The sequence below is a fragment of the Sarcophilus harrisii genome, chromosome 3 (genome assembly GCF_902635505.1).
Source record: "Sarcophilus harrisii chromosome 3, mSarHar1.11, whole genome shotgun sequence".
Taxonomy (NCBI): Eukaryota; Metazoa; Chordata; class Mammalia; order Dasyuromorphia; family Dasyuridae; genus Sarcophilus; species Sarcophilus harrisii.
In genome coordinates, this window is record NC_045428.1 from 576342236 (window position 1) to 576413753 (window position 71518).

The 71518-nt window shown below is 40.8% G+C and overlaps 3 protein-coding genes across 6 annotated transcripts; 1 reads left to right on the forward strand and 2 right to left on the reverse strand.

Moving 5' to 3' along the window:
* Window positions 1-5071: 5071 nt before the first annotated feature.
* Window positions 5072-13818, forward strand: UTS2 (urotensin 2). 3 transcript variants are annotated; one of them, XM_031962939.1, is made up of 5 exons: window positions 5072-5231; window positions 5771-5909; window positions 8147-8251; window positions 10335-10378; window positions 10751-11882. In XM_031962939.1, the coding sequence occupies exons 2-5, from the start codon at window positions 5807-5809 to the stop codon at window positions 10802-10804; spliced, it is 306 nt and encodes a 101-aa protein (XP_031818799.1). In that variant the 5' UTR covers window positions 5072-5231; window positions 5771-5806; the 3' UTR covers window positions 10805-11882. The 3 variants fall into 3 exon arrangements, with proteins under 3 accessions (XP_031818799.1, XP_023355835.1, XP_031818798.1); XM_023500067.2 differs by lacking the exon at window positions 10751-11882 and adding an exon at window positions 13549-13818 and having other exon boundaries at window positions 5083-5231; XM_031962938.1 differs by lacking the exon at window positions 10751-11882 and adding an exon at window positions 13549-13818 and having other exon boundaries at window positions 5085-5231; window positions 8150-8251.
* A 4338-nt stretch (window positions 13819-18156) lies between these two features.
* PER3 (period circadian regulator 3) lies at window positions 18157-47245 on the reverse strand. Of its 2 annotated transcripts, XM_031962940.1 has the most exons (22): window positions 47191-47245; window positions 44436-44873; window positions 43963-44108; window positions 43090-43205; window positions 41677-41878; window positions 38848-38896; window positions 37975-38117; window positions 36435-36513; window positions 35394-35500; window positions 34211-34367; window positions 32966-33071; window positions 31381-31509; window positions 30708-30831; window positions 28379-28514; window positions 27362-27489; window positions 25208-25360; window positions 23744-23995; window positions 22791-23458; window positions 21900-22071; window positions 21582-21756; window positions 20915-21065; window positions 18157-20367 (listed from the first exon to the last, which is right to left on the reverse strand). In XM_031962940.1, the coding sequence occupies exons 2-22, from the start codon at window positions 44585-44587 to the stop codon at window positions 20233-20235; spliced, it is 3480 nt and encodes a 1159-aa protein (XP_031818800.1). In that variant the 5' UTR covers window positions 44588-44873; window positions 47191-47245; the 3' UTR covers window positions 18157-20232. The 2 variants fall into 2 exon arrangements, 1 of the variants encoding a protein (XP_031818800.1); XR_004233392.1 differs by lacking the exon at window positions 21582-21756 and having other exon boundaries at window positions 20279-20367.
* Window positions 47246-61357: 14112 nt separating this feature from the next.
* VAMP3 (vesicle associated membrane protein 3) lies at window positions 61358-71270 on the reverse strand. The gene is made up of 5 exons (XM_031963724.1): window positions 70974-71270; window positions 67880-67961; window positions 65940-66098; window positions 64246-64297; window positions 61358-63398 (listed from the first exon to the last, which is right to left on the reverse strand). The coding sequence occupies exons 1-5, from the start codon at window positions 71225-71227 to the stop codon at window positions 63379-63381; spliced, it is 567 nt and encodes a 188-aa protein (XP_031819584.1). The 5' UTR covers window positions 71228-71270; the 3' UTR covers window positions 61358-63378.
* Window positions 71271-71518: the final 248 nt, after the last annotated feature.

A 71518-nucleotide genomic window follows, 5' to 3' on the forward strand; every position in this document is an offset into this window, starting at 1 on the left:
TTTATATATACATATACTCATATATGTCATGTATATTACATATAATTATATATAAAATATTATTTATACATATATCCATATCCATATCTTTATATATACATATACCCATATATGTCATATATAATTATACAAATTATTATATATAAATATATTATTTATGCAGATACCCATATATGTATATATGTATCTTTATATATACATATACCCACATATATCATAGATAATTATACACATTATTATATATAAATATATTATTTATGCAGATACCCATGTATGTACATATACATATCTTTATATGTACATATGCCCACATATTTCATAGATAAGTATACGCATTATTACATATACATACATTATTTACGCAGACACCCATGTGTGTACATACACGTATCTTTATACGTGCATATGCCCACATATGTCATAGATAAGTATACACATTATTACATATACATACATTATTTACGCAGACACCCATGTGTGTACATACAATTTATCTTTATAATGCAATGCCCATGTCATAGATAATATATTATTCCAATAATAATTATTTTGAGACACCCATGTTTACATACACGATTTTTATACGCATTGCCCACATGTCATAAGATAAGTATACGATTATTAATATAATATTAATTATTTACGAAGAACCCCATGTGTGTACATACACGTATCTTTATACGTGCATATGCCCACATGTCATAGATAATATGCCAATTATTAATAATACATTATTTAGAGAACCCATGTGTGTACATACACATTCTTTTAATGCATATGCCTTAACATGTCATAGATAAGTACCGGATTTTAATATACATACATTATTTACGCAGACACCCATGTGTGTACATACACGTATCTTTATACGTGCATATGCCCACATGTCATAGATAAGTAAATTAATTAATATAATAATTTTAAGAACCCAATGTGTGTAATACATTTATTTTTATATTGTAATATGGCTTTAATATTTCATAGATAAGTATAATTTATTAATAAATAATTATTACGAGGATACCCAAGGATGGGATCCTTTACTTTGCCTGGAATTGTTGGGTTGTCACCGCCATCAGTAATTAGGACGCTGTTTTATTTTAGGGCGCCTTTTGGGGATTCTGACTTCTGCCCTTTTCCTGGTAATTAGAGGGGTTGGGGTTGTGGAGTTTTGGAGGAGCCCTGTTTCCCTTTTGGGGCCGAAACATTGGAAGACCCTTTAGTTGGGGAGGTTGGGACCCGGGATTTTAGGCTGGGAGCCCTTGGGAGACCCCGCCTGCCCAAGCCCCTCTGAGGTGCTTCCCTTCAGGCCCAGAGGGTAGTGCTTGGAAACTGTGTTTGTTTGTTTGTTTGTTTGTTTTGTTTTGGGGTTGCTGGATGAAGGGGTTGGGGGGTTTGGAGTTGGGAACCCCAGGGACCCAACCCGCTTAGTTGCGCCCGGAACTGGGCCCGCCACCTTTAAAGTTTTAAAGTGTTGGTGCCCCGGATGATGGAGAGAAAGGGATGGTGAGGGAGAAAGGGGAGCCGATTTGTTTAAAGGCGAAACCAGGGGGGAGGTGGAGCGAGGTTTTTCGCCACGGGAAAGGGTTTGGGCCCAGGGGAAAGGGACTTATTTCCATCCCTTGGGAAAGGTAATTGTTTTTGAGAGTTGGGAAGGGCGGAGGGCCGCTTATAGGTTGAGCCGCCAGACTAATGGATTAGGGGTTTGGAGGGAGTTGGGTTGGAGCTGCCGCCTTGTGGAAATACTGGAGAGGGAAGAGCGGGGGGAGGTTGCCCTTTTGGCGGGAAGGGGTGGGGGTTGGCTTGTTAAAAACCCCTTGGGCCGGAGTTTCTTGGGGTTTCCTGGGGAAAGGAGGAAGGAGGGAGCTTAGGGGGAAGGGTTGGGAAGGGTAAGGAGGAAGAGGAGGAGGAGGAGGAAGAGGGGAGGAGGAGGAGGAAGAAGAGGAGGAGGAGGAGGGGAGGAGGAGGAGGAGGAAGAGGAAGAAGAGAGGAGGAGGAGGAAGAGGGGAGGAGGAGGAGGAGGAAGAAGAAGGGGAGGAGGAGTAAGAGGAAGAGGGGAGGAAGAGGAAGAAGAGGAGGAGGAGAAAGAAAAGGAGGAGGAAGAAGAGGAGGAGGAGGAAGAGGAAGAAGAGAGGAGGGGAGGAGGAGGACGACAAGGAGGAGGAAAAGGTAGAGGAGGAGGAGGAAGAGCAAGAGGAGGAGGAAGAGGAAAAGGAGGAAGAGCAGCAGGAGGAAAAGGAGGAAGAGCAGGAGGAGGAAAAGGTAGAGAAAGAGAAGGAGAAGGTAGAGGAGGAGGAGGAGGAGCATATGAATAGCCCTTCAAGTTTTGCAAAGTCTTTTCTATAGCTCATTTGATTTGATCCTCACAAGAACCCTGGGAGATAGATGCTATTATGACTCCCATTTTACAGCTGAGGGAACTAAGACCCAGAAAAGTTAGATGATTTGAATCCCAGTCCCGTAGCCATGTCTAAGGCAGAATTTGAACTCAAAGCTTCCTGACTGCAAGGGCTGTGCTCCAGTCACCACATGGGCAGACTAGAGGCACAGCTGGAGAATCTCACAGAATGCCACAGTTGGGTCTCTCTGAGATGGGACCTTCTAGCCTGTGTATGAACAAGAATCCCTTTGACTTTCCGCCTGAGCCGCCTTGGCTGGAAAACCTCCAGTAAGGGGGAGAGCGGGAAGGCCACCCAGGCCCTTTGGGACGACTCAACTTCTAGGAAGCATTTGCTGATTTTAAGGCTCCATCTGCCCTCCCTGAAAGTCCTAGCCATCGATCCCCAAAATCAAATCCCTCCTCCCCTCAAAGGGTCTTTCTCTTTTACTCTATTTAGCATCTACTCAATCTTTGAACTCATCTACAGAGATTAGAAAAAAACATTTTTGCACAAAATAAAAAAAGATTCTCCTCTCTTGGGCAGAATGAGAGATCCGTTCTGATCACTAAGGCTATGTGAATTCAATGACATAAGTTGTTAGAACAATGAAAAAATCAGTTGTCTTGATCCGTCAAAACAGACAACATACTGGTCTAAAGAGAAATGGTTTCTGGTTGTAGAGGAGAGAAAGTGGGTAAAAAGAGAGCCCAGTGGACAAATATGGGAGTTGGAACCAGGAAGATCCAAGTCTGAATTATGCCTCATATACTTACTATATACTTTGCTGTCTATAAAATGGGGATAATTTTAATACCTACCTCACAGTATTATTGTGATGATCAAATGAATTAACATGTGTAAAGTGCTTTGCAAACTTTAAAGCTTTATAGAAATATTAGCTATTATTATCATCATCATTTATAATGGTGTTGCTATTTAGTCATTTTAATATTTCTGACTCTTTGTGGCCCCATTTGGGGTTTTCTTGGCAAAGATACTGGAGTAGTTTGCCATGTTTTTCTCTAGGAGCCATGAAGACCTGGATTCAGATCCTGCCTCAGAAACTTACTGTGTGAGCCTGAATAATTTGCTTGAACCTCTCTTTGCCTCAGCTTCCCCGTTTATAAAGTGGGGATAGAATTGAGATGAGGATAAAATGAGATAATAATGGTTAAGGGCTCTGCAAGCATTAAAGCTCTATATAAATACTATCATTATTAGGTGAACTGAAGAAGAGGGAACCTTCCTCAAAGTTCCATCAATGACCATTCATGAAGTTCATCTCTACTCATGGAAAAGGAAGTTTAAAATATTTGATGTAGATGGGATGCATTATCTTTGCATGTAAAGAACAGCATATCTCTGTTCTTTCTCTTTTTGAACAGTGAGAAGTCCTTGTATAAGACCCATGTTAAATGAATGAATGAGAAGATGAAAAAATGAATGAGAAAATGAAAACATTTGTTACTTACTTTGAGCCAGACACGGTGTTAAGTAATAGAGATAGAAAAACAAGAAATCTCTGAACTCAGGGGGCTTACCTTCTGTTGATGATTTATGCAGAATTCTTTTTTTTTTCTTTATTAAAGCTTTTTAGTTTTCAAAACATATGCATGGACAATTATTCAACATTAGCCCTTGCAAAACCTTGTGTTCCAATTTTCCCCACCTTCCCCTATCCCCTTCCCTAGATGACAAGTCGTCCAATATATATTAAGCATGGTAGAAATATATGTTAAATCCAATATATACATACATATTTATACACTTATCTTGCCACACAAGAAAAATCAAATCAAACCAGAAAAAAAGATGTGAAGTGAAATAAGATGCAAGCAAACAACAAAAAGAGTGAAAATGCTATGTTGTAAACCACACTCAGTTCCCACAGTCCTCTTTCTGGGTGTAGATGGTTCTCTTCATCACTAAACATTTGGAACTGGTCTGAATCATCTCACTGTTGAAGAGAGCCACGTCCATCAGAATTGATCATTGTATAACCTTGTTATGCAGAAGTCTTATAAACTTTAGAAAAATAGATCAGATAGTATTACTATTATTAATATGAAGCCACTAGATAGTACAATGTGTGGAGATCTGGGCTTGGAAAATCTGAGTTCAAAGCACAAGCTCCATAACTGCATAGATCTCTTCAGTTTCTTTATCTGTGAAATGAGAATACTAATAGCATCTAGTTCACAAGATTGTTGCAATTATCAAATGAGATAACACGTAAAAGTGTTAACTTTAAGACTCATACAAATTCTAAGTTAATAACTATCATATAACTAGATATACTGTAATAACATAGAATATAGCATATAATATCATATATTTATAATGATGTCACATTCCACTTTCATAAGATGCCTTTTCTTGTCCCCTCATTGCGAGTGCCTTTCCTCTGAGACAATCTCCAATTTATCTAATATATATTTGTACGTGACAGCTAGGTGGCACAATAGTTAAACGTAACCCTATGTGCCTCAGTTTCCTCATCTGTAAAATGAGCTAGAGAAGGAAATGGCAAACCACTTCAGTATTACTGTCAAGAAAACCGTAAATAGGATCACAAAGAATGGAACACAATTAAAATGACAGAATAACAAAAAGTATCTGCACATATTTGTTGTCTCCCTGAGTGCAGGGTCTTTTTTTTTTTTTTTTTTTTTTTTTTGCCCTGCTTTGTACCTCAAGCTCTTAACATGGTGTTTGGTCCACAGTAAGCCCTTAATATATGCTTATTGTTATATTGATAATGATCAATCATCTTATTATTTTCTCTTCCTAGTGAGCCACAGGGGCAAAACTTGGTTCTCTGTACAAGAGGAACAAGTGAACATAAGAGAAGTAAGTTCCCCATGTTCAGGAAAGTTTGCAGCCCAGTCAAATCTACTAGTTACAAGTATCCCTATATTATAATTCTTCTGACACAAAAGTCCCAAATACCTTTGACAACTCATCCATCCACCTTCTGAAAGGAAAAACCCCAGCCCCCTGCCTGCCATGCTGTGCGTCAACCTCCCTAGGATTCATTCATCAGCTGTCTCACTGCCATAGTCATTTCAACCAACGTCTGACCTTTCCTTTAGGTCATGGTTGAGCTCAGGAAGTTTTTTTTTTTTTTTATGCCAAATAAAGTTTATTTATAAACTTTCCTGTTTTTCCCCTTTGATAAAATATCCACTCTGTCCAGTAGGCAATATAACGGTAAATTTATTATCAGGCTGTCCTGCTGTCTTGAAGAATGACATCAATGCAAAATGATTATTTGGTCATCATGACCAATAAAATCTTCTTGGGGGTGGGGGGAAGATGATGTTGGAGGGATATATAAAGCGTGATATCAGGTGGGAAAGAATCTTCAAGTTCAGCTTCCTCTCCTACAGACACCAAGGAGGAAGAGTCCTTCTCTCGCAGTCAGCATGTACAAGCTAATATTCTGCTGCTTATTTTTTGCCGGCTTCTTAAGTCCCTTCTTGTCTTTTCCCATCATCGATTCCAGTGAAGTGGCAAATCGGCTCTCAGGTAAGAGGCGGTTTCCTTTCTCTCGCTATCGTATTTTTCAGGTCGTAAGAGCAGCACAGAGAGAAATGGAGAAATTCTTATTAAGAAGCCTTCTTTGACCTGAAGTTTCAGTTACCAAAAAATGTTATTCTAGGTTTTATAAATGACTATTTTAAAATCAATAATGGAGTGCAATTTCTTCACAGATTACAGAAGTGGGAGAGTATCATAGTATTTCATTTTATCTTTGTATGCTAAGCTTTTTTTTTTTTTTTGCTTTGACAAAATTAAAAATAGAAATGAATGAATGAATGAATGAATGATCTCTTCCTAAGGACCATGCACTATGTTCAGCTCTAGAGATATAAATCCCTTTGTATTACAGATGAGGAAACTGAGATCCAAAGAGATTGGAAGGGGATGCAAGAAAGGTATATATAAATATAAATATAAACACAAAGTAATTACCTTGTATGGATGATTTATGGAGAGCTCCTTGTAAACTTTAAAGCAATTGATCAGTCAATTATTATTATTACTATGAGGCAGCTAGGTGACACAATAGATAGAGAGTTGGGCGTTGGCTGAAGGATTTTAGCAGCTGAGGAAATGTTATAAGACTTTATGCTGAAGGAACTCCCTGAACTGCAGCTTGACGGAAGAGAGGGATCCCATAAAGTGGGGATCAGGACTACACTAATAAAAGCTAACATTTATATAGTACTTACTATGTGCCAGGTGCTTTATGTTTATTCCACTTGATCTTCTCAACCACCTTGGGAAGTAAGTGCTGTTAGTATTCATATTTTACAGATGGGGAAACTGAGGCACAGAAAAGCTAAGGGTCATGCAAGCTAGTATCTGAGTCTGTGGACCCTGGTACAGAATGTTTTTAAATGCATAAAATGAAATACATAGGACTACAAAGGAAACTAATTATACTGAAATACTACATATGTTTAAAAAAAAAAGTTAACAGACTCCAGGTTAAGAACCTTTGCTTTGTTCCAAGTTCTTTTTTTATTCTATGCATGAGAAAGGAAATGAATTGCTCATTGTCTAGAATAATATAGGTGGGACTAATAACCAAGTTGGGTTCTGACTTTAAATCCAAATGGGCAAATTACTTTACCTTTCTCAACCTCAGTTTCTCCATCTGCAAAATGGGGTTGATAATAATAATAGCACCTATCTCAAAGAGTTATTGTGAGGATCAGATGAAATAGTATTTGTAAGGCATTCATGAAGTTTTTTTTTTTTAATAAATCTTGTTATTCTTCTGCTTAGTAGTATATCATTATTATTATCGCCTTACTTTAATTAAAAATAATTACTGCAACAGTTACCAGAATGCATTACTGATTGACTCTCCTGGAAGCTTGCCATAATATCTTTGTTTTACTTTGAGCTAAAAATTAACCAACTGAAAATGAAAATGTCTCCCTGACTACATTCACTTTTACTTGTGAATTCACAGTTTTTATGGAATTAAATTCTGACACAGAATCATTGAATGATAGATATATGAAGGAGCTTAAAAACCTAATTCTTACTATTCTTACAAGAAGAAACATGTTCAGAAAAATAGAGGAGATAGTTTTAATACAGAATAGAGAGAAAGTTGGGTCATTTCACAAACCACGGATTTTGCAGTTCCTTGTTTCCCGGTTTCCATGCAGCTGCCATGTTACTCACATAGCATCTCTCGGCTTCTGCAATCACTGATTTCATGCCTGACAGTGATTTCAGTGACTTGAAACAAGCATTAAGTTTATTAAATCTCCACTATTAAAACAGGAACAAAGAACACAAGAGTAAATCAAGAGGAGAACCTCCAAATAAAACTCCTATTTTAAAACCAAAGATATGTATTTTTACAACAATGCAGGCAGCCTCAAAGTTCTAGATAATATACATCTGGCAAATTTTAACTATTTAGAAGCTTGTTTTACTGGTGGGTTAAAAAAAATAACACACATTTTCAAATGTGTTCCTTGTATTTATCCCTTGTATTTATCATGCCTGCTGAAGTTTCTACAAAATGCCATATTTGGTCAACCAATAAACATGTGTTATACATGTGTATACACACACAGTGCATGCATGCATACACATACATGTATTCACATACCTACACACATGCATATATACATGCACACATACAAGTGACAAACACCTAATCTGATAACACTGCATATTTGATGACAATTTAGAAAGACAGAACCCCGCTCCATTTTTAACCTTCTCTCTCTTTATAGCAGATGATGAAAAGCTAACCTTGGAAAACCTGGACAGACCTTCCTTCTTGCAAATGCTGCCAGAAATCTTCAATGCAGAAGCAGATAAAGATTCCAGGAAAGCTGGTAAAAAAAACAAAACAAAAAACCCAATAATTAGACTTTGTACTGACTAGCAGATTAATGTAATCAGTAGTTAACATTGTCTCTTGAATTTACCCTTTAGTTCCACATACACGATGAGGTGAAGTGATTTTTGAAAGAAAACTTAGGCGATCAATATGCATTTGTGAAAATTCCCCTACTGACTCAATGGTTCTCAGTGCCATATTCAAATCTGTTCCAAACCTAGCTCCTGCTCTGATTCATGTGTAAATATCACCTTCCTCTTCCATACTTACTGCTCCCTTTTCCTCCCCTACATTCTAAAACAGGTTTGGGTTTTTTAATGAAAGATAAGGGAGTTTGATGGTTATGATAATAAAAAAAATTGGGTGACTAAATGGAAGTTATATTAAGAAATATAAGACATAAAGGAAATCATAGGTTTTTCATGTAGCATTTTAATTATGCTATTAGTTGGAGAGGCAGTTAGATGGTGCAGTGTTTAAGGCAATGGGCTTGTAATCAGGAACTCATCTTTCTAGCTGGGTGACCCGTGCAAATCACTTCATCCTGTTTGTCTCAGTTTCCCTATCGATAAAATAAGCTGGAGAAGGAAAAGCAAATCACCGCAGTTTCTTTGCCAAGAAAATCACAAAGAAAGTCACAAAGAGTTGGCCATCATTGAACAATTGGTTGGGAGAAATAAAATATTTAAAATCTAAAAAAAATTCAATTTAAAATAAATATAGAGCTCTCAACTGGGAGGTCATGATTCTAATTTCTTCATATAATATATGGGAGAGAGGAGACCCAGAGAAAAGAAATGAGTTGGTAGAGTCAAGGCAGACTAGACCCCAAAAGGGTCTATTCAATTATTTCTTTCTTTTCCAAAATTAAAAGTTTTGATTTTTTATCTTTTACATTATTTTCTTACTTCTCTCCTTTCCATATGGATTTTCACTTTGGAGTTCTGATGCACATATAAACATGTCCTACATATTTATTAATTAGAGACATGGAAAACAAAACTAATTTGGATTTTTTCCCTCTAAACTTATTTAAGATGAATAAATATTCAAAATCTTTGGGAGGAGATCAGAATCTTTGAGGTTGGAGGGGCATTTTTATTTTTTTGCTCAGGCAATTGGGATTAAGTGACTTGCCCAGGGTCACACAGTCAGTAAGTATTAACTGTCTGAAGTCAGATTTGAATTCAGGTCGTTCTGATGCTCTATCCATTGTGCCATCTAGCTGCCCCGGCCATTTTTAATAAAAGGATTTTTTTTTTTCTGAGACAATTGGGGTTAAGTGACTTGCCCAGAGTCACACAGCCAGGAAGTGTTAAGTATCTGAGGTCAAATTTGAACTCAGGTCCTCCTGACTTCAAGGCTGGTGCTCTATCCACTGCACCACCTAGCTGTCCCATAAAAGAATTATTTTGGGGGAAAATGAATACAATTTAAAACTTAACACCAAGTTTTTTTGTGGCCACTGCTTACTGAGGAAGATAATATTAATAATAATATAATAGCTAACATTAATTTTGACATTTAAAGTTTGTGAAATAATTCCAGTACATTTCTTTTTATCCTCACAACAACTCTGGGAGATAGGGATAATGATGATGATGACAACGACAGTGATAATGTTGATGGTTCCCATTTCTCAGATGAGGAACCTGAGACAGACAGTTGCAGATTTTGATGCCAGTTTTGGGGGTGCTCTGTAATAGCTAATATGGCTTTAACACTATAAGGTTTGCAAAGTGTTTTGCAAATAATTATCTCACAATAGCCCTATGAGGGAAATATTAATATTGAACCCATTTGTGTCACTTGCTTAGAACTTCCTGATCACGTCTGTCAAGCTCCAGACTAAGCCAGTTAGCTTAAAAAAAATAACAACAATGAGTAAAGAACCAGATCTCTGTTGTAGGGCTGGGGGTAAGACTCGGGACCCAACAATGAATAATTCACTTAACTAGTCTCTTTTTGGTGTTTTGAGTTTTACTGTTATCTTTATTCTTAAAAGAACTCATTAGGAAAGAAGCATAAGATATTCAATGCCATTTGAGAACTCATCTCCTAAAAATATTATTTTACAGATCTTAGTGCTGACATTTTTGATCCAAGAGAAAATGCCAGAAAGGTAAGTGACTCTGTTTGAGAAATTCTCAAGTCAGCAACATTTATTAAGCACTTACTATGTGCCAGGCCCTAAAATAAGTACTGGGGGTACAAAGAAAGACAAAAACCAGTTCCTGTTCTCAAGGAGCTCACGATCCAATAGAGAAGATAACAAGTAAATAATTAGGTGCAAATAAGATATGTTATTGTTCAATCGTGTCTGACTCTGTAACCCCATTTGGGGTTTGAGATGCTAAAGTGATTTGCCATTTCCTTCTCCAGTTCATTTTTTACAAATGAGGAGGCAGACCAGGTTGAGTGACTTGTCCAAGGTGACCCAGCTAGTGTCTGAGGCCACATTTGAATTCATGAAATTGGGTCTTCCTGATTCCAGGATCAGCGCTCTATTGATCACTTAACTGGACCCGAATTGAGCTGTATCAGCTGATATAGGAGCCATGATGGGACAGGCTTGTGAAGCAAGGCTGAAGAAGAAGTAGAAGAGCAGATTTTTGGGCTTTATCCAAGAGGGGAAACTCTTAAAAAATCTTCTAAAACCAGGGACACGGTGGGAAATTAAGTCTAGCCCCTGGAAAAGAGCCTATAAACACATGCTTATATCATCTACATTTCTAGAAAGAAGGAGAAAAAGTCAAGACAATGGATCCTGAAATGAACTAAGGGATGATGGAGTAACTTCTGAGTAAGAGTAGGCTTGAGATTAGTAATGTCTGGTTAGAAAAAAAATTGGGAATGAGATATGATTGAGGTCTATGAATTCGTGAAGAGCCTAGATATTGGGTATTGGAATGAGATAGGTAAGTTTAGGACAAATAAAAGAAAGAAGGATTTTATACAATGGGTGGAAATGCAAGAAACTTGTTACCCTTAGTCACTCAGTATTTGTGCGATCCTGATCTGTTTGCCTCAGTTTCCTCATCCATAAAGTTGGTATAATTGTAGCTATTACACAGCTTATAATATATAGGGATGTTATATATCAGAACTATTGAGCTGTATGAGATAATAGTTATAAAAATGCTTAGTAAGCTTCTGGCACATAGTAACTTGACATATAAATGTTAGATCTTCTACTTGTTATTACCTTGACACGTTATACATATAGATTAAAATAGAAATTGGTTTAAGAAGAATTAAATCATAGCAATCCACATTTAACAGCCACATTAAAGAGATTAGCTGCATCTCTAAGCTTTTGCAGCTGACATCAGGTGGGCAAATACGTGATGCTCCCTGCCCCCTCCACTCCTTCAAACAACCTTTGGAGACATTAATTTGATCCAGTTTGATTCAATTCAATGGATTTCATTCTTTCCAAAGGGAATCCTAGTCATAAAGACAGCGCCTAGATGAGGTAGATGGTCCCTTTGAGGACAACATATGCAGCAGAGAGAAAGGGAATTTCAAAATTTTTTAAAAATAAATTTACCATATGCCATTCTGGGACATTTTGTTCTCCAGGTCATTAGGAGTGATTCATTATACTATACACTATAAAGTTTGCAAAGTATTATACAAATAATTATCTCACAATAGCCCTATTATAATTTATATTATAATTATACAATTATTTTCCAGATCAATTTACAACCCCATCAATAATAAGTATCAGTCAATTACTAAACAAATATTAAGCACCCACTAGGCACTGTATTAAGAGCTAGATCTGCAAAGAAAGGCTGAAGACAGTCTTTGCTTTTGAAGGGCTCACAGTTTAGAGAAGACAGCATGGAGACAACAAAGTACAGGCAAGTGCTATAGGTAGCACATAGTATGGAATAGAAGGGAAATAATCAGTGGAGGAAAGGCAGTCACATTAGTGGGGGTTAGGAAAGGCTTCCTCTAGCAGGTGGAATTTTAGCTGGGACTTGAAGGAAGCCAGGGATTGAAATGGGATTGAAATGTGCTTGTTTTCTTGTGGTACTCCAATATTTGTCATTTGCCTTTTGGGCAATTTGTCCTTCCTTCCTTCCTTCCTTCCTTCCTTCCTTCCTTCCTTCCAAGCAATTGAGATTAATTGATTTGCCCAGGATCACACAGAGAGTAAGTGTTAAGTATCTAAGGCTAGATTTGAATTTAGGTTGGTCCTCCTAATTCCAGAGCCAATACTCTTCTTATCCACTGTACCATCTACCTATCCCCGAAGGTATCTTTGCCAATCTGAGAGGGATGAGGTAGAATCTAGAAGCTGCTTCAATTTTATATTTTTATAAGTATTACTGATTTGGAACATTTTTTCCATATGGCTATTAATGGTTTGGATTTCTTCTTTTGAAAACTGTCTATTCATATTTTTTGATCATTTATCAACTGGGACATGGCTTTTAATCTTATTTCTAAAGAAATTTCATGTTGAACAAATAATTGAAAATTTAGGTGTTTCCTGCATTTTTGATTTCCTTCACAAGCTAATTGTACAATATTTCAGAGTCTGATTCTTTTTGTACAGCAAAATAATGTTTTGGTCATGTATACTTATTGTGTATCTAATTTATATTTTAATATATTTAACATCTACTGGTCATCCTGCCATCTGGGGGGGGGGAGGGAGGGGTAAGAGGTGAAAAATTGGAACAAGAGGTTTGGCAATTGTTAATGCTGTAAAGTTACCCATGCATATATCCTGTAAATAAAAGGCTATATGAAGTCTTTAAAAAAAAAAAAAGAAAGAAAATTTAGGTGTTTTTTTTTCCCCACTGATATGGAAATGTTTTGCATGATCATGCATTACTTATGTCAAATTGCTCGCCTTTCTCAATGAGGGGCTAGGGAGGGAAGGAGGGAGAGAATTTGCAACTCAAATTTTAAAAATGAATGTTGAAAATTGCTTTTACTTGTAATTGGGGGGAAAATACTATTTTTTTAAAAAAAAAGAAAATTTGGGATTTAATGGAGTTCTATGTGGAAAAGTAGACTTAATGTTAATAAATAGCTAACACTTTTATGTTTTGAGGTTTGCAAAAATATTTTACATGTTTTTTATTCATTTGATCCTCACAACAAGTATGTAAGAGGAGGCACTATTATTATCCCCATTTTACAGATAAGGAAATGCAGGCATAGAAGCAGGAATCAAAGTCAGGTGATCCTGACTCCAAATTTCATGCCTTATCCACGGTTATCATCTACTTACTTATTAATGTACTTGGTTTTTCTTATTTTTTATTTCAGGTTTTCTTTGGAAAAGATCCCAAAATCTCACTCCTGAGTCATCTTCTGGCTGGAAGCAGGAAACAGTTTAAGAAACGTGGGACCCCCTCTGAATGTTTCTGGAAGTATTGTGTGTAAAATGAGATTTAGAGATTTAGTCTTCTCCTGTTGCTTTATTATATTTATAACCATCTTGGAAAATGTAAATAAAGTTGTTAAATTTGAAAGTAATGGCTTAAAAAAAACCTAAGCAAATCACATTCATTATTGTTTAAAATAAATCCTCTATGTTTTGCAAGTAATTACGTGAGCATCTTTTCTTTAAATATAATCTACATATAATTTCTTTTATAAAATATAATTTGTGTCCTCTAAAGTCCTGCTACAACCTGGAGTTGTGAAGGTGAAGGTCTAAGCCACAAATTTCAAGCTTTAATAAGTTTGATCTTCTGGGCTATCAAGGCTTTGAGTTTGGGTTTAGCAATGAACTGTTATGTGTCTTGTCCAAGGGCCAGAGACTTGTCTCTTAAGGTGTGGAGGAGCTACAATCCATGTAGGGAAAAATATTCACAATGAGCAGAACACAAATCTTTTTTTTTTTAGGGGATGGAAATAAATTATGACACTTTCTTCTCTTTCCCAACTGTTTTATCCGTTTCTCAAAAACTGCATTTCACTTAAAAGTTAAAAGGAACAACTTTGAAACGCCAAGAAATTGATGGTGGGGAAACCAACAATCCAATTTTTGACAGTTAATAAAAGGCAAATATATCAATTTGCCTTTTCTTTGAGCCAAAGAATACATTGCCACATTTCCTATAGATGAGTTATTATAATTATGAAAAAGCAACATGCACTTCCATTAGGCAGAATCAAGAATATCCCCAGGATCCCATAGCCACACAGTAGCAGAAATGTCAGAACATTCACTAGCGGGGAGGGTATCAAGTACAGTTTGAGATTTACTGTCCTGGCCTCGGGGGCCACAGGGTGGCTCATGTAAGCCATACATGAGCCATATGAAAGTTGACCCTAAATACAAGCAGACCCTAGCACCGGAGGATGGCCCAGTGAGACCATCATGCACTCTAGCATCACAACAGAGGAATCCAGCCTAAGGCTTGGGTCAAGGTAGCTAAGTGGTGGCATAGGGCAGAGCACTGGGTTTATAATCAAGAGCACTCATCTTCCAGAGTTCAAATCTGATCTCAAAAACTTCGTGGTGGTAGGACCCTGGGAAAGTACTTAACCTCATTTGCCAGTTTCCTCATCTGTGAAAAACGAGCTGGCAAACTACTTCAATAGTCACTAAGAAAACTCCCAAACAGGGTCATAGAGAAGGGACACTACTGTAACTGAACAATAAATGGACAGTGTTAAAGATGAATATAGAAGCAATCAGTCATATATCTGATCCTTTTTGGTATGTATGTATATATATATATATGTATATATATATATATATATATTTAGATGGAAGTTTTTTAGGTTGTATGCTCATCCAAGGAGACCTGGAACAAGTAGATAATCCTTTTCTCTGACTAAGGTCATTAGGAAATTAGATATTTAATCTAAAAAAGGATGGCAGAGCAAGTACCAAAATCCAAGACTAATATTCAGGGATCTACATGTTTTTTAAAAATTATATACATTTAAATTATTAATAAATTAGAGGAACATAGGATAGTTTACCTCTCAGACCTGTGGAAGGGGAAGGTTTTTATGACCAAAGCAGAACTAGAGATCATTACTGATCACAAAATAGAAAATTTCGATTATACCAAACTGAAAAGTTTTTGTACAAACAAAACTAATGCAGACAAGATTAGAAGGGAAGCAATAAACTGGGAAAATATTTTTACAGTCAAAGGTTCTGATAAAGGCCTCATTTCCAAAATATATAGAGAATTAACTCTAATTTATAAAAAATCAAGCCATTCTCCAATTGAAAAATGGTCAAAGGATATGAACAGACAATTCTCAGATGAAGAAATTGAAACTATTTCTAGTCATATGAAAAGATGCTCCAAGTCATTATTAATCAGAGAAATGCAAATTAAGACAACTCTAAGATACCACTACACACCTGTCAGATTGGCTAAGATGACAGGAAAAAATAATGATGATTGTTGGAGGGGATGCGGGAAAACTGGGACATTGATGCATTGTTGGTGGAGTTGTGAACGAATCCAACCATTTTGGAGAGTAGTTTGGAACTATGCTCAAAAAGTTATCAAACTGTGCATACCCTTTGATCCAGCAGTGTTACTACTGGGATTATATCCCAAAGAGATTATAAAGAAGGGAAAGGGACCTGTATGTGCACGAATGTTTGTGGCAGCCCTTTTTGTAGTGGCTAGAAACTGGAAACTGAATGGATGTCCATCAGTTGGAGAATGGCTGAATAAATTGTGGTATATGAAAATTATGGAATATTACTGTTCTGTAAGAAATGACCAACAGGATGATTTCAGAAAGGCCTGGAGAGACTTACACGAACTGATGCTGAGTGAAATGAGCAGGACCAGGAGATCATTATATACTTCAACAACAATACTAGATGATGACCAGTTCTGATGGATCAGGCCATCCTCAGCAACGAGATCAACCAAATCATTTCTAATGGAGCAGTAATGAACTGAACTAGCTATACCCAGAAAAAGAACTCTGGGAGATGACTAAAAACCATTACATTGAATTCCCAGTCCCTATATTTATGCACACCTGCATCTTTGATTTCCTTCACAAGCTAATTGTACAATAATTCAGAGTCTGATTCTTTTTGTACAGCAAAATAATGTTTTGGTCATGTATACTTATTGTGTATCTAAGTTATATTTTAATATATTTAACATCTACTGGTCATCCTGCCATCTAGGGGAGGGGGTGGGGGGGGGTAAGAGGTGAAAAATTGGAACAAGAGGTTTGGCAATTGTTAATGCTGTAAAGTTACCCATGTATATATCCTGTAAATTAAAGGCTATTAAATAAAAAAAAAAAAATTATATACATTTGTATGTCTACACACATATATACACCTACTTAGAATAAATTTTTACCAGATGTTAAGAAATTAAAGTTATGATTTTTGCAGAGACTGTTCTCACCCTCACTCCTATTGATATTTAAATTTTAAGTCAATGAACCAGTTATCATGAATGTTGTTTTTCTCCAAAAGGCATATAATTCATACCCATGAAATATTAGTAAGCAAAACGAATTGATGAGTCTTGATTAGGTCTTTTAAACTGCTACAGGTAGTTATGAGAAAATCCAGTATGAAAATTTTAATGAAATGGACTTTCCTCATTAGTAAAGTGATGGGGTCCGACTCCATCTAGTTACTTTTAGCTTTAAAATCCCATGATTCTACAAGAGCTTAAGCACAATGATTGTAAATGAAGCAGACGTCTCGGCTAAGCAGGCTTCCCAACACACAGAAAATCCCTATGGAAGTCCATATCCGTTTTCCATTGGCGTTTTTGCGTGGACAAAAATCATTAAAGGTCCACTTTTGACTTAGGTCAGATCTGAGTAGTCAAGGGATTGGAGAGCCGAAAGATCCTGCGTGGAGGGACGTTGTGGAAATAGAGATCAGTTTCCCCTTTAGCTCACAGGTTCCAAGCTTCTGAATGCAGCAATGTACAAAAACAAAAACCTAGCTATCTCAGGCCCAAGGATAGCTCTGATTGTAGTTCATTTGAACACGCTGGACTCAAAAGCCTCTTTAATCTAGAGGTCTTGCCCTAGTTATTGCCGGTTAATAGGGCAAGGCTGAGGTCTGGTCTTGCCTTATGGGACACTGGCAATGGAGGACAGCAGAGTATGAGGTGCCAAGGAGCTGTATCCAGTCAAATCCCATGGATAAAAGGGCTTTTGGAATGGCAAGAGGCTGGGACAGGTAATTCAAATGGATGTTGGCAATGATCACTATAAATGATATAGATGGAGAGGTGATAAGTCTTAATATTCTTTTCATGTATGTAACAGTTCAGGAACTAATCTAAAGCAATGAAAAATGATTCAAATTCAAGAGCTTGGACGGATACTAGGGATGAACGTTCCCCCTCTCATCCCCCATAACTACAAATAACTGCATTTCCTAGCGTTTGCATCAATGCTGTGCTTCAAAACACTCCTTCTGAGCCCAATGTTGTTTTTAGACATCAGGTGATTGTATCCAGAGTTCCGCACTTAATACCTTGGTTCCATAGAACTAGATTTCCACCTAAGGCAACAAATGGCACCTATTCTAGAATCTCCCTCCCTTGGAGCCATTAGTTCAGGTATTGTTCTTTCCCCAAGGACCTTGACCTTGGAGAAATCAGGAGCCATACTTGGCAAGATGCTTCCCATTCTGGAAGTCCCAATTTTTAGGCATTGTCAGATTACTGACCAGATTATGTAGGGTTCTAAAAAATTAGTAAATTTCATATATTCTTCATAAATCTGACTAGCCATTATGTAGATAAAAAAGACACAGAGTACTCTTTGTAGAATCCTTAGGGCCTAAACTCTATTTTAAGAAAAGACATACTTATATAATTTTAATGTACAAATAACCATGTTATACAACTATCATTGTTTAAAGAAATACTGTAGGTAAAAGAAATTTTCTGAAGTCTTAAAAACAGGTTCACTGCTGGTTTTATTTATTTTTACTTAAAAAACAAAACAAAACATAAAACAAACCCAAGACATCTAGTCAGGATATTCATATACAGTAAAAACAAATAAATTCACACATGGCTAATGACAAATTTGGTTGAAAAATTTGAAAAACAAAATTCAGATTCTGATTTGCCTTGCGATTTATAACCAAGCCTCATCTTCACCACAGAATTCTCTCAAGTACATAGCATTCTTTTTTCAAAGAAATTCTCACAATACAATCCAAGAAAAACAGGTGCTGGAGCAGCAACATCTATGTAAACATGGAAAGAGACAATATATATATATTTTTTCAAACATGAATTTCTGCAGGTGAGAATGTAACAATTTCATAAAAACTCAACCACAAGTTTTTGACTGGTTGGAGCCCCCTTGGGGGGCAGGTGGTAACCACTTTACTACTGAACCAGTACATTGTTCACTTTCAGCAGTAGTAATTTCACAGAGTTAAAAAAAAAATCTAAAAATACTATCTAGCCTAACACTGAAGTTATCAAAATGTGATCATTTATAAATGATTGTAAATATGTATGTATACATAAATGTTTCTACATCTGATGCTATATTTTTTTCAGAATCTCACACACACACACACACACCCAGAGCTCTCAGTAAACTGTGTCCCTAAGGCAAATAAACTTGCAACCTTGGACAAAAGTGATCCCAGGAAATTATAGAAGGGGAGAGATTCCTATTATTCTTAGTGTAAGTAGTTGGCTTTCTTTTCTTTTTTTGGAAACAAACCAAATTCTGTGGAATGAGTATTTGACAATGCTCAAATATTTGTTCATCGCCACAAAGAAATCGTAGGGTGATAGACACTTTCCCAACTTATTTTTTAAATGGGAAAAAATTATGGTCTTTTACAGATGGAATGTATGTTTCAGAAACCATCCATTCAGTTCCAGGGCACTGTGGAATATAAAAGTTCTCTACTAATAACAAACAGTTAAATGGCACATGTTTAATTTCCTCGTGGGAAAAGAAAAGTGAATTTTACCTATCAAATGCTCACTAAAAATCCAAAGCTTCCAAGTAGGATTTAGTCCCCCTACGAAAGGTCGGGAGTTGGAGTAAATCGATGAGAAGGTTCTCTTGCAGGTGTCCCACTCTCTGCGTTGATGGAAGTCACATGCATTTCAAATCAAAGAAGCAATCACTCTCCGGAGCACCAGGGAGTAAGCGAGCATAGGAATAAGCCAAATTTAAGACAGGAGCAAAGAGCGACCTAAAAACTTCTGACTTAGGGGATCATCTGGAGTCCTGAAGTAGAGCTCACCCATCTCCAGCATGTTCCTCTGACCTGCGTACCCTCTCACCAAGGGTTGCCCAGGGGGCTCAGGGTCCTGGCGGGGGATGGGGAGGGCCTGGGGAGTAAAGCCCAGGAATGCTAAAAACCAAGAGGATGGAGTCTAAAGAAGGCTGACGGGCAAATTCCCACGAGGACAGAAAGGCCTGTCTGTGGATGTCTACTAAGGCGTACGAATGCTGACCAGACTTTGTTACTCTTGCTGAACAAGGCAAAATTGGAGTGCAAATGTCTTGCTTAAGCACACGTCAGTGGAAGCACCTCTATGGGATGGAGGCAGGGTCTGTCCAGCATGAAACCTGGAGCTACGGAATTCATGGAACGGCCCTGCCAGCCCCCGACTCCACCAGAAGGGGCGGCTCAAACACAGCCGAGGCTCTGGGCTCACGGGGCCCCTCCTCCTGCCTCTATCCCGCTCGGGTGAGAGCAAGCTCGTGCTCCACCATCCAGGGGCTGGAATTGTAAGCTCTTTGGAATTGTGATGGCTGAAATGGGAGCCAAATGCAACCAATGGTTTCATGATACTAGGAACACATTTCAAATGAAGAATCTGAGAGGAAAAGATTCTATTTAGAAAGTCATTCTATTTGGAAAAATAAAAGTCTATTAAAAAATTGAAGAAAACTTTTGGACAGCTCTAGGCATTCACCAATGACTGCAAAGCCATTGAAAAGGCAAAAATTGAGAAGATATGCAAGGCTTCAGAAGGGCAAGGGTCCCAAACATCAGAGCTTTCTGTCTCGCACAGGCCGGGCGGGCGCGTCTCCCTGCTCGGCTCCCAAGCTGCCTCCTTCCAGGCCTTTCTCACACGGCTGCCCCTCCACAGCCGATGAAGGCTTGCCGTTACAGGTGATGCAGCCCTCCAGGAGGAGAAAGAACAGAGCATTAGGTGCCGTGTGCCTCGCTCCAGCCTTCTCCCCCGACCCGCTCTCTGCTGCCTACCACCACCAATCAATTTAACATGCAGGCAGGGAGCACATGCAGTCGCTGCACTCTTCCCTGACTTGTCTCCACTGTCCAAAGCATTCAGTGACCCTAACAGGAAAACGGCAGACTGGCCTGTTTCCAACAGATTCATACCAAACAACAGGCCACCCACCAAAAAACAGGAGGGGTTAAGGGGCTTTTGATCTCCACCCCCCCCACTGCACAACTCAGCTTTATTGTCTGCTCACCTGATTTTAGAGAGAGCCCCCCAAGGCCTGTTCATTTAAAAAGCCCCCCAGAGTAACCAGGCTGGCACACTTGGATGTGCTACCCCAATAGAAGGGGGAGCCGCCTGGTTGGCCAAGGTCTCTACCTTCTCCCTGCCGCTGGAGGACAGTGTGGGAGGCCAGGCCCGTCTCTACCTTCTCCCCACCTCGGCAGGGGGTCCCCTCCTCCCCTGTAGGACTCGGGGCTGCTTACGTGGGTGTCTATTTCCCGAGGGACCCCCTGGCTTTGAATCCAGGGGTGCACTTCGGCCAACTCCTCCTTCTGTCCATCAGTAAAGCGAGGCTGCTGCTGCCTCATGCTTTCCAGCTTCTCCAGGTCCTCTTTGAGTACATCTTCTCTGACCCTTCAAGAAAGGCCATCCCCTTTAATCTGCAGCTTTCTGGCAGGGAGGCTAATCTACCCCAATAAGACATGGTCCTGATTTAGGGACTCAGACTAGACTTTGATAATCCTTCCAACTCTGGGACAATGGAAAGACTGATTTCCAAGCCAGAGACTTATTCCTCCCGGACCCAAGACATCATTCCTCCCTTCTCTATCAAAGGATGCACTTGATGTGTTTTCCAAGAGTTATGTTTGACTGTTTATGTCTACTTATTTATCTTTCGGGGAGGCAATCAGGATTAAGTGCTTTGCCCAGGGTCACACAGCTGGTGTCAAGTGTCTGAGGTCACATTTGAACTTAGGTCCTTTTGACTCCAGGCTAGTGCTCTGTTCATTGCACCATCTAGCTGCCCCAAGAAATATGTTTTAAAATACTTTAAAATCCACAAGCACCTGGAAGTTATAAAATTATTTTCATCCATCTAAATCTTAAATAGCCAGAAGTCTCTAAGTCCAGAGTTCCTTATCACCTTACCTCTCAGGGACCTGATATGTCATCAAGATGCTCTCGGGGGTCTGCTCTATCATCCCCCAGACGGCATCTCTACCTGATTTGTGGGGTGCTTCTTTTTCCTCTGATTTCTGCTCATTTTGGGAGGTTTCAGAGGAATAGTCGCTACTTGCAAAGTATCTGCTGCTATCATTGCTTCCTACCAAAAACCAAAAAAAAAGAAAGAAAATTGGAATTGCTTCACAAGGCCTGATTCAGCTGAGCAGCACAGGGCCTTCTCTGTAGGAGTCCCGGCCCAGCCATTTTGATGGCAGGTGAGCCTCTTGCCCTCCCCTGACCTACCTGTGCCACAACCAGACATGTCGTGGGGGAGTGAGCCCATGGCCTCGGAGCTCACGGACCCGCTCCCCAACGCCGCAGAGCCGGCCCCCACCACAGAGTCCTTGGGGAGCAGCAGGGTGAACAGCCCCTGGGTTGCAGAGTCACGGCCGCGCTCACTGTCACCCGCCTGACGCTGCAAGGAAGAAGACACAGTGTTGTGCTTCTGGCCCCGTGTTCTTGCACCCTTTGGTCTGATGGCCAATGACTTCACTTAGAAAATGGGGCTTGAATGACAGAAACAAGAACTTTTCTTCCTATTCCTGGGAACGCTGTGGAGGCTTCTTTTTCTTGGGCCAAGGTCTCGGCCCCAGCACCTTGCCTGGATGAGAACCCTGTGTGTTTGCCGGGTGCCCACTGCAGCCTCGTCTGGTCCTCGCATGGGGACTGGGGAGGCAGGGCAAGGGAGACTCTGCCCCCTTACAGATGAACAAGCTTGGGCTGCCTGACTGAGTGCCCTGACTCAGTGACTGAGTTAGGACCTGAGTCCAGGGACCTCCCATGGGAGTTTTGCTTTTAACGCACGGACACTTTTGCCAGCTGAGCCAAGAAAAGTGAGTGTTCCTTTAATTCTGAGCTTTCATCAGGTAAGCCTGAGGCCTGTTACATGCATGGGGAGAAGCCACAGAGACCCCCACACAACTTGCAATGCTCCGAGAACCTCTGGCTGAGGCGCTTATGCCGCCAGCGCCTCCTGCAGGCAAGGGCCGAGCCACGGCCGTGGAGAGGCGCCCTCCATGCTGAGGTTTCCATGGGGGATAACAGCTTCGGTGCAGGCCCACACCTTCCTCCCCGCAATGTTGTGGGGCAGCCGCTCGGGGGTGTCTGAGGTCCCTGCTGGGAGCTGTTACTCACGTGCTGTGCTCCTGCCTCCGCCTCCTGTCCCAGGGCTGGCAGGGGGGGCTCGGTGGCCCCCGGCATTTCCTCCTGCAGCAGATTCAGCTGGAGTGGGGAGCTGCTTCGGGAATGACTAAATAAGGGGTGCTCCTGCTCGCTCTGGAGTGCCCACTCTTCTTTGGCTGATCTCTGGCTGGAGGCCAGGGACGGAAGCTCTGGAGGGGGCTCCTGTGGCAGCACTGGCGGGGAGGGTGGCGGCACCGGGGCTGCTTCAGCACAACCAGGCACACTCAGGAATGGACAAGGGGAAGAGAATGGTGGGCACATCTGGGGGCAGGCAGGGGGGCTGTGTAAGACAATGGTCATAAAAGCACCCATGTAAGGAGAAGGGAAGGCCAGAAGTGGCGGCACCCTGCAGGAAGGGTTCGGCCCAGGCTGAGGTCTCAGTCCGGGCATCAGTGCTGGGCACTGTGCTCCCACAGGGGACACCGATGGCAGGACAGGGAAGCCGGCCAGAAGGGAAGGGGCCGAAGGAGAGGCCACGTCTGCTGGAGGCCAGGGCGGTCTGCCTAGAGGCAGCGAGTTCTCCCAGGAACCACTGTTGTGTGAGGACGCGGGGAGTTTCAGACGCTTGTGCCTGCCCTTCTTACCACTGGCTGATGGCATCTGCTTGGAAGCAGCTTCTCCTAAATAATAATGACAAACATGGCAGGGGAAGCCTGAGTAGGCCCCAGGCCGAGGAAGCCTCCCACAGGTATGATGACCAAGGACAGAGAAAGGCCGAGAAGGCCCCAATGGCTCACGACTCCCTCCATCATTACAAAGATCCAATCCTCTCTAACAAGGGATGGCCAATAGCGGCCCCTGGAGAAGGACCACCAACCCCAGGGACGCTCCCCAGCCTCCCCCCAAGCATTGGGAGCTGCTGTGGGAGCAGGTGTGTGATCCAGACAAAACTACGGGCTCAGTACCTGGGACGAGGGGATAGTGCGGCCTGCTTTTGCCATCTGGCTGAAGGTAGGAGCAATATGGAGAAGATAGGATCTTTTCCCGAAATCTGTCCACGTAGTTCTTCTCCTCCTTTTGCGTATGAGCAGACAGCACAGCCTTGGTGAGCCCCAGCTGCCGGAAGCCCTCTGGGACTGCAGAGCAAGCCTGGAGGCTCAGACTTCGGGCCTCCGCCTGGTCGGGGCCCACAGCAGCATCATCTCCAGCAGTCACTTCTGCCAAGGGAAAGGAAACCTTTGAATCCATGAATACTCACTTTATAAAATACAGTTGTACACAATATAAATGCCCTTAGAAATGTGGCAACCCAATACTTTGTGTGTGTTTACATGGGGGATTACTGGTATGTCCTACATGCTCAATATTGCTAATTCATTTAAATAGTAGGGAAAATGCTGTTACGGCTCAAAAGCATTGGGAGTGAGAATTCAAAATTGAACCATCAATCTACCTAACCTCTTTGAGATGACCTAAGAAGTTGGAAGCCACAGTCATCTCAACAGTCATTTAGCTGGAAACTGGGTCAGAAGAAAAGTGCAAGTGGATGCCTTGCTGTGCCCACAGAGAGGGCCCAACACTGGTGGCGAGCCTAGGCTCCCCTGGACCGGCCTCCGAACTGTGCACTGAGTGACATCACCCAGCAACTGCTTTCCTCCGGACAGGGCTTCCAGGCTTAAAGCTTTCCTCACCTGCACCTCGGTGAGATCAAGGGAGTCCGCTTTTCCCCCCCATATAGCCAGCACAGGCCACCCTGCCCATTGGACAACAACCGTGGTCAGTCTAACATTTCTTCACACCCCCACTCCCTTCCCCCTTGTTAGACATATCCAGAATGCAGCACACATGTTACGCCATCAGAACCAGGCAAAAGAAAACTAAATTTATGGATAACTGAGAAACTTCATTTTCACCATTAGTTTCAATAGCCTCCCCAGTTGAACCATTCCCCCCTGGCTCCCATTTCTCAGACCATCCTCCAACAAAAGCAACAAGTAAAAAAGCCCAAAAGGAATGCTGAAAGGCTTAGAAACTGAATCAGTTTCTGAAATCAGTACTTTTACGGTCAAAGGAGGAGCGACTGTTTGGCCTGTTAATACATGACCAACTAACATTCTACTGTCTAAACAAAGCCACTTATCATACTGTATGGCAAAAGGCCTCGATTGACCCTTTCTTTAAAGGTCAGTGCCATAAGCAACTCAAACCAGCTCTATTAATAAAGACAAAAAAAAAATTTCCAAACGAAAATGAATGATCAGGTTTCCTCAAAAACCTTCCAAAGTCAAGGAAAGAAAAAGATCCTTATAATGGAGAAGACTGTAAAAAATACAGAAACAAAGGGAGGTGGCAGCAGTGCCAGTTTTGGTGGCTGGGGGCAGCTCCCAGGGGAAACAATTGCAGACTCCCGCCCAATGGAGGGCCCATACCTGATTCTGGGTGGGGGACGTGCACCAGGGTGCTGCGGTAGCTGCACTGGCTTGTGGTGGAGAGCACGCTCATGGCTTTGGGAGAAAGTGCCAGCGCCGGGCGGTCATCTTCAGTCCCTACAGGTGTGTCCAGGACCGGAATCTGGGGAAAAGCTAGTGAGAGCGAAGGAACACTTGTGAAAAGAACACTAAGACCTCCTTTTGAAGCAATCAGACCAACCTGGTCCTGGGCCCTGCCCTGGGCGGGTCGGGGTGTGTCCTTCCACAGGGAGGCATGTACACTCATAAACAATCACATGGGGTACCAGGACTGGGGGGGGGAGGGGGGGCAGATTTCCCTCTGGAGTAAATGCAGAAAGGCCTCATGGAGGGAGGATGAGCACAGAGGAGAGAAGGGGCCGGATGGGGGAAGAAGCCAAAGAACCAGTCTAAGGGTGGACAGATGACCACAGGCAAGTTGGGCACTAACGCGAGTCCTTCTGACACTGAGACTTCCCCGGTCATGAGCTGGGGGAAGCTGGTGACACGGGACTGTCACTGAGGGCTTCTGCGGCTCCTTGGGAGCTGCTGGGGTTACAAAATAAGAGTGAATTGGGGGGGGCCAACCTATGAAGATCTAGTGAGATCTGGAGCTGAGAAAGTGTGGTTGGCTGGGAGGAGGAATCATGAAAACGGAGAGGAACTCCAGGGAAAGGCTGGCCAGAGACAGATGAGCAGGACTGAGAAAAGGCCACCGGACTGGCCATTAGCTTTGGAAAAGGGGCTTTCAGTTGGAGGAGGTGGGAAAGGTAACCAAATAACCACCACCACCAATAGTCTAAATGCCTGCTCTGAGCAGAAGAGGCAAAGGACAGCTCCTGCTCTCATAACCCACTGGGGGAGAGAACAAGGAAACAAACCCAGGCAGTTTCCTGCAGTTATATGCAGAACAAACAGAAGGAAGGAGAATTAAGAGGGGTTCTGGAGAAGACGGGGTATTAATGGGGACTCAAGGAAGCCAGGAGGCAGGGATGGAAGGGAGAGCACTCCAGGCCTGGGGACAGCTAGAGAAAGCACTGGGAAGCATGGAGATGGAGGGTCTTCTTAGTGGGAGGGCCAGGAGGCCAGTATCCCAGGATCAGAGTACATATAGGAACTAAGATGAAAGAAACTGGAAAGAGGAGTATGGGGGGGAGGGGGGGGGAGAAAGAGAACAACAGTAAGTTATGAAGGGCTATTTTATTTTTTATTTGATTCTGGAGATCATAAGAAGCAAAGAGAGATTGTTAGGCTGACATGGTTGTCTCTGTACTCTGGAGACCCAATGGAGGATGGGCTGGGGTGGGGACTTGAAGCAGGCGGCATCTTGGGCAGCTCCTACCCCCATCCAGTGTGAGGCGAGGAGCACCCGCACCAGAGCTGGTAGTGTCAGAAGGCAAGAAGGGGTGAATCCGAGAGGCACTGACAAGGTGATAGGCCGTGGCCACAGTCTGGCTAAGTTAGAGGCAGTGAGGAGCCCAGGATGGCTCCTGAGGGGCTGGGAGGATGATGAGAGGAGCAGGCGAGGGTGGAGGGTTTGAGGGAAAACACAGCAAGCTCAGTTTGGGACAGATTGGATTTAAGATGTCTACTGTAAATTCAGGTTGGGATGTCTGAAAGGCATTGAAATGCCAGCAGAGAGCTTAGGGCAGGAAATGCAGATCTGAGAATTGTCAGCACAGATAAGCCAGAGTGTAAGGCAGTTCAGAAGTGAGTGAAAGAAAAAAAAAAAAGGTGGCTTTAATATTCCAAGGAACACAAAGAATCTGAGTTCTCCAGTGTGGGAAAGCTTCCCTCTTCTCTAGTAGGTAAATCCTAAGCAACTGCTGGAGGCTCAGGGGCACAACTCTGGCCAAGGCACAGTTAGGCTTTGGACCCAGTTCTTCTCGACTCCAAGCCCAGTACTTTATTCACTATGTTGAATTACTCATATAAGGATGTATTATGGACATCAGAATCTTATATTAGGGGAGAAAAAATACCCCCTCAAAATAAATCCTTTCCTGGCCTAAGAGAAGCTATATGAGATTGGGATTGTCTTATATGTAAGGAAATTTAGGAGAGTGAACCCTCTGAATTGAGCCATATTTACTGTTACAGATACTTTCATTCTAGATGAAAATGGTTTCCATTTACCGTCTAGTGCCTGGGCACCAGCTGGTCTCTGACTGATGTGCTGGTCTTCTTCAGAGGAGGAGGAAGTCGTATTGGTGCAGGAAATACACTTCCTCTTCAAGGCAGGGATGTTGTAGCTCTTGAGATACCTGCATCAGAGGCAGGCCACAGACCCCCTCTTACCGTGTGCAGGTACACACATATGAATATATATGTATATCCTCACGTATTCATTATAACATTTTAAAATCTAAAGGACACATCTCTGTGGACATGACACAAACATGCTGTCTGTGCAGGTTATCAATAATTGCTCTAAATTTAAGTATACTTAATACTTTTCCCAAAAGAGACAAACATCTTTGAGACACTAACAGGGTCACCTTTATGCATTTTTTCGTTTTATGAAAGAAATGATTTTAAAAAATGAAAAGCAGTAAAGACAACCTAAAAAATGGTATAGAGTTATTGAAGGGGTCCAATAATCAAATGCAACCCCGTATAACCTTGTCCAAAAAGGAACTTTGGGATAAATGCCCTCTCTCCCAACCACATCTGCCATTCTCCTCCTGCCCTGAGGGCACTCCCATATACCCCATCTCTCCCCAGGGACTCACTTATTAATTTTTTTTTCATAAGCCAGAAAAAGGACCATGTTTTTCAACATTTTCCCTGACTGCCACTGGCCTACTGTGGGCTCTAGCCCTTTAGAAAATGGGGCAATAATCATTATAGCCCTACATACAACCAGACATCTCAATACAATAAATGCTCCTTCACTGTATCTCTTTTATCATTCCCTTGACCAATTACTTTAATTTTGAATTAACTTTTATGCTTGTACTATATCTCCTTGAACTAGATTATAAATCAAGTAGAATCTTATATTAGGCTACTTTAGATTCCTCTGGTATTTACCAAGGAGCCTTCAAAGTGGACAAATTGATTTATAATTGCTTGATAATGAAATTTAAGGCAAAATATATTTAGAATATATGGACCTTACAATGACCACTTAATTTTTACTTTTCTTCCCACCTGATAATACTGTCCACACAATTGATCTGTTGATAGGATGGAATGTGCTGATCCTTTCTCAAATCATCACAAGAATCAGTGCCCAAACTACCATTTCTCAGCTCCTGAGATGAAGGATGAGAAGACTTCTTGTCACCTAGAAAAGAAAAATAAGACATTTCTCAAGGATGTGTTAGCATATTTTGATATAGACAGAAGCCACAGTTTCCAGAATAATCAAACCATCAAAGCTTTCACTCTCTCCAACAGCCTTGCTGAACCAGATACTGGGAGTAGCCACATCCTGATCCAATGGTCAGTGGCTTGGATGGGTGGGAGGAGCCCTGTTGAGCCAGCTAATGACAGGCAACTGACCAGTGAGTGAGGAAATATTCTTTAGTTTCTAAAGGACCATGGAATGCTCTCTCTCAAGAGAGAGCAGAAGAGGAAAGATGTAGTGACAATGACCATATTCCACAGCATGTGCCCTGGGGCCATAAGCTCTCTAAGGCCAAGGAAGGGGTCTAACCATTCTTGTCTTGCACCTCTGCCAGCATACTGCCTTAATAATGTTTACAGAAGTCAAGAGAAGCTGATTCTCCCAGATGGGAAGAAGGCTTTTTCATGAGAGATCCAGGAGGTTTGGGCCAAATGGGTACTGCAGAGGTGGGTCTGGGAGGAAATGCTTAGTGGTCCTCCCCCATGAGAGGGAGGCTGAGACAGGGATGCTCCTGAGTGAGGAGGAGGAAAGCTCCTGGGAAACGCTGAATCTGAGAAGAGCTTTACTGCCAGCGGCGCCTGAGAGACGGTCACGAGGGAATGGGGTCAGACAGCTGAAGAGGGACACAAAAGACTTTCTGTTCACTGTGATGTCACTGCGGCTCTACAGACCAAAGACAAAAGCTCCACTGGGAGCTGAGCAGCCAGCCCACGTAAATATCCCAGGAGAGTCCTTCAAAAGGAAGAAGCAATGTGCCTGTCAGACCCCGTCAGAGGGGTGAAGCCTCTGGACCATGCCACGTCCAAGACGTTTCAGTCACGTTCTCCATAGTCCCATCTGGGGTTTTCTTGGCAAAAATCCAGGAGGAGTTTGCTATTTCCTTCTCTAGCTCATTTTACTACATGAGGAAACAGAGGCAAATAGGGGGAAGTGGCTGGGTCACACAGATTTGAATTCAGGAAAATGAGTCTTCCCGACTCCTGGCCCCACACTCTCCACACTTTGGTGCCATCTGGGCCATCAGAATCAACTTAAAGAATTAATGAATATCAAGTGCTTGCCAGTTTGGGGGCACTATTTTATGGTAGTTCTTGCTTTTATTTTAACAGTAGAAATGAAATTTGACTCTGCATTCTTGCAATTTCTAACAGGAAAGTTTAAGTATTGTACAAGTAGGTTCCCCAAATTAATGCTCAGAAGGACAAAAACAACCTGGCCTCCACCAATATTAACCCTTATGTCAAAGAGAGGATTAAAAGAAGATAAACCATCCAAACTAGACATGGTAAATAGAAGGCAACTGGAGCTTAAATTTTAAGGTTTTCTTCTACAGTGCCACTGAGGGGCACCTCCAGGAATAACACCACTGAGGTAGGGTCCACCTCAGCTATCATGAGCATAATGCATTCCTATACAAAACGGTAGGGCTGCCACCCAAAAGATGTTAAAATTGTATTCTTACCTTATTAACAGAAACACAGTCTAAAAATCTGGATTTCACAGCTTGTAGTGGGTAAACTATCAGAAAAATATCTCAAGTGTCTAGGAATTCCTTGGCATTGGCCTAATTATTGGCATTATCTCCTAAGAAAAATGTATCACAGCCAAATAACTGTGACTAACTCAGAGTACAAAGAAATATTATTAGGAAATATCCAAAATCTTTAAGCCAAACACTGTACAAGTGATTGTAAAAAGTAAAAGTAAAATAAAGTAAAAAAGTAAAAGATTCAGAAGACCATATGTGTAGAGAGCTGAAACTCTGGAGGTGTTGCACTGATGTCAGTTCAGTCACTTAGGGCTAATTACTGATTGGACAGTACTCTATGGGCATATGCTTGGAAAATGGCCCTTCCCACTATCCTGTGCTGGCTCAATGACTGGTGTATACAGAGGATTGTAGGAGGGACTAGGAGGTGGAGTAAGACTAGCAGAGTCACTTTGGCTGTAGATGAGGGAGAAAGCGGTCCCGGAGATTCTGCTTCCATCCTGTTCGATGATGCGTCTAAAGACCAAGAATAAAGACTGAGGACTTTTGCTTATCCTGCCTCCGGCTGATTCTGGGGTGTCCTGGGTGCTAGCGCAGTCGCCACACATATGAAAATCACCTAGCAGACGATGCTCACTCACCTCCCCGGCTCTCTGATCCTGCAAACTGTTGTTGGTTTGATACTTTGGTCCTTGACTCAATGTACAGCTGCTGACCCACGTTTTTAATTTGGTTGACAGTGGCGCAGACCTGCTGCAATGTCATCTTAGGAGGGGAAAGGGAAACAAAAGCAAAACGCATCAAGATAAATGACAAAGGACAAAGGGGGATCAGGCCAGAGAGGTTAGTTCTCCGGATGAGTAAAGTGAGGCACGGGGGGCTGTCTGAGGCTAGCTTGGAGCTCACGCTTTCCACTGTCTGCCCAGGTTTACAGTCCAAACCAGCTCCAAACCTCCAGCTCTGAGAAGGGAGTCCCAAGAACTGGCCAAATTGGTGCCATCTCAGGTGTTGTCTGCTCAGCAGGAGGCATACCAGGGAGTCAGGAAGACCTGGCTCAAGTCTAGCCCTGCTGAGGCTGAGGCCCTGGGCCCTCAATCTCCTCATCTGTGAAATGGGATCATGAGAGTGCTTTGGTCCTAGGATGTGGGTAAGGTTCCAACAGGATGAGAGCTCTAAGGAGCTCAGCACTGGCATGTAGCAGGCACTTACTTAGCTAGATTCTGAATTAAGCTGGCCACAGAGCAAGGGCTGGGCTCAAAGCACACACACAAATCGTCCCAAGGGTAAAGGAAATGACTGGAAGGAGGCACTTACTGGCTCTTTCTGCATTTCCTCCACACAATTGCCGCTAGATTCACTGGACGATGCGATGCTAATGTAATGTTCTTGCGACCCATTGCTGCCCAGGCTCCCATAGCCGCTGGACCCACCAATGTGAACTGGCTGCAAGAAAAGCTGTCTCTGAGACCTAAGTGGATGGCAAGGGCTTGGGCATCCCACTCGCTGGGTCAGGCCCGGCACTCAGGAAACCTGGGCTTCCCTCCCAAGGTTAGCGCATGACGTGGGAACTTCCAACCCTGTTAGCCAGACATCTGGAGCAGGCAGCCAGAGAACAATTCTGAAAGTGTGACCCCATCTTCTCTCACCATGCTCTCATCCCGTCCGATGTTTCAGGCCCATTCCCCTCTTCTATGCTAGTGAAATACTTGCAGGGACTGTCCTTATGGCTTGTCAAATGTCAAGGACAAGAGACCATCCAGGCCTTTACAAAAAGGCCCTTCCTGCTGTGCTGTTCCTACTGCCCTCTTGTTTGAGGGAGGGGCGATACTTAAAAGATACTTAAAACAGGAGCCTGAGGCCTGTGAGGGGCCAAATGGAACCATGTAAGGGGAGAGAGGGGCCTAACAGAGGATCTCTAAATGCTAGGGTCATCTAAAAATTTTCATGCCACAGGCTCCATGAATTATCTTAAAGGAAAGCTGAGAAGTGAACAAATTAAAACATAAATGACCCCACTTTCACTGCTCTCAGACAGAATTTCAGAGCTGGAAGGCACTGTAAAGAGAATATAGCCTAAGGCTTTCATTGAACAAATAAGGAGAGGGCTACGGCTTATTCCAAGTTACACCAGTCAAAAAGCTGGGATTTCAACAGGGGTCTTTCTACTGCCAAACCATGGAAGCCCCAGGACTATGGGAAAGTTTGAAAACCACCAGGCTTACACTGTATAAATACTCATGTCAGAACTTTGTACTTTTGGAAAATATTGAAATGATTCTGGAAATAGCCACTTTTAATAATTCATTCCACAGTCTAATTTTACCTTCAACCTTTCAATGGCTAGGGAGAATGTGGAATTTCCTATTCCCAATGGATTTTTTTCTCTCAGAATTATTAAGATGTACTTAAGTAAAATCCAGAGGTTGAATGCATTGGTATGTCTGGGGAGAAGAGAGAATGAAATAAAACCTCTAGCAATATAGAGAAGGGGAGGTATACAGCTTACTGTCCCCCCTCTCCCCCCAATGACAGGACATAATCAATTCTCATAAATATAAAGAGGTTACCTGCACTGACCAAGAACAAGGGTAAGAACCACCAAAAAGAATAAGACAGAACTTTTGTGGGATTGACAGAGGAGGGCAGGAGAGGGTAGGCTGTTCTCTGGCATGGAGGAACTCCGAGCTGCAGCAGAGCTGTGCCCATGGAGTCTGCCCTACATCAGAGTGGAAGGCCCTGGCAGCAGGGGCCCTGGACCAGGCCTCCTGGGGAGAGGTGGGCTCTACAGCCCAGGGCAAGACATCTGAACCTGCAGCAGCCACAGTGAGGTTGCTCTGTGTACATTGGGAGAGCTTGTCTCAAACAGATCTGGGAGGAGGGCATGCTTTTTAGATTTTACCTGTAAGAGAAGTTTATAAATTTGATCTTGTAATTCCATTATATCTTTGTCAATACTGCTCATTTTCTTGATTCTGGTGGCAAAAACATCTTCATTTAGTGGGCTCCTGTCAAATGCCAAGTGAAAGACAGTGTGTGTCAAGCTGGATAGAAAGCTCATTTAAAAATAATATAAAGTATTTTATATAACAGACAGTTATGAAGATGACCTATATGATTCTTCCAGAGAACTTTGTGCTCTATCCACTGTGCCACCTTGCTACCCACAGCAGACATCTGTGCCTTTCTAAAGGAGCCCTGAATCTCTCTAAGTAAGAACAAAAGCATCATGTCCACCAAGTTCTTCTTCTTTTTTTTAAAATTATAACTTTTTATTTACAAGTTATATGAATGGGTAATGCAATGGGTAGCATTGACAATCGCCAAACCTTTTGTTCCAATTTTTCCCCTCCTTCCCTCCATCTCCCCCCCAGATGGCAGGTTGACTAATACATGTTAAATATGTTAAAGTATAAATTAAATACAATATAAGTATACATGTCCAAACAGTTATTTTGCTGTACAAAAAGAATTGGACTTTGAAATAGTGTACTATTAGCCGGCGAAGGAAATCAAAAATGCAGGCAGACAAAAATATAGGGATTGGAAATTCTATGTAATGGTTCATAGTCATCTCCCAGAGTTCTTTCAATGGGTGCAGCTCTGCCAAGTTCTTTAAATTGTACAAGTGCTCATCTGATCCTGCAGTGGCTGTGGTCTCAATTCTCTGTTGGGCCTATTAGCAGTCAACACCATGAGAATGGTATGAGAACTGGTTACCTCTTATATAGCTGAAATATAGATCTTACTTTCAACTTGTCTGATTGTCCATGTTAAAGCAAATGCTTTAAAATACTTTAAAAATAGTAATAACGGTTTTATTTCTGTTAGAAATTATTAGTTACTAATTATTCTACAACTGGCCATGACTCCACCATAATGGAGAAAACTCATCCTCAAAGGAATCACTTCCTATTTCTACTTCAGAGCCACAAAAAATTAAAACAAGGAGTAACTCGAGAATTGAGAAGCAAAGTCTCATCTTCCTCAAAAGATAAATAATTCCTTTATCAAAAGGTGTTTTGAAAGCTCAAATGGCCATGGACTAGATAACCCTTAGTGAATACAGTCTATTGGAGTCCCCACGAGGAAAGTCTTAGCTCTCCACACTTTTTGCTCAGAAGACTCAGCACCTTCACTGACTTACGTTCGAACTTTGTGTCGGCCAATGATGAAGGAAACTTTGCGGCTCCATGGATTCACAAAGCTGGACCAGCTGGAATCCAATACGACATAATCTCCATTCTGAGTGCAAAATCTAATGGGTGAATGTTCAAAGGGAGGTTGGCCTGCATACTTCAAGACTACAAAAAGCAGCAAAACAGAAGCACAAATAGTTTAACTTAAAGACACTGGCCAAGAAAAACTATTTCTGTATCTACTCTGAAGTTACACAAGAATGTGTTTTCTAGAAAACTCCTTTCAAAAGCATAATGAAAAAATGGATTTAAAATCCTTTCTTTCTCCCTGTTGTTCCAAAAAATATAATTTTTAACTGAACGAATAAAATCTAACACTTAAATATCGGGGTGGTTGTACAAAAGCAGGCAAATCCAATGCATGGTTGGTAGAACTATAAACAGTTCTTGGCCTTCGGGAAAACAATTTGGAAAGAAATGATGTGAAGAAAGTGTCTAATAGGCCCCATGCTTTGACCCAGGGGTTCCATTGCTTGGTATATATCATGAGATCAATGCAAAATTAAATCACCACAAACCAAAAAAGTTACCAAGGTCAAGAACAACTAATCTAACCATGGAGTGAGGGATCAGCCACATAAATTGTGGTATATGAATGTAGGGGAAGATGGAGTATGGGAGAGTAAGAAATGGTGGCCTAGATGATCCCGAGGGTGCATGTGAAGACCTAGGAAAACTGACATCAAGTGAAGGGGCAAACACAATTACTAGTAAGAAGCACTACCATGAAATTAATACTGTGTGGAGATAAACGGGGATCGTGGCTGTCTCTTGGAGAGAAAGGAGAAGGCCCCTGTCACCTCCTATTCTTCACAGAGGTGGAAGGCCAGGCACTGCATATAACCTATTTTGCTGAACTTTTCCCCCTTTTGTTATAAAGCATGATTCTCTGAGAAGGGAAAAGAGGAAGGATACAATGGGAAATAAAAGTGATAAAAAGACAAGAGATCAATAAACCATATTAAAAATTAGCAGCAGATTCAAATTGCCAGACAATTGGAATTCAGTGCATTGCTCATTATGTTGAGAGCCAAAGTCTAATCAGAATTATGAGTTGGGGTAATGACAATAATAAATAATGCAGAATTCACATGAGAAAAGCCCTTTCCTCACAGGGAAACTTTCACTTACTTTTCTGATGCACAGCAAACATCAGAGGACGGTCTTCTGGATGCAGGTACATTAAGACAGAGGTTCCAATCAGATCCTGAGGGAGGTAGCCCAGCAAAGGTACAGCTCTGGGATTGATATATAGCACCACAGAGAAAAAATCCAAAAATGGTAAGATTTGTGAACACTTTCTAACCAAATCTAATTTTCTAGTATTTCCTCCCCAAAGACAATTTCAAATAGCAAAAATTAGCACAAAAAGCTCTGTCTAGGATGCTGGCTAAGAGTGGGGACTTTCTGAGGAGCTCGTAGGAAGGCTGTGTAAAAGCCAGCTGTACAGATTTTTCCTATGGCCGTAAAATGAGAACTGACAACACAAGCAGTTTCAGAGGTCACACTAGCACTGTGGCATTATTTAGATCCCATTCTTGCTATCTGGCTATCCAGGGCTACATCCCAAAACCAACACCAAGCCTTGGATCCAGGACACAGTAGTTGGTTGGTTTCAGCTTTTTTCACGTGTGAAGGCCTTTTCAGATTTAATCATATTCAACCACATCCTAACCCAAGGGGGAGGTTGTAACAGAGCTTTTATATTTATAGTGTGGTCCAGACAGGACGAGTCAGAACCTGCTCATCCAACCATCTGGCCTGAGCCAAGTCTTTCCTCCTTGCCAAGTTTGGGTATCTGCAAAGGAGGTGATTTCTGCTCTGTCTACCTGTCAAGATCAAGTATGATATACAGAGGAAGCACTTTACAAATGGGAAAAGACAAAAGCAGTTCTAACAGTCACTGGAGCAAAGTTAAAAAAAAATTTTTTTTTATTATAACCTTTTATTTACAAGATATATGCATGGGTAATTTTTCAGCATTAACAATTGCCAAACCTTTTGTGGAACAAAATTTTTTAAAACAGTAAGATCCAGTTTATCAGATCAAAAAAAGACAGACAGAAGATAAATCAAAGCCAAGTGCTCCAATAAGGTAAATCTCAACATACTGAATGGGAGTCATTTTCAGAAATGCATTTCTCACTAGTTTAGGTTTATAGACATACCCACCTTTCATCCACTTCAAGAAACACACACCCTGGAGTATGGGTTGTTGTAAAGATCCTTTTATTCACAGGGATCCGTGGAGCTAGGAAAACACACACTTAAGATCTTTAAAATGCCAATAAATACTAAATAACTTTACAGTAAGTTATTTGGTGAATTTGTCTTCTATTTCAACTATGAGATCACACATAAGGAGCACAAATTTTTCTATTTAAAACCAGTGACATAAATTTCACTGGCAAATACAATTTTAGATGCTGACAATTTTCATTAAAATCCCATCAACACTTTAAACTACATGATTTTGAAATGGGGGAAAGATTAGACACAGACCCTGTTAAGTCTTCCATGCACAATATATGTAAGTGTATATATAGACAGAGAAACATAAAAAGCAACTTAATATTAATACAGTGATATCTAAGAATTATAGAGATGTGGAAAGGCATTTGAAGATCCCTGGAGAATGGACTTATTTCTTACTTATCATATAGATTCTAGACCTGGGAAAATTTAAGGAAATAAAAATTTCTAAAGACCCAAAAAACAACCTTTTGAAATGCACCAAAAATAAAATTTGACAATACTACAAAAACCTTTTTTTTTTTTTTTTCCTGTATCTGCATTTTCTGACTTGTGTGAATTAAAGAAAGAGGTTTTTTATATGAGTTTAGGCACAAAGCTTTGTCATTAGAAAATAAATGACACTTTAAGCAGAGATCTTCTAAGTATTTTTAAAGTTTACAAAACACCCCCATCTGTATATTCTGGGGAATTTCAGCAGGTAATCTGTTCACCCCTGGTATCTGCTGATGGAGTTTGCATTCAATATCCTATAATTACTGCTCCTAGGTGTAGGGTGCCCCCTAACATAAAGTCACTTTGAAAGGAAGAAAAATGTGGGTGTGTGCCAAATGCATACTTGGGCAGTAAGTATGCAAGTACAGGTTGTACTAGGTTTTAATTGAGCCAAAATGGGGAATGAGGGGAGGAGGGATATGTGAGGAATATTTCAGCTCTTGTACCCAAATGCTACTTTGTAAACACCTCCAAACTGTTAGATCATAGTGACTGACATCCTGATTAACTTAATCCTCACAACAAAATATAACCTCCTTGAAGACAGACACTGGTTTTCCTTCAGTATCCTCCAAATCCAGTACAGGGCTGGGCACACCACAAGCCTTTAATAAATACTAGATGAATGAATTCATTTTACAAGAACTCCCCTGTGAAGCTGAACAATTAAATGGCTTCCAGCATGACCCCTTACAAATCCCCAGTAGAGAAAGGAGTAGAGCTCAGAGACTGTTGTCAAATTCTGCTCCTGTGAGGAAATGACTGAAGAGATTCAAGAAAAGGTCACAGAGACAGGTGAGGGCAGGAGCCCAGGGCCCAGAAGGGCTGGGCCATGTTGGGCCTCTCTCCCCTAATCCCAGGCTCTTTCCATAGCTGTGACACAGGTCCATCACACATATGCGCGTGTCTCCCCACCCTCCAGGCTGCTGTCGCTCCATGCTTAATGAACACGGCACCAACTCACCTTCATACCCAGAGTGAATCTTCTCAACCAGAGCCAGGCAGCAGGGCTCCGACTCCGTGTCAGCAGAGCTGTGTACGTTGATCATATAGGGGGTGATCCGGAATGGATAATAGAGGGCCTCGTGTTCTCGGTCTTTACCTCCTCTGAGGAAATTTCACCAGAATAACTAATCGATTAAATCAATGCTGGTGCTACTTAGAACATGACTGGGCAACATATCCAAACTTCTCACAATGACTTCTCTGAATTGGAAAGGTGTAAATGTATTTCTTTTCAAAGTAGAAAAATATGCTTCGTCTTGCCGCCATGCCCAAATGCTGTTCTCTCTTTGCTATCACAGAATCATAGATTTGGGGTTGTAAAAAACTGTAGAGGTCACCAAGTCCAACCCCCTCGCTTGACAGATGAGGAAACTGAGGCAGACAGCAATGAAGATTTTTGTGAAGTGTCTGAGGCTAGAGTGGCGCCCAGAGCCTCTGTCCACTATTCCATACTACCCATCCTGTCACCTAATTATTCTATAAGGGACCTGCCCGACTTCCCCTTCCATCTCCTTAGCATCCAAACTATTGCTTTTCTCACTTCTGGGGCAGCTGCTGCTGCTGTTGTTAAGAACCAACTGGAGCCATCAGCTGACTTCCAGGATTGCACACACTTGGTATTTTATGATTACAAACATTTCACTACACCAAAAACTGGATCTTTGGCCATTTTTTCTTCTCTTCCTCACTAACTCTTCCATGCTTTTCAAGGCCAAGATCTCCTTGTCTAAAACTTCTTTTGTAAATAGTCCTCTTCCTCTTACCCCAATTCCCAAGGGGAGCCTGCATGGGAAGGGTCCACATCTTTATTGCTACAGACAGGTACACTTACCTGATCCTGCAGAAAAAGGGTTTCACTTGAGAATATTCATACTGGGAGGCTACCAGAAACAAACACAAACAGATTGCAAATGACCATCTCAAACAGGAATGCCATAAAAGTTTTACCTTTTCCTTTCCCTATCAATGCTATGGTCTTATTCCCATACTGCCAGTCAAGAAAAACCCTTCTCCTATACTTTGGGGCTTAGTCATCTCTTAGAAGAACTTCCAACAACTCTACTTAATTTGGCAGCGATAGCTTCACACAGCAGCCTGTTACATCAATGATGATAAATCAGATCCATTAAAAAGACACTGGAAATAGACTGGATACTGAGAATTCTAAGATGTTAAAACAGTACCTGCCATTCTAATCACTGTTTTTCAAGGAAAGGGAAGATTTGGCAAAGATCTGGAGAAAGAGAAATTAAATAAACAAACAAACAGAATTGTGAATAGGGAGAAGCAAAAAAGTTAGGCCTCTAGTTTGGAAGGCAGGAGTGGGATTGAGGAGGGGGATGTGATCAAAATAAAATCATGAATGCCACTGATAAGCATATTTAGATTAGATCCCAGAAAACCAGAATTTGCAGTTGTTCCTTAAAATTGGAATGAGGCAACAGAAGAATAAGAAAGGGAAGAACTATTTTACAAAACAGTGTCTAGGAGATACAAGAACTTGCTATACCTCGATCATTGATCCATAAAGTTATTCAAGAAAAACCAAATATATCTGTGATATAACCTCAAATTTTTTTGAAGCTATGTTACAGAAAAGGACTATACAAAATATCATAAGGTGCCACTGAATGTACCACTGGTTTGATCTAATGTCAAAGTCCTGTTAAATTTAAAATTTTATACATTTATTGAGTTCGTAAGTTTACCTACATAAACAACACATTTATTATCTATACTCAAAATTAGGAGATTTGAAAACATCTTTAAAAATGGACTAAATTCCATCATGATATAGATTTGCAACCCCCCCCCAGAATCACTACATATAACATAGAAAAATGTCCTATTTCCCAATACCAGAATTATAAAGGAACTCCACTGCAGATTAAATTCTCCTAAGCAGAGGGCTGCTTCAAAGAATCACAGAGTTCTAGCACTGGAAGAACTCAAGAGATCACCTAGACCCAAAGCTTCATTTTGCAGATCTGGAGAGTGAGGTCTAGATGGTCCCAACATCATATAGTTCATAAACAATGGAGCAAGGCTTTCAAGACATGACTTTCAAATTTAAAGCTTTAATAAAGAAAAAAAAATAAATAAAATAAAGCTTTAATAAAGTCATACTGATAACATACAAGGGGGTCTTGATTTTTTCTTCCACAAAGCTCTTTATACTTTTATATAATCATGAAAATTATTTAATTGTTCCCCAAATACTCAAATTTGCAGTTATTCCTTTTAAACTCAAGTGAGGAAGCAGAAGTCCAATGAAAGAAAAACAATTTTACACTGAGGTTGGTGGTGAGCATAAAAACCTCAATTCCATTAATACTCTGCTTAAGCAAGAAGAAACCAGAAAACAAGGTCAAATCAAGAAATGACACAGAGGAAAGGAAGTCAGCTACATGAACATCCCTAAGGGAAGAACACAGAAGGACGCCAAAGCAGAGACTCAAGTAGGACGATTCAAGGCATAGACTTAAAGCCCATCAAAGCTTTGAGGTTTAAGTTCTAAATGGAAAAGGGAGAATAAATGGTAAATAAAGGAAAATCAGTAAAACTGGGACATATCACCAAGGAATAGATGTAGAAGGGAAAAATACGAGAATTCCAAAGCCTTGAGAATCTTAATTCAAGCACATACAAAGCACCCCATGAGATGTACCATGCTGGACTCTGAAGACACCACGATAAACAAAGAATGATGGGTCATAGTCTCAAGAAGCTTTTATAATTGATTCTGAAAGGACACTGGAAAATTATTGATATTAAAAAGAATGATTAAAAAAAGAATTAAAAAAAAAGAGCAAAGATTGAAAGAGAAATGAGATTCAATAAGCAGACTTTAGAATGATGGGAGTAGTGAAGAGAAAAAAAGGACAACTTTCAAACAGAGTAAGAGGGAGAGTAGATAAAAGATTGGCCACAAATGTCTATAACTGGAAAAGCAAATAAATATCTAACACCCCTTGAAGCCATGATGCTGCTGAAGAAGAGGGAAATGGAAACTTGGGAGAAAAAGAGAAGATGAAGAACCTCTCAAGTGCTTAGGAAGAGAAACCTTTTAAAAAGGCAACAGAAGAAAACACCTTTTGGAGATGAAGCAAACGAATCAAGTAATTATTAATATAAAGCTATGAAAAAAGGCCAAATAAAATTTAAAACAAGAAAATGGTTAGAAACTTAAAAAAAAATCAGATCACTCTTAGAAGTTTAGGGACAAGAAAGAAAGAAAAAGAGATTTCACATTCTGTTCAATCAGAATTTATGTGGGATTTAAAACCTGTTTGAATAGAAACACTGTAGACAAAAGAGGAAAAATAGTCCAATTGTACTAACTTAAGATATAGGAGGTCCAGAACTTGTTTGTTTTATTTACAACATATACATGACTGTAATCTGCCATTTGAAATATGGGTAAATGTATAAAGACATATACATATGTATGAATGCAAAGTAGAATTAATTTAACAACAATCAGAACAAATTTACCACATTTGAAAATCAATTATCTAAACTACTTATTCATTCCAGAACTTCAGGCGCTCATGTTTGGGTACACTTGGTCTTACTATGTTGCATATTCTGCTAAACATTTTCAGTTCTAAATAAAAGACAAATTCTTTTTCAATGGAATTAAGAGCATGGCTCTTGTCACCTGTTTGGGTGCTGACATTCCAGAACGGAAGATGGGCCTGGGCTGTATGTGTGCAGAAAACTCTCACGTCTTGAGGGGCAAGCAGCTCAACAAATGGAGAGGATGCAAGGGAATTCTTCTTACAGTTCAGGATGAGAGGGGCCTGCTCTGAAACATGTACCAACTTTCCGGAGAGAAACGAAAAAACTGCCACAAAGGTATCCTATCAAAGACATTTTAAAAGTACAAACCTTTAGCTTTTGCAAGCAATAGCTATCATAGGGAAATTTTCTTTTACATCTTACAACTTTTACAACCTATAGCAAATAGCTACAAACTTAATTCTATTTTATTTTATTTTTTGTAGTTCTTGTAAGGAACTTTATTACAAAAGATGGAAATAACAAGTATGACCCCTAATATTTAAATAGAGATTTAAAGTTTACAAATAAACATTTGTAAGGCTGGGTTCTGTCCCAGAACCATAGGAGCGCTGGCCCTCTCTCTACTATGTGACACTGCCAAACAAGACATCTATGTTTTAAAGTCACCCGTCTCTGAATATTATATCCACGTCCAGCTCCCTCCATGTGCTGGACCTGCCTTCTCTCTAGCCAACCCTCAGTTGAGAGGATCGAGCATCTATCTCTGATGAGCCCCAACATCTGGGCGCCTCTATACTCTTATCCTCTCCCTCCTCAGAAACTGGACAAGGTTCCCATCTTTCATTGTTTCTTTACTCATCTCACCTGTGTTTTCTTCCCCAGCCACTATTTTAATTCCCCTAACACTCTATTTAAAAGGCACATGTTGGGTTCCCAATAAATGCTTGTCAAAGGAACTCTGCTATAGTAAGAAAGTAGCACCGAATCCATTATCTTTATTTTAAGCTGAAACTGGGCTATGATTTCAAAGCACCATGGTGGTGTTCATTGATTTCCAGAATATCAAACAATATACAAGGTAAGGGGAGACTCAGGTTTTGTTTAATGTGAAGAGGTTCTCTATAAAGAAAGTCTTGTCAGTTGTCCTTGAGGACAAAGCACTAGCTAGAAACTCACCTGTTTTGTAATCCAGTGTCTAAAAACCTGAAGAGGAAGGGGACCAACGCTGACATAAAGACAACTATAACATCATAAACCCAGCTGTGAAACAAAGACCAAGGATTGCCTTGTTGAAATTACTTTTTTCCCACTGTACTTCAAGATGAACTTGGGCATAAAAAGCTGTGGACACATGAACTACCCTGTAATCAAAACAAGCTGCCCCTGCAGAATAATCTCCGAGGCAGTGACAGAAGCATCTCAACATAGTTGTTAACCTTAGATTACAATTTTTAAAACATGCAGTTTATGCTAATGTAAAAACCTACTTGTAGACCAAGTCCTGGGAAGGTTTTGAAGCAAGGGACAGGGCAAATTCTGGCCCACTTACTGTGTTTTTAGAGGTGTGTTCTGAAGCGATGGTTACCAGCTCCTCAAGGCTGTACTTAGTCACGTCTGTTTGGTGGGCTCCATTTGGTCCAAGAATCTGGAAAAACTCATTGTTGGCTGAAAACAACAGAAAAGCATAAGTGGTATGTTGAACATGTTAACAGTTTTTGCAATTGATTCTTTGAGCTGTTTTCTTTTATAAGGAATTAACATATTATTATTATAATGAGACCATCTCCTTACATAGTAAGTGTTTTATATAATGTTTTACATATTAGAAACCCATAAACCCAGTGATACTATATTTGAAGCAAATGTACAAACAAACTTTTAAGAGTTTCTTCAATGGAAATATTTCCTCATGAAAATTTTCTAGATTATAGGGAGAATATGCCACAAATCCATTTAGGTAGTAACCTCTACAAATTTCTAAAAACAAGAAAACAAGCAATGTACATTAAGAGAAATCTATAATTTTTACTGCTGGAAATAGACAGAATACAGAAACAAGTTATAAGTATAGAAGGTGTGTGTCTAAAGACAATGTTTTGAGAAAATAAAAAGTGGTAGCAGTCTATTTTTTATACAATTACTAATAAACTACAATTCTCTTTTTAAAAAATGTTTTATACGTCATCAAATATAAATTAAAAATCAGCATTTCTTTAAAAAAAAGTGTCACTGAAAAAATTCATCATCTTTTGTCAGACAAAATATTTCATATTAATCATGATCTTACTCATCCAATGTGATTAATGAAATCAATGCATTTGGTTCATTCTGTATGTTCTGAACCCATGGCAACAACTCTGGTGGAGCTGGGACTTACAATGAGCTGTTCTAACTATTTGCTTTTATCTTGAGTCAGCTCTACCTTGAACACTGTGTACGCAGCGAAGGGCATAGTTGAGGGCATCAAGAATACTTGGCTTGTGATTTTTCTCCGAGGGGAAGTACTTTTTCATTTCTCGGACCACCATCATAAGTTCTTCAGAAGTCTTGTTTCGATCTTGCTGCTCACTGAAAGACAATACAAAGTCAAGTTATATCATTATGTTTTTCTTTCCTGATGAGCTGGCATTTCATCATGGATATATAGTGAACTCTCTTTTGCTTCCCCCCTTCCTATTGGCTTCTATTATATTGCTATTGGTTACAGGCCTCCATTTCCTTCTTTTGAGTCTTCAGATCTACTCATTATTAGCTTAATTTCCCCAGATCTTCACATCTCATGAAACCATCTCAATCCTAAGTTTTTTTTTTTCCCCCAATAATAAAAATTTGGTCTCTTTTGTTCTTTCCTCTTAGATGATGAATAAAAACTGGTCAAAATAAAAGCCAGCTCACCTGTTGTTGTCAGTGCTATCTTTGCCTTGCCGTCTGAAGTCTTTGTTCCACCTCTCATGGGATTCTTTATTAAGGGAATCCGTCCCACTGGACTCTGGTTCATTAAATTCATTTCCGTTGGAGTCATTGCTATCGGATTTACTGCTCTGCATTTCTAGGTCTTTGCAATGGACTTTCTTCTCTGGCTTCTAAATATTGATGGCTCTACGTAAATGTGTTTTCTATTTTGAAGTCATCAGTGATGATGCTCCAGTTCTCATTTTGGTCCCAGCCATCATCTAACATAAAATTTTCTGTCACAGCTGATTGGCAAAATGTGATGTAAGTAATTAATTGTTGCTATTTACTAAGGAACAATGTTTCCTATACTTGCTATTTTCCATAATAAAGAACTTCAGCATCTTATCATTTCACTGAAGTGTAACATTAGACTTCAATCTGAAAAAAAAAAAAAAGAAAAATGAAAAGGTGGGAAGTAAAGCATGAGTTTAATACCTGAAACCAAGATGAAAATGTCAGTGGTTTCTCTGAGAGACATTAGCAAGCTTTCAACTTTGTAGGCTTGTGAGATCCTGGAGCTAAAAGGACCTTAAAAGGCATCTGATCCAATCCACTTCATAGATGAAGGAATTAAAGCCCCAAGAAATGAGCACTTTCAGGGCTCAGGTCATCTCAGTAGTAAAAAGCAGGCCTTGGATTCAAACCCAAGTGCCAGCCCCAAATCCAGCCTCCTGTCCCTTGGACCAGAATGCCTTCTTCCAATAGGAGTTAGGTTTGAACCCAGACGGCTTAGCTCCCAATTCAGTGCTCATCACAGCAGCGATGCCTCTGTAGCCATTGCCTACCGAGCACCTCCTATGGCACTGTGCCAGAAGCTGGGCAGACAAAGATGGAACAGAAAACCATCCCCTGCTTCCAGGGGGCCGGGGGGCCACCACTGCTGGCGGACAGGCCCAGGGCCTGTGGTTTCACTGGAGGAGCGCCAGAAGGCAGGCAGGGAGCACGGGGCAGCGGTCAGGAGAGCTGCCCGGGAGCATGCGAGGGGAAGCGCCTTGCCAGGAGGCGCACACATCCGTCTCGGCCGTGTTTGACTCTGTGACCTCGTAGGGTTTTCTTGGGGGGTGCAGGGCTTGGCCCTTGCCTTCTCCCACTCATTTTGCTGCTGTGTAACAGGTAAATGGGGTGAAAGGACTTGTCCAGGTCTCACAGCTAATCAGGGTCCGAATCTAGATTCCAGACTTCCTGCCCCCCACCCTCGGGGACATAGGACTGCTGTGGTCTGAACCCAAATCTCGGGATTACAGGCTCAAAGCTCCAGGGCTGAAGGGGCCTCTGGGTGTGACCCATCTCCGGATTTTAAAAAGCAGTTATCAGGCACTTCCTTTGCGCTACACGATGGAGACACAAATGCACCCAGGATGCCGTGGAGGTCCCAGAGGGAATCCGTGGGCCAAGTGTGGCTTGGAGTCACCAGCTCCGGCCCTGCCGGTCCTCACTGCAGGCTGCCCACAGGCTTCCCTCCTCCAAACTCCCCTGTGTCTGCCCAGGGCCCCTCTGCCCTGCGATTTTCACCAAGAGCCAGGCTTCTCACTCCTTTCCCATCCCCATGCCCACGCAACTCTGGGTCTCTCAAGTCCGGCTTCTCAATGTCCAGGTCACAGATTTAGGGGGACGTTAGAGGCCAGCTGGAGTCGGGGAGGCCAGAGCTTGGACTCTGCCTGGCCGTGTGACCACTTCACCCTGTTTGCCTTAATCCAGTGGAGAAGGAACGGCCCAACCACCTGCCCGCGGGCCCCAGAGACTCAGAAGCACAGCAGAAATCTTCTCTCTGACACCCTGACTTAAAGCATCCCTAGCTGCCTCCAGATCCCTGGGGACCTTCTCTTCTCCCCAGCCCCCTCCTTCTGAAATCATCTTCCCTCACCCTGGGCCTCCCTGCCTGGGGCTGGAGCTCCTCAGGGCAGGCGCGGTCTGGGTCAGAGCCAGCCCAGAGCCAGCACACAGTAGGCACTCCATAAGGGCTCAGTGCCTGGCTCCTGGGGGGCACGTTGTGGTCTTTCTCTGCCCAAAGCCTACCTCGGAGCCAGGCACACAGTAGGCACTTTATAAGGGCTCAGTGCCTGGCTCCTGGGGGGCATGTTGTGGTCTTTCTACGCCCAGAGCCTGACACACAGTAGGCACTTTATAAGGGCTCAGTGCCTGGCTCCTGGGGGGCATGTTGTGGTCTTTCTACGCCCAGAGCCTGACACACAGTAGGCACTTTATAAGGGCTCGGCCCCTGGCTCCGGGGGGGAAGGGCTGCCTGCTTTTCCGGGTATCCCAACCTGCAGCACACAGACGGTGCTTAATAAATATTGGCGGCTGCCAGGGATCCCCACGAGCTCCCAGAAGTTAAAGGGCTGGTTGTAGGTCCAGCACAAAGTGGCCGGAAGACGTCGGGTCGGGGGCGCTCGCGGCCCCATTGGAAGCCGGAGGCAAAAGTTGGACGCGACCCGCCCCCTCCCCCCCCCCCGAGTTTTTCACCTGGGGGGTCCGGCCCCTCAGACTCAAGTTCAAGGGCAAACAGTTTCCCGCTGGGATCCGGGCAGATTACGTAAGCCGCCCCCCTCCCCGCCTCCAGGCGAACCCCTGCTCCGCTCCCGACCCCAGCGCTTCAAGGGGGGAGCGAAGCGCTTCGGGGGGGGGGGAGGGGCGTGACTGACCCTCGACCCCTGCCGGTCCCGACCCCAGCCCTCGCGCCGAGACACTCACTCACCCGCTCTGCCGCCGCCACCGCAGCCGCGTCCGGCCCCCGCGCGCCTCCGCCCTCCCCAGCCCCGGCTCTCTCCCGCCAGCCCGGCGCGCAGGTCTCGGGGCCAGCCGCGTGCCGCGGGGCCGCCCCCCTCCACGCGAACGCCCGCCTGCAACGTGACCAGACCCCGCCCCTGCCGCGCCCCATTGGACGCCGCGCCCAGCCCCGGCGCCGCCATTGGCCAGAAGGAGGAGCCTGCGGGGGGTGGCTCCGGTTACATAACCGTGCCCGAGGCCCCCCAATCCTATTACATAACCCGCGGGGAGGGGCAGGGCGAGAGGTGCCTCTCGGCCAATCCGGTTACAACGGTGGGCGGGGCGTGGGCGGTGGGGGACGCGAGGGAGGCGTGGTCCCGATGGGCACGAGTCAGGTATTCAGCCGCCGCACGGGGCTTAGATGGTGATAGGCGGATGAGCCGTGAGAGGGCGGGGCAACTGTCCCTCACAAGTGCGGGCGGGTGAGAAACAGGTGAGGAGCTGGGAGAGTGATAGGAGGAGACCTGGCCAGGATGCTCCGCAGCCTGAGAACGAGCAGGGCATGGGAATTGCGGGCGGGGCGGCTTTCCCGGGGTGCTTCCTCGGAGCGGCGCTTGGGCATTGGCCTTGCGCATCCTGCTTGGTTGCCTTGGGGATGGGGGTCAATGGCACGGATGAGCCCCCTTCCCTACATGTTTCCCTCGATTAAAAATGTTTAATTTTTAAATTAAGAAACATTTTCTCTCCTCCTCTCATTGAAAAGGGGGGGAGGGGGAACATCCTTGCAACAAAGATCCCTGTTTGAGCAAAACAAATTTCCAGTTATTGTGGACTGTGTCCAAAAATGTCTCCGTCACACCTCCCCCTGTCCGGACGTGGGTCCGAGGAATCATCTGTTCTTGACGCTAGGGTCAGTCGGTAGGGTCACAGCCTCCTGGAAACTTTCCCCTGATTCTCACCTCTTCCTTTTATTGAGTATTTTCCCCTCCCCAACTGTTAGTTACTTACCTGTATTCCCTCTCCCTGTCCTATTACTTATCCTAGATCTCGGCAGGGAAGCATCTCAAATTTAGCCCAACTCCTTCACTGAGTGAAGAAACCAAGACGCAGAGAGAGAGAGTGAAAGCTTCCCCCAACATCCTAGAGATAAATGGGCAGGATTTGAAGTCAAGTTCCTTCTAGCTCCAGGGCTAGGACTCTTTCACTTAAATTCCACTCCCTCTGCCGACTGCTTTTCAGCCTGCCAAGTATGGAAATCCTCTTCCTCCCTTGGTTATCCTATCAGCTTCCTTGGGTTCAATTATTATCAATTTTTATTATTCAGTTATTATTATTCAGGTGATCTATAAACCAATTCTAATCTCTTCCCCGAGTTCTTGTGCTATGTTTGCCCAGCTGACTGCTGGACAGCTCCACCTGAACTTCCCTCAAGCCCCTTAAAAACACCATATCCAGAACAGAAATCATTCCCCTCTAAAATCCATTCTTCCACCAAATCCTCTATTTCAGTTTAGGACATCTCTGTTATTATCCAGATTTTCAGCTTTGTATTAATTTTTTTCCCCTTTGTCCCACAATCTCTCTGTTTACTCAGTTGCCAACTCTTATCGATCTCCATCATGTTGCTTGACTAAAATCCCCTTCTCTAAAATCCCAAATTTAGCCTTTCGTTGCCTCTGCCTTGGTCTTCTGTAAAGAGCCTCCTCTTTGGTTTCCTGCTCTTCAGGCTCAATCCATTCTTCGTACAGCAGCCAAATTGATACTCTTAAAGCACAGGTCTGACTGTCATAGCCCTGTTCAACAAGCTTTGGTGGTTCTAGGATAAAAAACCAAGTAAACAAAAACACACAGACTGGCAGTACAATATATAATATATAATAAGTATGTAAGATAATTATATACAATCTATAATATAAGTATAACAATAATATGTATATATAGATATAATAAGTATGTGTGTATATATATGCACACACAGATATAAATATGTATGTGTATATATGCACATATATATGGATATGGATATAAATAATACTTTTAGTGTTTGCTCTTCTAGTCAAATTGGCTTATTAACCATTTCCTAAACAAAGAGTCTACCTCCATATCTTTGGCAAAGAAATTGACTTCTCTGGCATGTGCTCCATACTCATTTTCATCTTGAGAATCCCAAGTTTGCTCTGAAGCATAGTTCAGGGACTGCCTCCTACCTGTGTTATCTCCTGATCGCTAGAGTTCTTGGCACTCTTTCTCTCTTGAAATGTCTTAGAGTACTTTGCTTTTATTTCCTTTCAGAAGTTTGGCTCTCAGTAAAATGGAAGTCCTTGAAGCCTTGGACAATTCCGTTTTTGTCTTTGTAGCCTTAATATCTGCTACGTAGTGGGTAATTAATAAGTATTTCATTCAGTTGAATTTAATTGAAGGCTGTATCCAGACTATAGGAAGGGAACAAACATTTTTAAAGCATTTACCATGTACCAGGCCTGGACTCAGGAATTCAAACCTGGCCTCAGAAGGCCAGACCCTAAGCAAGTCACTTAGCCTCATTTGCCTTAATTTCTTCATCTGCAAAATGAACCTGGAGTAGGAAATGACAAACCTATTCGTTTCTACCACGAAAATCCCAAAGGAGGTCACCAAGAGTTGGAAAAGGCTGAAACAGCTTCACAACAAGAAAATGTGCCAGGCACTGTGTTAATGCTTATAAATAGCATCTCATTTGATCCTTACAACAACCTTGGGAGGGAGGCACTATAATTATCCCCATTTTACAGTCAAGGAATTGAGGTTAATTACCTTGCCCAAGCTAATGTGTCCAATGCAGGATTTGAACCATGACTTCAAGTCTGCTAGCTGGCACTACCAGCTGTCTGTCATACAAGCCTCATTCATGGGACTTCAGAACGAGTGCTCCCATCTTTAGGATCACATAGACATCTAAGGAACCTGACTCAGGCCAGAGAATTGTTGTAAACACAGCATACTTAAGATTTTAGGGAGCATTTGAAAAAAAAAAAAGTCTCATTTACTCTGTGGACTAGATGGAGACAATCAGATGCAGCTGGGATTAGCAGGGTGATAAGATCCCAAATGAATGCCAACTTGGATCGGGATTTCCAGTAAGTGTCCCATGGAGCAGCCTGTCCATTTGTGTTGTTCGAGCTACTGGTGAGAATGTTTGATGAAATATAGAAGACATGGAATCTGGAATTTGGAAAGGAGTGGAAAATTGGATGTTTTATCTGAAAATCAGAACTCTAAAAGATCTTGGATGCCTGGGATGATGGAGAAGACTTAGATAAAATGTAAAAAGAATAATAATAAGAGTCTGGACTTAGGTTAAAAAAATCAACTTGATTCAATTCAGGTCAATAAGCATTTATTAAATGTTTGCTATGTGGCAGATACTATGCTTGGTGTTGGGGATACAGAGACATTAACTAAATAGTTCCTACCCCCAAGGAACTTACATTCTCTAGAAAGAAAACAACATATACCAAGATACATAAATATAAATAAACATAAAATAATGTTGTTGGAGAGAGGGCACCAAAATCCAGACTTTGTGTAGTTAACATTTAAGCTGACACTGAAAGGGAAGTAGGGATGGTGAAAGTATGACTAGATAACACTTTCTGTGAAAAAGTTTGGGGCACTTTCTTCTTTTTCTCTAATGGGCAAAGTGGAGAGGGGAAGGGTAAGATGCATAAAAAATAAATTCTTGTTAATTTCCAAAAATGAAAAAAATAAAAAAATTAAATTAAAAAAAGTTCTTAGAGTTTCATTTGGCTGTAAATTTTGTAGAAATCAATACTGTTGATTTCCTGCTCCCTTTTTCTCACCATCTCCTTTTTTGCATACCATTTGCGGTTTGAGAGTCATGGTTTCCAGAATGCAGGGAGTGATAGTCCCACTGGATCTTGCCTTGGCCAGAAGACAGATTCTGTCTTTAGTTCTTTGAATCTTATTTTAGAAAGGATATATAGATGAGCTGGAGTATATGTGGAAGAGGATGATCAAGTAGCTCCTTGTGTCTCTAACAAATCCTTTGTTTCTTTTTTCTTTTTGCAATTTCAAGAACTAACCCAGTACCTGGGACAGAGTTGGCATTTAAATGCTTGTTGATTGAAGGATCATGCAATATAAACATTGCTTAAAGCAACTAGGGATATTATATGGGGAAGAAAAGGCATAAAGGGTTGATGAGTCTTCAAATATTTTAAGGGTGGTCATGTTGAAGGAAGGATATTAGACTTGTTTTGGATCAGGATGCAGAATGAGGAATGATGGGCAGTAGTTTTAAAGAAAGTTTATGGAAAAACTTTCTAAAATAGTTAAAAATATCTCCAAGTAAACAGGGCTATATCACAGTGAGTTTCTCAACATTGGAAGTCTTCCAGTAGAGATCATGGAATATTGTAGAGGGCATTCCTGCTCAGATACAGAGTGCAATGTCTTTTCTAGCAGTGAGGTTCTTAAAAAATTTTTTTTTTTTGTTCTTAATTCTGCAATTACTGGAAATGAAAACATTTCAATATACAAAAATCAAGAAAAATGAAGAATAAAAAAACATGTAGTTGTTAGTCTTTTAAAGCATTTTAAATTTAGGTAGTATCAAAATTGCTATTTATATAGTTTTCTGTACTTTTTATATTCTTTTTGGGCATTGCAAAAAGTTCTGTTGATGCTCTTTTTTTTTTTTTTTTTTTTTTTTTTTTTGCATAGCCACGAACTTATACACTCTACCTCAAAGCCCTCTCTTGTAAGCAATCTATATGTATATGCTCTCCTCTTTTTCCCTCCCTCCCTTTGTTCCTCCCTCTTTCCCTTCCTCTCATTTTTCCTCTCCTTCTCCCTATTCTCTTTGTCTGTCTCTCTTCCTCTCTCTCTGTCTTCCTCTTCCTCTCCTTTTCTCTGTCTCTGTCTCTGATTCTGTCTCTGTCTCTGTCTCTCCTTCCTTTACTCCCCATCCCTCCTTCTCCCTCACTTCTTCTCTCCCTCCCTTCCTCCTTATCTCTTTCCCTCCCTCCCTCCCTCCCTCATTCCTTCCCTGTCTCTCCTTCCTTCCGCTCTCCCTTTCCCACCTGTTTCTCTACTCTCTCCCTCTCCCTCTTTCTTCCACTCCCTCTCTCTTCCTCTCTCTCATCTACCTGATAATGCATTAATGTGATAATCCTCCTGTTTTTCCTTCAACAATCAATACTTTCCTCTTAGGTTATCTTTGCTAATTTAATGAGGTAGAACAGGAGAGTTGTACTAATTTGCATTTTTCATGAGAGTTATAGCAATTTTATGTGGCTTTTGATATTTTGTGTATTTTTCTTTCATTTAAGAATTATCTGTTAAAATTCTTTGATCACCTATCTGTTGGAGAATGGCTCTTTTTCTTATAGAATTGTATCAATTCTTTATATTCCTTGGGATAGCAGATTTTATTAGAAAAATTTTCTGCTTTCCCAAATTATTTTCTTTTTAATTCTAACTACATTTATTTTGCTTGTGCAAAAGGGCTTTGAAATTTTACATAATCAAAATTGTACATGAAGCAGTAACAGGGTATTGTACAGTATGCTAGAACTGGTGCCATGAAGATTTAAGTTTAGATCCTGCTTCAGAGACTTTCTCGACAAATAATTTAACTCTTCTCTTCAGTTTCTTCCCTTATAAAAATAGGGATAGTAATAGAACATACCTCCCAGGGTTGTTGTGAAGATAAAATGAAATATTTGTAAATTACCTTGTAAACCTTAAATCATTGCTTAAATGCAGGTTGTTACTATTTTTTATGACCAGTTCTTTCCCTTGTTTTTTGTTGTTGTTGATCTTTCATTTTTGAAGAGGATTAGTGACATCACAATAGATGTCTTGACTTGAGCATGAATACTGTGCATTCCTCCTTATTAAGGAGACAGCAAAGCATTTGGGATTTGGTAGTCAGGGAGCCTTATTTTGGCTCACATAATTATAGGAAGGATAATTGGAACCATCAGGAAATAGTCTCATATACTTTTATCTTTTAAATATTTTTATTGTTCCCAGTTACATGTGAAAACAATTGTTTTATATTTGTTTTTAAAATTTTGAATTCCAGATTCTTCTTCCTCCCCACACCCCATCGTACTGAGAAGGCCCATGTGAAATTGTGTAAAACATTTCCATAAAAGTCATGTTGCAAAAGAAAATACAGATTTCCCCCCAAAAAAAATTCTCAAGAAAAAAAAGAAAGTTAAAAAAAAAGTATGCTTCAGTCTATGGACACAATCAGTTCTTTCTCTGGATATGCATTCTCTGGATAGCATTTTTTCATTATAAGTCTATCAGAGTAGTCTTAGATCATTGTATTGCTGAGAATAGCAGTCATTCACAGCTGCTCATCCCTCAACAGCTATTATTATGTACACCGTACATTTTATTTTGCTTGAGCTCATGGAGGACTTTCCAGGTTTTTCTGATAGCATCCTGCGAATTAATTCTTAAAGAACAACAATATTCCTTCATAATCCCATACCACAGTTTATTCAGCTATTCCTCAATTGATGGGTATCTTCTCAATTTCCAATTCATTGTCCTGAGAAAAAAGCTATTATAAATATTTTTATACATATAGGTTATTTTTTTTAAATCTATTTTGGGATTCATGTTTAGTAGTGGTATTGTTAGGTCAAAGGATATGCATAATTTTATAACCCTTTGCGCATAGAGCATATCTTTTAATCATTTATTGATTGGGAAATGGCTCTCTTTTTTTAAAAAATAAATTTGACTCAGTTCCCTGTACAATTAAGAAAAGGAGACCTTCATCAGAGAAACTTGTTTCAAAATTCTTTTCATAATTTCTATTGCTAACTGTATCCCCCTTCCCCATTTATTTTATTCTTTTTCCTTTCATTTGCCCTCTCCTCAAGTGTTTTGCTTCTGACTAGCCCCTCCCCCAATGTGCCTTTTCCTCTATCATCCTCTCCTTTTCTCTTATCCCTTTCCTCTCCTACTTTCCTGCAGGTTAAGATAGATTTCTACACCCATAATGAGTGTGTATGCTATTTTCTTTTCGAGCCAATTCTGTTGAGAGTAACATTCACTTCCTTCCCCTCCATCGTAAAAGCTTTTTCTTGCCTCTTTTATGCCAGATAATTTATGCCACTCCACCTCTCCTTTCCCTTTTCTTTCAGAACATTCCTCTCTCACCCCTTGAATTTATTTTATTTTTTTAGATATTATCCCTCATATTCAACTCACACCTGTGCCCTCTGCCTGTAAATACTCCTATCATAAGACTCATATACTTTTTCTTGTAGTATTCACATTATTGATTCAATTAATTCCAGAATTGGAAAAAGAAGTTGAAGGAATAGAGGAGAGGGAACAGAAGGCACATGTATAACATTAATATGGCTTTGGAGAAGACCATAAAGGAGCACAGTGAAAAGGGTGGCTGGAGCTGGCCTATAAATAATGGCAGCCATGAGGTGGGCGAAGATTTTCATGGTTGAATGGTCAGATGAGAACAATTTGTTTCAAAGGCCATTAAGGTAGCTGATGTAGACCACTTTGAGCTTGATCTCCCTCATTAATTAAGAATTATCCCCCTAGTCATAGCTGTAATATTTCTTCCCTTTTCTGTTTCTTCATAAGATCTTTAATATTTAGATCATCTATATGGTGTAAGATGTTGTTCTAAACTGAATTTCTGCCAGACTGCTTTTAAATTTTCTTAACAGTCTTGGTGAAATAACACAGTACCTGGTACACAGTTGGCACTTTATAAAGTGTCTTGGGCACCTACTCAAGTAGGTAGTATCTCTTGCTTTATTAAACATTATATTAAAAAATTTAAAAAAATGTAAAAAATTGTCTTCACTTTTAATTGAGAAAAAATAAAATATTGTTTTAAAATAATATATAACCTATATCAATTACTTACCATAGGGGGAAAGAGAGAATTTGGAAATTAAATTTTAAAAAATTAATATTTAAAATTGCCTTACAAATTGCACATGTTTAATATACATTGAATTACTTGTGATCTAAGGGAGGGAGTGGGAAGAAGGGAGGGAAAAAATTTGGAACACAAGGTTTTGCAAGGATGAATGTTGAAAATTATGCATATATTTTGAAAATAAAAAGCTTTAATAAAAATAAAAGACAGAAAAATTGTCTTTACATGTAACTGGAAAAAATAAAATGTTAAGAAAATAAAGTGTATGCTACTATGTTCAATTGCTTTTGGGTTTTGTTTATCTAATCTAGTCCATTAACCAACTTCTGTATTTCTTTTTAATTCAGTACTAAATTGTTTCAATTATTGTTACTTTGTAATACAGTTTGAAATCTGGTTCAAGGTCCTCTTGATTTCTAGTCCTACCCCTTATTATTTCTTTTTTTAAAATTGTTTTAAACAAAATAAGAAAAAACATAAAAAGGAATACAAAACAATAAAATAAAACAAAAGAGAACATCCACTAGAAAAACATTAGGGAAGATTCAAAATATGTAACAACAAGTTAGCAGTTCAAGAAAGTATATATATGTAGAAGAAATTACATTCATGAATAGTCCATCTTTTCTTTACTTCCTTGTAAATTGTTCATTGGTTCTCTGTTGTGCACCTTTTTTACTTTATTCTTTTTTCCTCCCTTCATCTTCCTCCACCTCCAAGCAGGCTATAGTTAAGAAAGCACATATTTATGTATACATATTAGATACATATATTCACATCCATATACCTCTTCCCCCAGCCCCACCTCTATCTTTTCTATTCCTGTTGACTCTGCTTTAATTATGCTCCTAATTTGCCTTGCTATTACTTAATCTCCTGACCCATGGACCCCTCCCTTGATTACTCAAATGTTGAAGCATCAGGTACAGATACACTGGAGCCGTCCATGGTGGCTCAGGCCATCTTCTCCTGGGATTCAGGAGCCCTCAGAGTGTCTGAGCAGCCTTTTAAGGATCACTCTGCTCACCTCCAGGTGTGAAGAGGGGCTAGGAAAGATGCAGGGGATCTGCTAGCATGGCTTATGAGCATCAGAGATGGTGCTGTGCTCTAGGAGTATAGCAAATTTGAAGTAGCTCATGGACATGTACATTTAGAAAATCCACCCCAAATAGTCACTTGGACTATTTGTGCTCAACCTCTGACAGAGTTTGGTCTGATCAGCCACATTTGGCCACACTGTAACTTGTCTCTCTCATAGTAATGTCATTTTGATCCTTTTTGAGGATGAAGGACAGAAACCATTGTTTCTATAGTCTGTTGCCTATTTTCTCCCTTCTCCCAAACATGTAACTAACTCAGGGGAGGTATTAACTTTGAGAGCTTCATTGATGTGGCATTAAATAAGTAAATTAAATTAGTACAATTTTAATAGTATATCAATAAAAGATATAATTCATTCATGAACAACTGATATTTTTTCTATTTGTCCTCCCTTATTTTGTGGTTATATTCATATAAGATGTCCCCAAAGTACTTTACTTAAGTATTTTAATAGATTAACTTCCAGATATTTACTATATCTTACAATTATTTTGAATGGTATTTCTTTTTCTATCTCTTCCTACTAGGTTTTGTCAATCAATATTCAGAAAGACTGATGATTTTGTAGGTTATTTTAGATTCTTCTAGTTTGCTGAAATTATTGCTGCAATTATTCTTTTAATTGAATTGCTAGAATTCTTCAAACAAGCTACTACATCATTTACAGCAGTGGTGAAAATTTTGTCTATGTTTATTCTTTCAATTTATTTTTCTTGTTTTATTGCTATCTTGCACATCTAAAGCTATGTTAAATAGTGGTAAAATATATATATATATATATATGTGTGTGTGTGTGTGTGTTTACCTCTGATCTAATTGGAAAGAATACTCTACTCTGAGATTCCATGATTTTAAAATCTCATTATCAAATCTAATAGATTTTTTTTCTTCCTCATTATTCTGATTTAATTGGAAAGGGTACTCTATTCTGAGATTCTGATTTTAAAATCTCATTATCAAATCCATTAGATTTTTCTCCATCTTAATTTTCTTTGATCAGGAAGTCAATAAACATTTAAGTATTTTTTGCTATGTCAGGCACTGTGCTAAGCAATGGGAATGCAAAGATAGGGAAAAAACAAACAGTTTTTGCTCTTAAGGGGCCTACAGTCTAACTGAGCAGACAATATGTACAAAACTATGTACAAACAAGGTATATAGAATAAACTAGATAGAATCACTAGAGAGAAGGCACTAACTAGACTATAAGGAGCATAGGGAAAGGTTTCTTATAGAAAGCAGAATTTTAATTGTGACTTGAAATCAGGGAATCTAGGACACAGATAAGAAGAGTATTCCAGAAGAGTCAGAGAAAATGGGAGCCAGAGATGGGAGGTTGTTCAATTATTTTAATCATATATGAATGACTCTTCATGAATCACATTTAGGGTTTCTTGGCAAAGGTACTAGAGTGGTTTGCCATTTCTTTCTCCAGTTCATTTTACAGATGAAGAAACGAAGGCAAAGTTAATAACTTGTCCAGTCACACAGCTGGGAAATATCTGAGGCTGGATTTGAACTCAAGAAGATGAGAATTCTTGACTCCAGACAGCACTCTATTCATTGCACCACAGCTGTGCCCTGTATTTGACACTTCCTTGAATGAAACTTAGCATCTGCAACATCCTACTTTTACTCCACCTTTTCTGCTTATTTAGCAGGTTCCTGTTTCTGCTCTGAAGTGTGTATATAAATCTCAGGCCTGTCCTCTTCTGCTTTCTCTTTGTACACTTCTGCTCTCTTAGAAAACACCTAATTTTGGCAGCTTCAACTACTACTTCTAAGCAGATAGCTCTTAAAAATACATTTCCTTGCCCATATTTCCAGATCCTTTTGGAGATTCCACTTTGATACTGTCATATGATTTAACTCATTGTCAAAAATCAAGACTCATTTTCTTCCCAAAGCAGCACTGTTTTTTTTTTTTTTTTTAAGCTTTCCTGCTATAGCATCTTTATGAGATAACTTCAACCTAAATGAAGCAGAATAGGATAGATAAGGTTAGGTAGGTCAAATTATGAAAAGCTTTGTGGAGCAACTAGTACAATAGTTTATATAAATCATCACAGTCTTGTTAGGGAAAACAATTTTTTAAAATTAAAACTTTTTATTTTCAAAACATATGCATAGTTTTCAACATTCACCCTTGCAAAACCTTGTGTTCCAATTTTTTTTTTCTCCCTCCCTTTCCCCTACCCTAGATGGCAAGTAATCCAATACGTTAAACACAGGCAATTCCCAATTCTTCTATACATATTTCTACAATTACCATGCTGCACAAGAAAAATCAGATCAAAAAGGGAAAAAATGAGAAAGAGAACAAAATGCAAGCAAACACCAAAAAGAGTGAAAATGCTATGTTGGGATCCACACTCAGTTCCCACAGTCTTCTCTTTGAATGCAGATGGTTCTCTTCATCACAAGTCCATTGGAACTGGTTTGAATCATCTCATTGTTGAGGAGAGCCACGTCCATCAGAATTGATCATTATATAATCTTGTTGTTGCTGTGTACAATGATCTCCTGATTCTGCTCATTTCACTCAGCATCAATTCATATAAGTCTTTCAGGCCTCTCTGAAATTATCCTGTTGATCATTTCTTATAGGACACTAATATTCCATAGCATTCATATACCTTAACTTATTCAGCCATTCTCCAACTGATGAGCATCCACTCAGCTTCCACATACAGGTCCCTTTCCCTCCTTTAAGATCTCTTTGGGATACAGACCCAGCAGAAACACTGCTGGATCAAAGTGTATGCTCAATTTTATTGCCCTTTGGACATAGTTCCAAATTTGTCTCCAGAATGGTTGGGAAAAAAAATTAATTTTGAAAGACTTCCTAAGTCTTGATGAGTGCAGTGAACTCAATGATACAGATCTTAAGTAGGACTTTATGACTGACAAAGGAGCATGTTTCCTGCTTCTTGACAGAGATAGGACGGTCTAAAGCTACAGAACATAAAAAAAATTGTTTCAGTTTGTTGTTCATTTTAGTCATGTTCAATTCTTTATGGCCCCACTGGGGTTTTCTTGACATTCATGCTTAAGTAATTTTACCATTTCCTTCTTCATCTCATTTTACAGATAAGGAACAAGGCAAATGGGGTTTAGTGACTTGCTTAGGGTCACATGGTTAGTATCTGAGGCTAAATTTAAACATAGATTGATGAGTCTTCTGCTCTAGACCCAGCACTCCATCCACTGCACCATGTAGCTGCCATCTTTTCAGTTAATCATGGCCAATCTTTTTGATTTGTCTTATTTGAATATTTGTTATGGAAAAATGGAGAGAAGGGGAAGAATCTATTCAGAGATGCGAATTAATGAGGAATGATAGAGCTGCCAATAAAAAAAAAGCACCAATAAAACAACAAAAATACATAGAAGAAAATGAAAGATTAAGATGTAATCCAAACCATTTTGTTAAATGTAATTTGTATACTTAAAAAAAAAAAAAAACTCCTATCTAATAAGAGCTTATAGATTAATATGTTGTCTCTCTGTTTTTGGATAACTAGTGTCATGTTTGATCATGAGGTTTTTGTGCAAAAGAGCAACAGATAAAAACATTCTTAAGGATACAGAATGGACCAAGGAAGCATGGAGAGAGCAGTTAAGGCTTAGATCAGAAGACAAGCTGTTGCAGTAATCTATTAGTGAAATGATGCACCCTTTCATTAGGGTAGTGGTAGTGGGGTTGAAGAGGAAGGGACAGTTATGAGAGACATCAAATCAGAGCAATTGCATTTGGTGACTGAGAGTGACTTCAATGCCTGTTAACATGAGAGACCAGGCAGATGCAGGAGACATTTTGGGTTGGGAGGGAAAATATTGGCCAGGGAGATGTTGAGGTTTAGGTGATGATGTAACATCCAAAGAGATACACAATAGATTAGTTGGGAGACAAATGACTAGTGTTTGTGGTAAATGTCGGTGGACATTTGGACACCCTCAATGTGCAATTAACTGCTATGGGGGGGAAAGGAACAATTAGGTGTGTAAAGATTACACACAATTATCAACATTTAATTTTCCAAGGGAGCTTCAACAATAGTTGCAACATTTTTTTTTTTAAAATTTTTAATTCAAGTGAAATTACAGGGAATCTGCAAATTTCTTGTACTAAATCTTTTACTGAATGACTACTATCCAGGGAGAGACCTAGCTTTCAAGATTAAGATGACAGATTCTCTGTATTCTGCCCTAATATAGAACACAGGGCATGGAATCAGGAAGACCTGAATCCAAATCTAACCACAACACTTACTAGCTGTAAGACTCTGAGAAAATTACTTAATGTTTATCTAAGTTTACTCAAATGCAAAATGGGAATATGAACAGCAACTTTAAGGGATGTTGTAAGGATTCAATGATATTTGTAAAAGTGCTTAGCAGTGTGTGGAACACAGTAGGTACTTAAATGCTTATTCCGCCTTCTTCCACCCAGCACAAGTGATACCTCCCCTGGAATATAAAGTTCAGTTTTGAATGCCACAGTTGAGGAGGGACATTTGATCAATTTGTCTAGAAAAGGGCAACCAGGATACACGTAAAAGGATCCGAGTTTGTATCTTACAGAATCAACTGAAGGAATTTGTTAATGCTTATCAATGCTGGAGAAGCAATGATTCAAGTGGGACCCATCAGTGGGGTACATCAGGTAACGTGGAAAAGCTATCAGGTTTGCCTTGACCCTATGAATTTTCCACGTGGCAAACTTAGATCCCATTGAAGGAAATGCATCCCCACAATGAGGGGATCATCACGGTTTCCCCATTTTGGAGGTCTTCAAGCAGAGGCTGGATGGCAACGTGCTGGCCACGTAGCAGGGACTCCTTTTTGGTTTATGGATTGACCAGCTGACTGTGGAGGTGCCTTCTCACTAAAGTGTCACGATTCTTTGACAGTATTTGTGTGGGGATCACCTGGGTTTGTAAGCTTGAGTGTAAAGAGGGAGAAATGATCAGTTCCACAATGCTCAGTGTGGAAGCAAATAATGGGGATGCAGGGGAACAGGGAGGAGGCGCAGTGGAAAGAGGGCGCATGCCACTTTGGGGACATCCCCCTCACATTGAAGTTCCCGTTTATGATCTTGCAAGAACACAGATACAAGCACTACATTCATAAACCTTTTATTCAGCACATTACAGCAGGGGAGGACCCCACTTTAGACACATGGTCAGAGACAAGCAAGGCATTCCTGGTTTAAGGCAGTAACTGGTGGACTAAATGGGGTTAGATGCCAAGGCAAAGGAAGGAGCAACAAAGTGTTGGCGTGACAACCAGGGGAGTTTCTGCAAAGGTATTCGTGATATTTGGTAAATTCACAGCTGCTCCCCCACCAAAGCTGTACAAAGCACAAGTTGTTTCTACATAAAGATAAAATATTTCAGTGATAGCAGAGGAACAGACATTAAGAAACAGAACTCAACTCTCATTTGCCCTATATGTCACAAGTTTTGTTATGTTATACGCAAAAACTGAAGCAATTTCAGAACAATGAGTACACATTATGCTGAAATCTCATTTTGGCCCTAAGATCTCCTGTGGTTATTTTGGATATTCATATAATCTGCTGTTCAGGTCATGTGTTCTGACACAGAAAGAGTATTTTTTTTGAAGAGTAACTGATACATGTGTGATGGGTGAAATCTGAAACAACTAATAAATAAATAAATAACACTAGCTATTTCCAAAGTAACCCTTTATTCATACAATTGGTCATATGAAAAAATTCCAATTTCCTGTGCATCTCTCCCATGTAAAAAGTGCCAGTGGCCACCTCAAAGGACAAAAAGAAAGCATAATTTAGAAGTGTGATTTGGGAAATGGAGGGAGAACTGGGAGAAACAAAAACATACAACCAACTGTAACTGGGGCCGAGAACTATGAGTCAAAGTCATGGATAGTGTGACTAGGTGCAAAGTTGTTTCACACACAGTTGTAGGGGACATGCCAAAAGTGGCTGATTATACTGCAGACTACCTAATAAAATACACTAGATGGAGAATATGGTGAAAGTGCAGAGGAGTGAACAGGTTCCATTTCACTTCTGATTTGGCTTTTTAGTTAAAAACAGAAGCAGAAACACAATAACTAAAGCACTTTAAAAGAGGAAAGAAAGTTTTGTGAGTCAATATAAAGTTTGAATGCAATATTAATATTCTAATTCTTCTGGAACTCTGACTTCATTTGGAACTTTAAGCTATGGCAAACATACCTTAACAGGAAAAGGCCAAGAATCTTTATTGGCATTTAACGTTTTGGCAAAAATAGAAATTTTGATACTATCCACAGTATTCCAAAAGTCATCTTTTTAAAGAAATTATTTTTGGTTTAATTGATGTGTGTGTGTGCACGCGCACAACATACACATACACACACACATTTAACAAGTGACAGGCCACACTGTTAGGGAAAGCAAGCATTTTACACATCCTCAGCAATGACTCAGAAGACCTTCTCTTGCCAACATTTTAAAGGTATACACTCTCACATTTCATCACTATCTGACGTAAAATACAATGAAAACATTCAGTAGTGTTTACAGAGGGTAGTGGGTTATTTGATAAGGCATCAGAAAAATATCAAAATAAGGCACACTCTGTTCAACATGGCAGATTTGTGCTAAGCAGTAGTTTAGTTTTCTTTCAGGAAGGCACACATTGTACATCTGATTATTCATTGGTTTAAAATGTAGTTTAGAAAATATGGAATTCATGTGAAGAGGAAAGCAGGCTTGAACAAATTTTTTAAACCCTGTTTCTAGAAAATTAATAACAATATTACTTCTAAGTCATGAAATTCTGGTTCTAAAGAAGTCCTTTTTATCAGCCCATATGGAAGTTTATCAAGGCACTGTACAAAATGTGAGTTGGGCTACTGAGATTTCTAGTTAGAAGTATAATATGTATGTATGTATGTGTGTGTATATATGTACATATATATATATATGTATGTGTGAATATGCACACACACAGATATATTTGAGACAATTTCCTATAAATTGAACTTTACATTAACCAACAAAAATAATTTTGTTTTATATATAACAGTACACAAATTTGATAATACAGCAGGCTTGTCAAAAGACTTGATGACATTTCTCAAACCACAGGCCTGAGCTTCACTGGTTGTTCATGAAGAAACACTCCACACTAATAAACAAGGAAAAGGGATAGAAGAAAAAAAATTAACATTTTTTATGTTAATTCAAATTCGTAATTTTTATCTAAAATTAATACTTCAGTTTAAATAAGTAAATTTTTGGTTACAAGTTTTGAAAATTCCGTATTGGTTATACCTTCCTTACTGATTTATCTAGACTTTAAGTAGAGCTGGTTGGAATTTTCCAAGGAAAAAAAAAGCTCTATTCATATCACTTCTTTGTACAGGAGGAACTTACTAATATCTGCAGAATAAGAGTCCCAAGAGAGACATTTCTCTAAACAATTTCCAACTACTGGGCTAAAAATGACAATGGACTATGTCAGTCAGAGGAAGGAGATCAGCTTTAACATAAATATTCGAAAGGAGGTAGTGCTCTGTTAGAAACAGATTAAAAGAGAATACCCACATTGAAGAGATCAGGGATTGACTGAAGTTGTGGAATAAGATTTAGCTAAAAGAATAAATCAAATTTAATTATACAGTAAAGTAGCACAATCATATGGTTATATATTACAGGAGGAAATGAACTAAGAGAAGAAAAAAGGAGAGGGGAAAAGAAAGAGAGGAAACTGGGGAGGGAGGGAAAAAGAGAAGAGACAGAAGAGAGAAAAGAGAGAAAGAGGGGAGAATAAAGTCCGGAGGAACAAGTGAGAGAGGTAGAGAAAGAGAGAGGGAAGAAAGGACAGAGAAAAAAAAGGGAAGAGATGGAAAAGGATCAGAGAGTCTTTTGGATATCTGATAGGCTTTAATGGTTTAAGATTTTGGGGATTTTACATTTAAAACTAAAAATGATACTTTAAAGTATATTTTTTCTTATATAGCACATCCACTCACCAATGATGATGATGATGATGACAATTGCAACAGTAATCAGTATCGCCCACATCTGTAACAAAACATATTCCATATCTTCAAAAGTGTAGATTATCCTGCTTACTGAAGAATACTATACAATAGTGAAATAGCCTGATAAGAGACAGATTATTTTGTTCTACTCATTGGAAAAGAAATTAAAGAAGCTAATAACTGTATGAGACATAAAAAAATAAAACCAAAGTCCAAAGAATGAGAAAAACAAAAACAAAAATCATGAAATATCTCACTGGAAAAAAACTGACCTGGAAAATAGATCAAGGAGACAAAATTTAAGAATTATTGGACTACCTGAAAGCCCAAATCAAAAGTGGAGCCAAGATATTTTATTCTACCAAAAAAAAGTTCCCTGATATCCTAAAACCAGCTATGACTATCCGCCTGAGATTCCCAAATGAAAACTTCCAGAAATTTTATAGACAGATTCCAAAGCTCCCAGGTCAAGAAGAAAACACAGCAAGCAATCATGAAGAAACAATTCAAATATAATGGTGCCATAGTCAGAATAATACAACATTTAGCAACTTCTTCACTAAAAGACTGGAGGGCATAGCATGTGGTCTTTGAGAGGACAAAGGAGCTAGGATTACAACCAAGAACCCCCTATCTAGCTGAGTGTAATCCTTCAGGGAGAAAAAGTAGTCATTTTGTGGTACAGAGCATTTCTGATAAATAGACTCTAGATTTCTAAGTTACACAGGATCTTGTTCTGGTCTCCTGATCTCTCTGGGAATCATGAAACTCATATTCCTGGTTCTCCATCTGAGGAAAGCATTACTACTTCATCTGGGAGAAAACTTTCCAAACAAGCAGACATAAAGGACCCCAAATCTTATAAGGGCACATTTGAGCTTCTGTAAAAAAGTATATTGGTCTTCTCTGACCACGCATTTTGTGGCTATTTTCCAATCTTCTGCCAAGCATGATATGGGTCTGACAAGTCCAGCCCTAACATAGGCTATGTCTCCTGTGCCTATAGTTCTGCCAGAGATTCCCTGAATTTTGGGTATGGCTTTGGATACCTAATTCTGTATAAGCCTGACTTTGAATTCTTATTAGTACGGAGGGGCAGAAAAAACAATGACATCTAACACTCACATAGCATGAAAATGTATAAAACATCTTTCTCTCCACAATCCTGGGAGGCTGAGAGGAAAAGTTCCCAGAAGCAACATTCCATGTGATCTAATCTTCCTTCTTCCCCTTTAACAGATGAGGATGCTGAAGATGAAAGAAGGGCTATGATTTGTCCTCAGCATCCTCTGAATGCTCTGGCGTGCGCCACATTATGCCATCTGTTTTTGAACACTTTGAGGATCAGAGAACTCAGAACAGGACTAGACCTCAACGATCCTTGACTCTAACCTCCTGATTTGAAAGATGAAGAAAACAAAGTTCAGAAAGTCATTTGTCCAATCTGTTCCCTGAAGGCTCCAGCAGGGCCTTTGCATTCCAAAGGCCCTGTATTTACCATGATTTCAGGTGCCCAGGAAGCTCATCTCCGGGAGTACAGACTCTACAAATAAAGCTTTCTTTCCTGGACAACCAGGCTTATGATGGCCAGATGCATGTGTATTTGAATTCACAAAAAGCTTACTAGGTCCAAATCACCCTGAGTGAAGGGACAGGATCTGTGAAGAGAAAGTTGTCATCACCTTGCAGTTCTTCCACCAGTACTTCCTCTTCAATTTGGCCGCACTTGTCTCAAATTGGGAAGCCCCTGCTTGCAGTGCATCGGCACGGTCATCCAACTCAGAAAGTTTCTGATCTCGCTCCAGAACTTTGTCCACATTGACTCGCATAATGTCCACTACCTAAACCAAGAGGTTCACAAAAGTTAAATAAAGAAGTGAATGGAATTTTCCAAGGAAATCAAATTGTTGCATTTCCCCTCCCAAGTTTTTTCCCTAGGGCCCCAACTAAATTTCCAAAGCAAAAGACTAACTACAATGTTATAATTAAAAAGGAACAGTGATATAACAGAATTAAAATGAGTTTCTGAGAAACTGTGATTTTTCAGAATTTAATAGAAGACTATCAAACCTTCATGTTACCATGTTTACTGAGCTGTGTTTTACAAAGCAGGTGTAGTGGAAAAAGATGATTAAGTTTAAAACTTGATCAACTGAGTATATATGTGCAACAGTAATGGGAAAGGAGCAGCTCAATCACCCATGAATCAAAAGCAGCTTGTTCCTACAATTGCAGCAATTAAAACTGAATTGATGTGGACCTTGAAATAATGTGCCATTTCTTATTTTGTAAGTATCCAGAGAATTTTGGAAAACAAAACAAAACAAAACAAAACACTGTTTTCTAACATTTCCATCTACCGGTGCTTAACAGAAAATAATTCCCTCCTGCAATTTATAGAGCAAATAAGTTGTCTGATCCCTGTCTCTCAGTGTTTTTTTGGTCCTGCAAAGGACTGAGAAACTCTCCCTTCAGGCAGCTTGTAAAAAAAACTGTTATGATTCTAACACACCCAATTCTAAACACAATTTAAGGTTTGTTATTTTGATGAAATCAAATATGAAAGATTCTGAAAACTTTAGTAATTGCTATGTTCACTAGAACTTTAAAGATTGGCAAAGGCACTTTATATGTATCGGTCACACGATCTCCACAAACTACCCCATTTTATAGATGAGCAAAATGAGGCTCCCAAAAGAAGAAAGGGCATTAGTGTGGTCACAGAGCAATTAGTACCTGAAGCAGATCCAACACTCTTCCTAGTATATGCCTCTGAGTGCTGAGCAATAAGCAAGTGTCTTTTCTGGAATTTTTCCTGAGTAACTAGTTAGCATCATGGCCCATTCTGTCCCCAAACTCCTGCAACATGTGGGTACAATTCCAGGTACACATAAATAAGCCTCATAGCTCAATGGCTCCATTATAAGTTCAATGTAGTTTAACGTTGAACAGGCCAAAGACAATCTGCAAGTATTGTCAACAAGACTTTTTAGAAACTTAGAACTGATTAGAAACTCTAATCAATTTTGATTGTCCTATAACAGTGGGGAGAAATTTATATTTCATTTAGTCAGCCTCTCAATTGGGACAGGTAAAAATTCAAGTGTGGAGGCCAGTAGCTCATTTTATATATATTTATTTACATGTTTCTCCCCCATTAGATCGCAAGCTCCGTAAGGACTCTTTTTGCCATTTTTTTGTATTCCTAGTATTTAGCAGTGTCTGGCACTTAATAAATGTTTATTGATTGACTGACAGCATATACTTGAAAAGCAACTTGTGTCCCTACAGGAATAGCAGCAAGTTGAAAGTGTCTATGATACCTATAAACCTAATCTTTACAACACTCTAGTGGGTGTGGCCCAACTTGGCAGAAAACTTTCTGAGAATTTTTTTAAAAAGCAAAGTTTAATTTATGGCCATACATGTATTCATTCTAATTAGGGAGTGTCTGACTTCTGCCCAGATCAGAGCTGTTAGAGCTAAGGAGGTGAATATCTATGACTTTTTTGCATTATACTTTTCAATTCAAGTCCAGAGTGCCTACAGTTTATAGTTAATGACTAATCTTTACCATCTCTGTAGTTAGAAGCTATGGGTTTACAAGGACCCAAAGCCATACCTCATCTACTTGATTTTGTGCCTGCTGAAGTCGGCGATTACTGCCAGAGGCAACACCAGGAGGAGGAGGCCCACTTGTAGACCTGCAACATACAAAATTATAACCATCAGCAAATTATAACATATTTTCTAAAGAAATTTATATCAGAGGATATAATTAGGTACCAGCTAGTGCAAATAATGAATCTGAAGAGGTTGTATATAGTTGAATTCAGCCATATGGAAATATACAGTACAAATCTAAATTGAGACCTAGGTATAGATGAGATCTTCTGACTTCTTAGCACAACACAGTAAAGAGAACTACAATGGAACAATAGCTTCCTTAAGTTTTTCTTTTAAACGAAATGTTTTTGACAGTAACAAAGTGAGCTTCTTCTAAATCCTTTTACTTCCTTTGAAATTTCCCCCAACATTTCCAGATACTGTGAATTATGTCCCCCAGAGGATTCAACATATTCTGCTCTGTACCATTATAAAAAAAAAAAAAAAAAAAAAAAAAAAAAGATATACTGCTTCTAAATTCCTATCTTCAGAAGCTAATATAATTTCTTAAATAGTAGCTGACATTTAGTTGGCACTCTGAGGTTTGCAAAGATTTTGCTGTACATTATTTTATCTGACCATTACAATAACCCAATAGTGTAAGGAGAGCCTAAAGGTATTCTCTTTTTTGCTGATGAGGAAATTGGGCTTCTTTAGAAAATCAAGGTCAACTAGTGTTAGAGGGAGGGTCCACAGTTTTTTATGACTAATCTAGTACAAGCCAAATCAATAAGCATTTATTAAGCACCTAGTGGGGTCAGGCACTATGCTAAATGCTGGAGATAAAAAGACAAAAACAGCATTTGTCCTCAAGGTCTAATGGGAGGAGACAATATGTAAGCAAGGATGTAGAAATCAGACACTGATAGTGAAGGCACTGGATTGTAGAGTATGTGAATGTTAAAATGGTACACAAAGACTGGAAAAACAAGAAAGCTCTAAGTTATGAAGAGCTTTAAAAACCAGAGAGAGGATTTCAAATTTGATTCCAGAGGCAATAAGGAGTTTACTGTATAGAGAAGTGACATGGTCCAATTTGTGACTTAGGAAGGTCACCGACAACTGAAGGGACAATAATTTGGAAGGGAGAGACGTGAAACAGAAATCAACCAGAAGGCTGTGTAGGCTGAGATGAAGAGGGTCTGCATCACGGCAAGGGAGAGAAGGGGACATGTTCAGAGAGATGTGGTAAAGATAAAATCACCAGAACATGGCATAGGGGAAGCTAAATGATTTTAATTTTGAACAAGAAAATCAATTCATATAAGTGCAGGGTATCTTCATAGTTAAGCCTAAAAGCTATGGATCTCCCCTTCACCTCATTCTCATTAGGGAAATAGCAGCGTTCATCTGTCTCTGAATCTAATTTTCAGGAATCAAAGCAGTGCTCTGAATTTACTTATCCTTTAAGGCCAGGCTCAAATCTTAATTTTTTCATAAATTCAATTCAATAAATGTTTCATTAAGCCCTTGCTTGTATGTGTAAAGCACACGAGTTAAGGTGCTTGGAGATTTAGGGATACAAAGCCAAGAAAGTGCTCAACCTCAAGAAGCTTCTGTTCTACTGGAGGCAGAGATCCATCACACAAACATAGACCTTATGTATTACATAAGGCAATACAAAGTAATTGCCAAAAAAAAAAAAAAAAATTGTCAAGAATGGGGAAGGAGAGACTCAGAAAATTCTGTTCTAAAAAGTGGCACCAGGATGGGGCTGGGAAGGAAATAATATTCCTTGACTATTATAACCTGGAGTAAATACTTTTTATTATCATTTAGCTGATATCTGATCATAGGCAGCCATGTAAGGTTAGCTTTGTATTGTTTTTCCAACTGGAACTTGAATTCTTTGAAAGCGGATGTCAGCTTTCTAACTGACTGTGTGGTGGTAATGCTTAACATTACCTTGTCCGTACAGGTGAGCAGATAGGTCTGGAGTCAGGAAGCGGGAAGGACAAGCCTGCCCTAGACAAGTACTAGCTGAGTGACCCTGGGCAAGTCACTTACCCCCTCTGCCTCCGTTTTCTCTCCAGAGTTTTTTGCCAAGAAAACTCCCAATGGGGTCGGGAGGAGTCGGGCACAACTGAACAACACAGCAGCTCTCATGACTGGGGCAGCCAGTGGTGGATGGATCAGGAAGACCTGACTTTACATCCTCACTAGCTGCTCACGCTTGCTTGCCCCAAATGGGTCTAGGAACACTGATTACTTTCGGGGCACATCGGCAGCTCTTCCGAGTTCCCCAGGGACCCACTGCTTCCTTTCTCCCACGGGATTCACGCACCGAACAGCCCTACGCCAGATCCCCCCAACCCTAAGGCAAATTCCTTCAGGCGGGCACAGCCCGGTGGAATTTGGGGACAAACACATGGCCGCAGGGAGAGATCTTCGGCCTGCCCGGCGGCGGGACAAGGTCTCTGCAGACAGCGGGAGGCTCGCTGTGGGGCCACCAGGGAGGAGCCCACTTTCCGCCTCCGTAAAATGGGCCCATGGAACGACACACTCCCCGCCAGCTTCCACTTCCACAGGTGGTCTTGGGGCCCTGGATTCAGGGGGCGGGGAGACAGCTCACAAGACTCTACGCTAGAGTCCATTATTACTAGAGCGGAAAGGGTGGGGGGCCCCGGCAGGAAGGAGGGGCGGGCGGACCTGGAGCAAGGGGTCACACAAACACACATACAAGTGGCCGCTGGAGGAGTCCCGCCCCCCTCCTCCGGGAAATCTCCCCCAACCCCGTTTAATCACGTCCCCGGCGGCGGGGACCCAGGGCTTCGCCGGTTCCCTCTCTCAGACGGTGGCCCCTTGAGGGCAGGGCCCGCCTTGGGTGTGTTTGGTTATTCCCGGAGTTCAGCACACAGCCGGCACACAGCAGGAGCACAATAAGTGCTCGTGGGCTTCCAGCGAGCCGGGGCGTCCCCCGCACCTGGGGGAGGCCCCCCAGTCACACGAGAAGGCCACGCCCCGGCCGCGGGGGCGGGCCCGGAGGCAGCCCGGGAGCCGCGGCGCACCCCACCCAGAGTCTCCGCTGGCGTACGCGGCGCGGCACTCACATCTCGGCGGCTGGCCCCGGCGTCGGGAACGAAGTGGCTTCGGCGGGATCGGCGGGGCCTCCGGGCTCGGAGGCTGAGCGGCTCACGGGCTGCCAGATTCCGTCGTCTGCTTCCCTGACTGACTGGCAGGCGGGGCGCGGCCGCTGACACACAACCGGGAGGGGGCGGAGCCTGGAGGGGAGGCGCACCCACGTACGTACGCCCGCACGTCTACTCGTACGCCCGCACGGGAGAGGAAGCGGGGTGAAGCGCATGCGCTTGCGGGGGCGCAGCTCCCTCTGAGGAAGGCGGAAAGGGCGGAGTCCAGGGGCGCGCGCGCACGCTCTGCGGCCACGCGCACGCTCTTAGGGCGCGCGTACGTCCCGACTAACGGATTCAACGGTTTCCAACGAGAGCTGCCGCCGCTCGAGGCGCTGTGACTGACAGAACAGAGGGAGAGGGAGAGGGGTGATGGCCGCTGTCTGCCCCACACAGCTTTCTCTCACTCTCTAGGTTTTCTTCCCCCCCCCTCCTTTGGTTGAATTTATTTGGACACTTGTAGGAAA

Bases quoted from the DNA above. Each gene is read 5' to 3' on its own strand.
- UTS2 (XM_023500067.2), top strand. From the start codon at position 5,807: ATGTACAAGCTAATATTCTGCTGCTTATTTTTTGCCGGCTTCTTAAGT. The intron at 8,252-10,334 runs GTAAAAAAAACA...ATTATTTTACAG, and splicing joins TAAAGATTCCAGGAAAGCTG to ATCTTAGTGCTGACATTTTT. The intron at 10,379-13,548 runs GTAAGTGACTCT...TTTTTATTTCAG, and splicing joins CAAGAGAAAATGCCAGAAAG to GTTTTCTTTGGAAAAGATCC.
- PER3 (XM_031962940.1), bottom strand. From the start codon at position 44,587: ATGCAGAGCAGTAAATCCGATAGCAATGACTCCAACGGAAATGAATTT. The intron at 36,514-37,974 runs GTGAGTTGGTGC...GTGTTTTCCTAG, and splicing joins GATTCACTCTGGGTATGAAG to CTCCACGGATCCCTGTGAAT. The intron at 23,459-23,743 runs GTACTGAGCCCG...ATTATTATTTAG, and splicing joins GCACTATCCCCTCGTCCCAG to GAGAAGCTGCTTCCAAGCAG.
- VAMP3 (XM_031963724.1), bottom strand. From the start codon at position 71,227: ATGCGCTTCACCCCGCTTCCTCTCCCGTGCGGGCGTACGAGTAGACGT. The intron at 66,099-67,879 runs GTATGGCTTTGG...CTCTTGGTTTAG, and splicing joins CACAAAATCAAGTAGATGAG to GTAGTGGACATTATGCGAGT. The intron at 63,399-64,245 runs GTGAGTGGATGT...CTTGTTTATTAG, and splicing joins CATCATCATCATCATCATTG to TGTGGAGTGTTTCTTCATGA.